We start from the raw sequence: 72089 nt of genomic DNA, 5'->3' as shown, positions 1-72089 counted from the left end.
AATGCATGCTCGTCATGAATGGGAAGGACCTGCAAAGGAGCACAAGAGAGCGCATCTGCCGCGACAAAACTCCCTTCTTGTATGTCTGTGGCCTAGTGTTAAGCCTGTAACGTCGGAACTCATTGTGCGAGACGTCTGACTGGATTCCGCAAATTATTCCGACAGGAAAACACTTGATTGGTCTGGATCTGAAAGTATGTGAAATTGAAATACATGTTAAATTTTGTTAGGGCAGAAATACTGGTGAGACACTCCTGTTCCATTGTGCTATAGTAGTGTTTGGGCGCTGTCGGCATGGGGCTGGTGAAGGCAACTGGCCGAAGAACACCGTTGTGTTTCTGAAGAAGGACTGCGCCAAGGCCAGAGTCGCTGGCAGCAGTTTGATCAACGAACGGGTTAAAAAGACCTGGAAACTAACGAAGCAAAGTCGATGATTGCCTTCGAGAGCCGAGGGAAAGCGTCCTGCTGCTTTCGTCTCCAATGCCAAGTTTCTCCTTTGCACAAAAGCAAATGCAAAGGGTTAGCTTTTCTTGGCACTGTTGGTGATAAAATTCAATCAGACTTGTACGTAATCCGTTACAAGTAACGAAATCACTTGTAATCCCTTACATTTATCAGTAATTTAGTAACGGAATAATTACATATTTTCTAGAGTAATTTTAAAGTAATTCCCTCACATTTTTTAAGTAACGGATTCCTTGTAATCCGTTACATTTCTTTTTCTCAGAACCACCCCCCCCCCCTCCTTTTTTCTAGAAATAGTTTTTTTTTTTTTTTTTTTTTTGTAAAGTCGAGCGCAGTAACACTGTCACGCGATTTGACCAGCGCAAAGGGAGTCCTGGCACTCTTCGGTTCCGCAAAGCCTTTTTTTGCAACACCAAGCCCCTGAATCTATTTTTTTTTTAGACCCCAACAACGTCAAACGATATAAATGAACATTTCTACAAAAAAAAAAAAATGGGGGGGGGGGGGCGCAAGTTATCTCCGCTTGTTTTAGTCGCTTTGTTTTTTTCTTTGCGATCGAAGACGGGGAGGGGAGGACACCAAGTGATTGAGGCGGTAAGTGCACTAAAAATAATTAACAATGTCATTCTCGGTTATAGTGACTACGACCTGTTTCATAATGTCACAACACGAGACAACGCTTCGTCTACCCTAAAATCCAGTAAGAGAGATGTGATAATATGTGAAGTTGTTATTGCCACAAGCACCCTCGTTCGTTGCTGCACAATTATCATCTCTTACAAAAGAGGATGTATTTTTTTCTGATATTTCATATTCTTTGGCCCTGTTTTAAAAGCTACTTACTTTTTTTGTAATTCAACTTCTAGGGTTGGCCCACTTTATTTGTGAACTCTAGCCAGGTTATCTGCATCTCGATCACCCTTTTTGTGAGTCAGCTTTTTGCGAGCACTTGGAAAATGGTAATAGTCTTCCTTTCTTCCTGTTTTGCCCCAGTAGGACGGAGCTTAACTCAAGCAGATATTTTTACAAATAAAACATAATGGTGGCTGACGTAGACTTGATATTCTGGGCTTGAGGAGAGAGTGAAACTCGTGAGTGGGGTCATAGCACGGCTTACTTAGTACTCTACCCTTCGCTGCCCGCGGCATCAGTGGACGTCTATCTGGAGAACACCGAAGTAAACTGCTGTCGGTGCGTTCTCCGTGCGTTTTTGAACGGCACCGATTAAGGTACACACAGCAAACGTGCGTTTACATTTCCTTGTTTTAAGCGACGTTCTAATTAATTGTTGCTATGAGTGTCCTTTTTCTTTTATTACTTGTACTTATATACTGGAAACTTTTTTTTAATTCACCAACGTCTCAACCGAGGCTCGACCTGTTCAGAACCAAAGGAAGAAGAATATCGAGCCAAACCTTATTTATTATTTCATTATCAACTTACTGTTACAATTATGTTTTGCTATTGTCTGTCAATATATGCATCGACTTAATCACTATTTTATTAATGGGCAACGCAATGATTGGCTGTATTTGAGTTCTGTGAGAGTACACGGAAGGGCCTTGTTCATAAACAGTGCGGCTACTACTCGAATAAATTCGGTATTGACCATATGCGCCACCCCCCCCCCCCCCCCCCCCCCCGTCTTAACCCCTTCGCGGCGTCCAGCCAGCCGACCAAAGCTCCGCTATCCCCCATGGACCTCCGGAAAGGGAGGCCCATACCATTTAGTTCAGCGAAGTTTCGTCAAAAACATTCATTCTTTTCAGTGTTAACCGTAAAAAAGAAATGCACCCCAAAGGAAAAATCCATCAATGTAACCCTGTTTGGCAGTCAATGTTTTCTAGTGGACCGCTGACTGTGCCTGACTGTACGTCAAGCATATCTGATTGGCCAACAAGTTACTCTGACCGACAGTCAAACTCCAGTCAGACTCTGCTTGTCGGCTTTCTGATGGTTTCCTGGTGGCAGTCGGCCGCCGCGAAATTCCATCAGGATGTCTTGGTGGCGATTCTGACTGTACATCGATTGTCTCTGACTGTACGTCAAAAAGCTTTGACGTGCAGACAGACGTACGGTCAAAGGACGTAAAGTTCGTTCGGACACCACTATTTCGTCACATCTATGAATACGAAAAGTAATCTATGCACGAGAAAACGATTTCGGGACGTGAGCCCATAAAACCGCTGACGTTAGATATTTGACACGCAACCGACCGACAACCTTGATCAGAAGCCCGCCGAAGCGCCGAAAACGACACTTCGCTTCGCCCATAGAGGCTTCGCCGCTTCGCCGAGCTTTCATGAACGATCGCTCTCGACTCGTTTTGTTTGCCCGCTTGCTCCAACCTGTCGATCCTGCCAGGGTTCTACAATATCTTATGTTTTAGTAGAATTTCTACCCGACAAGACCCAGCCTGTTGTGAGTTCCGACGATGTAAGGGACTTTAGCGGTGTAGTTGAAGACGACAAGGTGTACCAGGTCTACAGGGCCGGTGACGCGCGAACAAAAGGATCGTTCTACGACGCGAAAGTACTCTACATGGCAGGTGAGCAGAACTGAAGTACGGCGAGTGATGTACGAGTGCTTTGCATAACATGCTGACGGCTTAACTGCATTTGCAGCCGAAGCATCTCGTATAAAACGATTAGTGAAATCGAGTTTCAAAAACGGTGCCACAGCATAGCGGTTACGGTGTGCGATTTGTGCGCAAGTGTTGAAGTTCGAATCCGCGGTTTCCCGCTTTTTTTTTCTTTTTTTTTTTCTCGAACATTTTGTTTTATCGAGGCATTTGGCGATATTTATGAGTGCGTATAGCTTTACTCTTATATAAATGCTGCCCTTGTTGATGAAAATCCCTTGGCAGTGGCAGTCAGACGTCATCTGATGGACCATCAGATGACGTCTGATGGTCCATCACGTTCCACCAAGGCTGCTGACTGGCAGTCAGTGTCCCAAATTACGTACCTTGATGGAATTTTCAATAGGGACATATTGCCAAATGCCTCAGCAAAACAAAATGTTCGAGAAAAACAAAAAGGTAAACCCAAAAGGGGGTTCCGGAAGAAATGTCCCCGGAAAAAACGTCCCCGGAAAAAATGTCCCCGGAAAAAAAGTCCCCGGAAAAAATGTCCCCGGAAAAAAAGGCCCCAGGTGGAAAGTAAGAAAAAATGTCCTCAAAGGGACATTTTTTCCACTTCAAGTACAATCCGTTTTTGACTTTTGTATATGAATCAAGAGTTTGTCATTTCATTCCTGATTTTGCAACATTGCATCTCAACTGTTTGTGTTTGTTTTTCATTGTGAATAAAACATTCATAACACTTCTAGCTAAAACCAAATTATTGTGTCGGGAAATTTGAGAGGTACTTGTGTACCCTTTTCCAAATAGGTAAAAAGCGCGACACTTAACACAAACAAGCGATCGCTAGTTTTTTTTTTTTTTTTTAATGGGCGAAGCTCCTTAGGGTCTAGCCTTGTCCGTCCGGCGTCCGTGCTCACATCGATTGCCATCCCATCTGTCTTCTTAAAAAAAGAAAAAATGTTTGCGCAGCCGACAGGATTCAAACCTGTGCGGGAGACCCCAATGGATTTCTAGTCCATCGCCTTAACTGCGGGACGAGTAGGGGCTCTGAGATGTGGTAGTAACTCAAGAGCTGGGGATGTCATGGATGAAACGTTGCTTGTAGCCGCTCAACGTCTATACAACAGAGGGCGCTGCGGTCAAATGCGCATGTAATCGCGTTAAACTTTGCATGCATTGGCTCAACGTTTATAGAGGAGAGGGCGGAGGGCGCTGCGGTCAAATGCTCAAATGCGTATATAACCACGTTCTATACCACACATTCTCTTTCTGACATGGACGTGGAGATGCTTTCCCACGGCATCCAGCGGATCCAAGCTGATCCGCTAGAAGAACCACTGGCTCTGCATTTCACCGACCATAAAGCAGTAATAATGAAGTCGAAACGCAACCCGGAACTCAGCAATACCTATGAGCAATAAAAAAAAATCAGCACCATCAGCACTACTTATGAACAATAAAATCAGTATCATCAGCACCACCAGAGCTTTGCCCCAATCAACATAATTCACCACGTGGAGATGCGGTCATTTTTTTATAGAAACGAGAGGTTAATTGTCATCAAAGTTATTATAGGTATTGAAGGTGCTTATTTGGGGATATAATGCAAACGGTAAAATTTCGTTCTCACTAATCCTCTTTCGGAGCCGTTTTCCCCTACCTTCCACACGGTGCCTTTTTTCCCAGGACATATGACCGGACCGCCCGAAGCACATGAGGATCAGGGAAACCCAGAGATAGAAAATCCTTTGGGGACATTTTTTCCTACTTTCCATCTGGGGCCTTTTTATCCGGGGCCTTTTTTTCCGGGGACATTTTTTCCGGGGACATTTATTCCGGGGACATTTTTTCCTACACCCCCCAAAAGGGGGTTTGAACCCGGGTCTGCTGCGTACGAGGCAGACACGTTACCACTATGCTATGCTACAGCTTAGGAAATGTCGTTTTGACAGTTTGTTTTATACGGGAATCAAAGTGTTTCGCGTCGTGCGTATCGCTTTTTCCGGTCGAAGTGCACTACGTCGTGCGTAAAGCCTTAGTCAATTAGAATCTGCCACATCCACCATCGTCTCGCGCTCGCCGGCAAGGCAAGGGGGAAGATCCGCTTCAGCACGTAGGCATCCGAGGTGCTAGGCGTCCGAGGCGCTAGACGCCCATGCGTAGACGCCCAGCTCCGCCAAAAAGTCGGCGACGGACTTGCGGTCGTCAAGCCCCTCGGGCTCGCGCTGCCGCTGGCCGCCAGTGCCACCCGTGACGGCTGCTAAATGCTCCGTCACCAACTCGAGGGCGGTATACGGTCCATGAAGGCCAGGATCTCAACCGACGACGGACCGGAGCCCAACTCCCGACTCCGTGTCGGTGGAGGAGTCCTCATCCTCGGCTTGCAGCTTGGGAGGCATGGGCAAGGAAACGAAAACGCACGGCAAACAAGAAGAAAAAAAAAACAGACACGTGAAGCGAACATTAAAACAAGCAATTGATAGCTAAGTGATCGCTATTAAAAGCTATCGCGTGCGTACGCGCGGCAGGAAAAACGGGCGCCGATGATTAGAACGGTGTCGACGCCGATCGCAAGTTTCGCGATCGGTAAGTTGTACTCACTTGTTCCTTGTCGCCCCGCATTTTCTTCTGCCCATAGTGGCGGCTATTGTGTAAAACGAGTCGTAGCATACGCGGGCTGAGGCACAGGGAGTGGAACTCAAAGTGGCTCGTCACGCTTCTCGCCGGCCCTGCTGCTTGCGTACGGCGGCAGGGTACTCCCGGCGGCAGCCAACTTGACGACGGTCTCCATCGGCGTGCAGCAACCACATTCGCACCTTAAAACAGAAAACCGGCATCAACTGCACATGTGAGTTTTACAATAAATAGCGTATCACCTACCAGTCCGTGTAGCGGGGGCGGCTGAGAAAAGCTCACCAGAAAAAAGCTCACCGGAGAGAAGCTCACCGGGGATAAGCTCATTGGAGAAAAGCTCACCGCAAAACCGGCAGATGCGGAAAAAAGCTCACCGATTTTTTTTTTTGTCTTAGCGGATTCTGTGTTAGGAGGCAATTTAACACAATTCGCATTCGCCACTTCATTTAAAAAAAAATATGTCTTCTTTCTTGTAATATTCTTGAAGGTCATTGGGCATATTTACTAATTCCTCAGAAATTAGTAATCACCCATTCTGTATAAAAATGAAGCCGCAAAAATCTTATCAAAACATCGTACACCGGTAAAAAAGTCAACAATTTATTGACAACTGAGGGTGCGCCGTCGGTAGCTTTGTCAAATAAAGAGGTTTGTTCTTTGTCAGCTAATGTGAATAGCGGTGTGTGAACCCTATCAGCTTCAAATATTCTGTAGTGCCTAATAGTTAAGTAGGTACTTGTTGATGCAATCAGTGTCGGCTACGCTGTTTTCTTTCTGTTAATTTCAGTAAGAAAACTTTAGTTGCGAGAACAGCTTCGTCCTGTCGTGTTTGTTGTCTTCACTCCTTCGTCGTCATTTGAGCGGTTTTCATCATGAATAACGTTTACCAAATCGCCCTATTCGCTACCTTACAGAAGACTATTTCTTATATAGGTCACGAGTAACAACGGTGCCAGTGTCTAGCTGTGAAAGTCATGAGTGGCTCACCTTAGAAGGGCACTATCACACAAAGGCAACGTGCGAAACACCAGCACGAACGGCTAGAAAACGTGCATGTCCGTGGAAGAAAGAAGCCTCAATATCCTACTGACTGTTTTATCCTGTTTTCAAAGGTTAATAAAAGCTTCAAAGAGAATTTCAGGCCCCGCGTTGTTGTGCATGCACTTTCGGACTTTCGGTGTTTACAGTTTTGATTTTTAGGTTTAGGGAGACATAAGTTTTCTAACTTTTTCATGTTATTCAAGTTCATAAAATTTTCAGTTAGGCTTTAGTTGCCTAGAGAGTAAGCCGCAGGAAAAACTGGCCCGCCATTATTAATTTGGGAGCGATATACTTAATAAGCTTGGCAAATAATACAAAAAGGACATTTTCTTTTTGACAAAGCTGACGAACTTTAATGATAATAAATTGATATATGTTAGGCATGATCCAACAGCCTCTATATAACAAGAAGCAAAAAAAAATTGGTGAGCTTTTCTCCGCATCCGCAGGTTTTGCGGTGAGCTTTTCTCCGGTGAGCTTATCTCCGGTGAGCTTTTCTCCGGTGAGTTTTTCTCCGGTGAGCTTTTCTCCGGGATTCGTGTAGCGGAGCCGCTGGGTTCCGTCGCCGGGGGCGTCCTCTATTGTAGCTGGAGTACGGTCGTCCGGTGTCGATGCCGAAGACGCTTAGCTGGCTTCGCAGCGCCGTGGAATGCTGTCGTCTATGTTTGCGGTGCGTTCGAGGCGTCGGCGCCGCGCGTAGAAGCGGCATCGTACGGAATGGGCCTGATACCTGCCGTCCGCCGAAGAGCTTCCATACGACGACGCCACATTCGACGAACGTCTTAAAATGAGTCCGTCGAATAGGCACACATTCAAAAAAATCATTCTGCCGAATGCGCGCACATTTCAAAATCAGTCCGCCGGGACTCGTGATTGGTAACTGGACAAAAGCTCACCGGACAGAAGCTCACCGGACAAAAGCTCACCCGTTTTTTCACTGACCAGGACAAAAGCTCACCTCATTTTTTTTTGCTACCCCGGGTGAAACACGGGCTGGAATAAAGCACGGACGCGATGGACATTCCACCACTTTTATGAGAACTGGCATCCCATCCCATGCAAAGGTGTCGACAGATAAGCCATTACAGGCAGAGAGGCAACGATTTGGGACCAACATTTAGGTCACTGAAACTGAATGGAGCTGATAAGATCAAGCTTGCTTGACTCAAGGTATGTCGGAGCACCCGTGTGCTACGCCCAAGAAACATCGTGAACCGAAGTTTTTGAACCCGAAGAGCGACCGGAGAAACGAAGTCACCCTTTCTTGACCTCGCTTTTTCATTGCGCTTATGTCACGCTAAACGCGCACATAAAGATTAGGCACAATGCCTCTTCATTACGAATGCATAGGTTAAATTTAATTTATCATTGTATTTTAGTGTCGTACGCATGCACCTAAGTTGTCTGCACACGTGTTAAGACCAACATGAAATTTTCTCCTGGTGAGCTTTTGTCCGGGTCTGTGAAAAAATGGGTTAGCGTTTGTCCGGTGAACTTTTGTCCGGTGAGCTTCTGCCCGGTGAGCTTTTGTCCGGTGAGCTTTTGTCCGGTGAGCTTTTGTCCGGGATTCCTCGTGATTGGCTTGCTCACGCCTTTCCCCGCTCGCTGCCTTCCAGTCCGACAGCATCCCTGACGGCATGCGCCTAGGGGCAGAACACCCATCTTTGATTGGATTTTTAATAGGGAAATCGGCCGCCCTTTAATGTAATTTTAGAATTTTTAGGATGCCTTGAGCCCATAGATTGCGTTATGACAATAAATAGACGATCTCAGAATCTACTTGAGTGCCCCTTTAAGTGTTTCTGCCGAATTTTGATCCAGCCGATGTTTGTGAAGAATCGAAAAAGTCGCGCCGACGCCATCCTGATATACCATACTCGACGCCGTTTTCGGTTGAGTGTCGAGTCCTTCGTAAATTGTCTGTGCCGCCGAGGTATTTCTCTTTCTTGAGCGCTTCAATGCCGACTTCAAAATAAGAAAAAATACTAAAATAAGAGCTTTCTCGCGTTTTATCTTTGTTTTTGTTGTTGTTTTGTTTTGTTTTGGTAGTGCACGAAATGGGGGGGCTTCTTGTCCAGCAAATGGTCAAGACACGCGCGTGGGTTTCTAATGATAAAAACAACAGCCCCTCCCGTTGAATTTAACGTAGTATATCCTCGATGCCAGTCGGATATTCACCTTAAAATGAACCGAAACAAAACGCATGCATATTCGCATGCTGAGCCTACCACGTGTTGTCACTACATTTCCACAGCCACTGAGAGCTTGGGGAAGGCAGGTCATTTTTCAGTATGTCCCCCCGTCTTGAATCGTGAATTTGTCTTCCGCGTTCTTATTGTCTAATTCTGCAATCTTAATCGCAACGAAGTGATATAAGAAGATGCCCAGAACTTGCCACGCCCTGCAGAAGCTGTCAGTGACCAAAATTATGTTGGCCAATCCCCTTTTGAGGATCCACTATCCGGTTATTGCTGTCTCGAACTTTCCCAGCCAATGACACGCGTTGCCAAGGGGCAGTGTTTGTCCGGACTCGCGAATCATCTGTTGATCCGCACTACGTCATTGCAATGTCGAGCCGTCTTAACCAATCAAAATTCGAGACCGAGATACGAGATTTTGCCTTGTGGAACATACACACACACACACACGCAAACACACACACACACACACACGCGCGCACACACGCACGCACGCACGCACGCACACACGCGCGCACACACACACACGCACGCGCACACACACACACACACACAGTAGTGAGCAAAAAGAAATGATATTTCTGCTTTACCTGGGTAACTTTTCTTCAAACTGTGATACAGATATAAAAATTGTAATGGAACACTACATTAACGTATTTATAAAGTAGAAACTGATGCTTACTTGAATATGAATCAATTTTTTGTAATCGATGTTTATTGCAAACCTGGTAACAGCAGTGCAAGAGGACGTCGTCAATAATCTGGCAGTTGTGACAAAATAGGACACCCCGTAAACCCTATGTCTAGATATAATCTTCAGCTGATCAGTACTTTGTAGGGAAACCCTTTAGATCACCGCTTGGCACAGACAATGCATGGAATTCAGCAAATTGTCGATGACCATCTGGTTCATGTTCGCCCACTCCTGCTGCAGTTGGTCAAACTTCTCTTCAATGTTTCTGGCTTTCTTGACCCTCACACAACGCTCCAGCTCTTCCCAAAGATGCTCAATTGGGTTAAGGTCAGGGGCGCTCTGTCAGGCCACTCCATCAGGTGCACCTTTCTTTTCCTCATCCAATTTTTCACAAGCCTGGAGGAGTGCTTGGTGTCATTGTCCTGTTGGAACACGTAGCCACGGCAAAAATTACTCCATGCCCAGGAGAGCATGACGTCTTCAAGAATTTCCTCATGAACTTCCTTTATTATTACTTCATGAATCCGGTGAAGAGGGCCCACACCACGAGCGGAGAAACAGCCCCATACCATGACGCTCCCTCCACCATGCTTCACTGTAGGCAGCTGATACCTGGGATTGAATCTGGTGCCTGTGGGACGACGCACGTATTGAATTCCATTGCTGCCAAACAGCATAAACTTAAATTCGTCTGTCCAGACAACTTTTTTAAATTGCTCAGAAGTCCAGTTGAGGTGCTCCTTCGCCCACTTCAACCTGATTGCCCGGTTCTTTTTGTATACCATTGGCTTCTGAGCTGGTCTATGGGCATTTAGTCTAGCAGCTCGTAGACGACGTCTCACGGTCCATGAAGCGACCATGGAACCTGATCCCTGGGACAAATCCTTGGAAATGTCGACGGCCGGCAGTCGAGGGTTCGTGCGGCTCGCCCGATCAATGTTCCTATCGACCACGTGGGACGTCGACCTCGGTCGTCCCAAAGAGTGCCGAGTAAAAACACCTCATCTGAGCCTGTTTCTCTTGAGACCTTCAAAAACAGTGGATTGCGCTACTCCGAATTGCTCTGAAAGATGGCGCTGCTTCATCCCAGACTGGTGTCCACGGATAATCGCCTTCTGAACATTCTCTGCTAAACCCTTTGCACCGCGTACTCTTCCCATTCCCTGCTAAATATGCTTATATTAAAAATAACCCATTATAAAAACCATAGGAATTCAATGTTCTTTTCATACAAAAGGAAAACTTAGGTGACTATGAACGGCCACGAGGTGACGAAGAAAGAGGCGCAATTGGAAAAATAAATAAAACCTACCGGTGTCGCAACAACCGACCCCTGGTGGCTAAAAAGGCTGCATTATGGTGTACCATATCAAAACAAAATATTAGTGGCTATTTACTAGACGTCGAGCAATACTTCTGTAAAAGAAACGAAATATCATATCTTTTTGTTCATATATAGACAGGGTGGTTCAGAGAACGCAGGCCAAATTGCCCCTACGAAAACTAAGCATCGCACAGAATATGAGTTGATTTCGTGTTGGTGTCTGGCCAAGAGCCTATTTAAAAAAAAAAAAAGGTCTGAAAAAAAATATAGTATTTTTTTTTTTGTTTTCTAGAAAGTAAATTTTTATTTGTAAATTTTAAGGCTATAGTTTCAATTATAAACTTACTGGGCATCATCAATAACCCCTATTTCAACCCTTTTTAGAGAAGTAAAAAGCACGCTGGGCGTTTTACCATGTTTTGAAAAACCCTTCAATTCTGACTTCTACTCTGGTTTCGGATTCTTATCCAAACTCATTTTGGCGGAAGCTGTTCTGCCCCAAAGTTGGTAGGCTGACAACTAGGCAAAGCAACCAAGCTGCTTCATCGATATGCCGAACCTTCCAAAATCATCGCCCAAATCTCCGACTGACCTACAGAGTGGAACTCCCACAACCCCTCCGCGATCACCGTCGGACCTCAGGAGACATTGTTCACGTCAGCCGCATGAAACCGCACCATCCCCCCCCCCCCCCCCCCATTCACACCATCGCACCATTCCCCACCCCCTCAATGCCTGCACCCTTCGGTCGCAACGACCTGCGCTTCTCCCCGGGCAATTCATGCGAGAAAGAAGACGACGGGCTGTCTCGGCGCCACGGGAACGAGCCACCGGCTCGCGCCGTTGGCGGTCAGTTTCGAATAGACCTATTGCAATAATACCCACGCATCAAGGAGAATGCAGGGATTGGTGTTCCACGCGCCCCGCGTGCTGGCCTCAGCAGTAGTAACTTTTCTAAAGCAACTACCTAAAACAAATGGCATCTTGTACGCGCGTTCAGCAACGCTTTATTTTGGTTATTTACTTCGAATCCTTCATACGGGAAAAGCGTGCGCGTGTGGCGCGTGGAACACCAATCCCTACATTCTCCTTGATGCTTGGGTAATATAGCAAATGGTCTATTAAAAGCCGAACCTCGAACGGACGTCTCCTTGCTTGGTCCCAGAACAACGTAACAATATATATATATATATATATATATATATATATATATATATATATATATATATATATATATATATATATATATATATATATATATATATATGCAACGGGCATGGTGGCGGGAGGCAGAAGGCGTGGGTATATAACTGAGAAAAAAAAAACTTTAGTGGAAACTGCAACAACGGACGATTTAATCTTCGACGTTTCGGCCGGAGTCCGGCCTTCGTCAGGAAGAACCTTTACAGATGAACGCGGGTGGTATTTATACAATGCTAAGGTCGAGTCCAAATTTCGGTGGGGTGACGGTTGGAGCTTTCGTGGGAGAGAAGCGTAGGACAGTTTTTATCCGGTTGAAGAAGCTTGACGGTCGGGCCCAGTTTCAAGGACGGCGGGATGACGGTTTTAGCTTCATGAGAGGGGGCGCAGGGTGACTTTGTGTCCGGGCGGGCAGGGGTGACCTGAACGATAGCGTACAATAGACGAAAGTTAGACGCGCAAACTAAAGTGCTGTCTCCAAAAAGAAAAAAAAAAAAACGGCACGGTCACTTGTGTTGTTTTCTGATGCATGCATGGGTCAGACCTGGAAGGGAATAATGTTAAACCTAGAAATATAAAAAGAAATACAATGAATATCAAAACCTGGAAATAAAAGAGAAAAGTTGATGGTCCAGTTCCGGCTACAAACACAGTACCACTGTTAACAAAAAAGTCTAGGACCTGAAGAAAAAATAAAAAAAATAAAGAAATATGTGTCCTCTGATCACTGTTGTTATTCGTCTGTTAGCACTTTAACCGATGCCAGAGTACCTGGGCTTTCATTTATTCCTCCTTTAATAGTGTTGAATCGGTAAATTAGGTAGGATTCACGCTATTCACATTCGCGATTTGATTTAAATCCAGATTCTAGGAGCGTCACTGACAATTTATCAAACGACCTTTTTGGGGAGAGCGAGATGTTTGGATAGAGGCAGTGTCGGAAGATTCATGGCGTGAGATTTGTGATTATTAAAGCGCAGTCTAAATGCCGTTCTAGTCTGCCCTATGTATTGCATTTTGCATACCGTACATTTCAATAAGTGCTCGACATTCGACGAGGCACATGTTAAGTTACCTTTAATTTTGATCGAGAACTGCGAGTGCGTGCTACTGGCCGTGCTCGCCGGACAAAAGCTCACCGGACAGAAGCTCACCGGACAAAAGCTCACCGGACAAAAGCTCACCCATTTTTTAACAGACCCGGACAAAAGCTCACCAGGAGAAAATTTCGAGTTGGTCTTGTAGAGAAACCAAGTTTAGAGAAAAAGGCGATGAGCCTCCTTTAAGCGAATTCGGCCACCGCGAAGCGGCGTGTACGGATAAGTAAGGTGCGTTAACATTTTTGTAATGACCCGCCGCAGACTGCCGCCGGCGAAGTGGCGGGAGCGCAACGGGGGGCTTGGGTTAACACGCGCACCAGTGATACACGAAGACTAACACAATAGCGTCCCCTTTTCGATAAACGGCAAATCTTTATACTGAGGCTCTGCTTTCTCTAAACCGTTCTTCAATAAAACGTGCCCGTTTTCTAAAACATGTTTCGACGAAATGGCATTCGATCAACCGTAGTAAACCCTTGCGTAGGATGGGGTACAAGTTCACCTAAAAATGGTGCAATGTCCATCGCGTTAGCATTTTATTTCAGCCCGCGTTTCGCCCGGGTAGCGAAAAAAAAACGAGGTGAGCTTTTGTCCGGGTCTGTGAAAAAACGGGTGAGCTTTAGTCCGGTGAGCTTTTGTCCGGTGAGCTTCTGTCCGGTGAGCTTTTGTCCGGTGAGCTTTTGTCCGGTTACCCTTGTGTGCTGCATCTGTCTAGAGATCAGACATCCTTGGTGCATGCAAGGTCTACATTCGTTAGGTGGTGGCGATGAATTTATCCGAGAGTTTACTAGCGAGTCTTTGAGGTTACGCGATCGTCTGTGGACTACCCCAGGGGTGGATGGAAACGCGCGTTTAAGGCGCTCGCTTTGTTCGAGAATGTTATAATGTCGTCTTAAGATATTATTTACATTATGATGGTTCATGCTATAAGTTAGACATAGATTTGTGCGTTGTGTGTCGCTTTGGGTGGGGCGCGGGCTGATAAGGTCTGCGCGGTTCAGTTGCTTGGCTTTACTGATTGCATCGTCGATTATACGGGGTGGATACTTTTGTTTCTCTAGCACTGACTTTAAATTTTCACTGCTCGCATCAAAATCTGTCTCTTTTAAACCAATTCGTTTGAAACGATGAGCTTGGCTATAGGGAATGCTGTTCTTGCAATGGTGTGGGTGGTCGCTTTGGTAATGCAGGTATTGCTGTCGTTCTGTTGGCTTACAGTACAGGCTCGTGGCGAGTTTACCTTCGTCTATTTTAACGTTGACGTCTAGGAAGTTTATTTCGGTTTGAGAGTACGAATGTGTAAAGCGGATGCTCGGATGAGCAGCGTTGTATCGACCTATGAAGTGCACCTGCTCCTCCTCAGTGTGCGGTCAGACAATAAATATATCATCTATAAACCTTTTGTACAATAGCGGCTTTACGAGACATTCAGAAAGGAACTGAGATTCTAATTTTCCCATGAATACATTGGCATAGTTCGGGGCCATTTTGGTGCCCATCACGGTTCCGCTAACCTGCCTAAAGTATTTATTGTTAAATTCGAACGTGTTGAGTTCTAAGACAAGCCTCGCTAGAGTAGCGACGACGTGTCCATCTGGGTTATCCGGTTGCCCTTGAATCTTGGCCCCGACCGTCAAGCTTGTTCACCCGGATCAGAACTGCCCTACGCTTCTCTCTCACGAAAGCTCCAACCGTCACCCCGCCGAAATTCGGACTCGACCGTAGCATTGTATAAATACCACCCGCGTTCATCTGTAAAAGTTCTTCCTGACGAAGGCCGGACTCCGGCCGAAACGTTGAAGATTAAATCGTCCGTTGTTCCTGTTTTCCACTAAGGATTTTTTCTTCTCAGTTATATATATATATATATATACACAACACAGGTACTTGACACCATCGTACGTGGTCTCCAAGGAGGAAAAAAACGAACATATGCGGATGAATGAACCCTACTTAATCAAAGTTTAATCAAAGTTAATCAAAGAAACCGTACTTAATCAAAGAATTAAGTTTTTTCGAACCCTGGCTCCGCCGTTATTTCGGCTTTCGGCGGGTTCCTAAAAACTCTGATTCTTTGATTCATTGGATTAAGTACGGTTCATTCATCTGCATATGTTCGTTTATATATATATGTATATATATATATACAGGGTGTTTTTTTATTTTTTTAAGCTGAACAGATTTGTTTAAAAAAGCCGTGAAAGTTACACTTATGCCGCTTGGCTTCTCACGCGCAGAAAGTCTTTCTGAAAATGAGTGATTTAGAGGTTTTCGATGACGCTGAGCAAGTTTCTAATTGGAACCATATGTCGATTCTCATTAATTAAAAAAGTTAAATAACGAATTTTAATTAATTAGACGACTGATCGTTACGATTAGCCCCTATAATGTGTCCCCCTGGCCGTATAACTCACCTCCACAAGCGGCATAAGTGTAACTACCACGGCTTTTTTTTTAACAAATCTGTTAAGGTTAAAAAACCACCCTGTATGTCTATATATATATATATATATATATATATATATATATATATATATATATATATATATATATATATATATATGGGTGTTTTCATCTCAAATCGTGCAGGCAAAAAGAGTCAAATTTTTAATTTCGCTGAAAAAATATATGTTATGGCGTCGTCTCTAAAAACGCAGTAGCCACAAACCGCAATTTCGTCGGATTTTGCGTTCTCAACTTACGAATCTTAAAAGAGGCCGCGGCGGAAAGCAGTGGTCGGTTTTCACATCCGTCATGGGTCGGATGTTTCGCTCCATCTCCCTCCGTGGACTTTCAGTCCACACTATATTAACTTTTTTCAAGCACTCTGTGAGTACAGGTAAAAGGCTCTAACACCAGGAAATAATTTTACGCGGTTTGCTTTTTTCTGTAAAAATGCCAAAACCACCCCTCTCGGTTTATTGTTGAGGAACTTTGACAATTAAATACTGGCGATCTACTTGGGTTACATTAATAAGTTTTATGGCCACGGGGAGCCCAAACGCCACTTTTTGTAGATATTATAAAATGACTCTGCTGTATAAGATATCCTTTGCGGGACGTCTACGTTAATATTATGCGAAAACCAGAAAGTACCAATTTTAAAATCAATTTTCTCAAAAAACTATTTTTTTTAAATTTTTGGTTAAAATGTAGATATGATAGATATCTACTAGAAAAGAAAGTCGAGAAAGTGAGTATTTTGTTTCTATGTTCTATATTTAAGCCTCAATATCGGAAAAAGACGTCATCGTTTTGCAAGACCTAAGTCAGACATAGCGACCCGTTCGTTTCAATGATTTGTAAAAAAGTTTTTTTTTTAATTTTGGTTTGCGTTTTGTAATTCATTATAAACGTATTTTGTGGTATTGAAAAGTTATTTATGTTTTGATAAGAGAGGGAAACCACCAGAAACATATCAAATCAGCAGGCCTAATACACCTTCAAAATCGAAGAGGCACAGACGTTGTATTGCTTCGATTTATAAAACTTTCACTGTAAACTAGCTTGACTAGCTATTAGCTCTCATATTACTAAAGACATAGAAAGGCACCACATCATTGATATATTACATACAATTCTTTCCGAAACCAAACGCTTGGGTTTGTTCACCGCACATCGCACAGATCACCAAGGAATGGCCTTTCACTTCCGCAATACACAAAAGTGATGACACAGAAACGGTCCGGAACACACGGAGAGACTGTCACTGAGAGGGGCAGGGAATCAAGATAAATAAATAAGAATAAAATTACCCAACCAAGATCTTTACAAAAATTGCGTTAAAAAAATTTAAAAAAAAAAGATTTCGGTTTGAGAGGGGGCAAGGCGATAGATGCACGCCTTGTGGAGAGTCAGACAAAGGAGTCGACGACACGTAACGGTAAAACAAAAACAAAAAGCAAAAATTTAATCAAGACGGAAAAGCCGCACACGGCAAGACCAAAAACACACTCCTCCGGCCATTCCTTAAACGGGACACACCCAAATGCGGGAGAACACGCTCTCTAAAGCACCGTCAGGCCGCTACGCCATGACGAAATAAACCAAACAAGTAAACAATGCTAACAAAAAAAAAGAAAACATAACAAAAAAACGTTCAGCAGAATAGCACCCAAGAAACAAAGTTGAGCGGAGCGACGACCCACACACGAAATAAAAAAAAGTCTTAACTGACCGACGCCGAGTCGAGTCCCACGACACTGAAGCCTGGCAGGATGACGGCGTCCAGATAATGCTCGAATCTATTCTTCACTCTGTTCCGCACAGCCACAACAGCTGTGCGGAACAGTGGCTGTGCGGAAGAGAGTGACGAATTGATTCGAGCAGCGATGCGCGAGAAGGTAACTGAGACGTAACATGCCTCAAGCTTCATATCGGGAGAGGAGCTTTCGAGATAGTTACAGTAGTTACTCTAACTTTCTCTTTCCCCTTCCCTTTTTCAAAAGAACGACTCAGCTGGCGCTAACTTTTCATCTCGGGAGAAGACCACTCTTCACAAACGATTATAGTTGGCATGGAGGCTGACTTCGACCCAACTAGTCCCCGGGCTTTGCTGTTTCCAAAAGGAAAACCCCTTCGGTACTATCGGATCCCCGCGGAGAGAGATAGAGCACGGCCATTTCAAGGATAGGGCGCTCGAAGCTTGGGCAAAAACGAGGTATCGTTTCAAGCGTGCACGGATGACTGCTTTCAAAATTTTCCCACATCCCTAACGGAACCGGCCCATCTTCGTGTGTGCGTCTGCGGGATTGTTGTCCCGCGACGCCGGTTTTAGCCCTCACGTGGCGTTGTTTTGACCGGCAGAACTGCTGTTGACCGTCGATATTGTAAGGCCGTGGTGTCCTCATCCTTTCAGGCAACAGTTCCTTTCCTTTCCCTTCTGCAATACTCTGACTGACTGACTCTTCCTAGGTGATTGTCACTATGCGCCGCGTCAACGACACATTCGTGCCATTTCACTCCTCGTGACACCAGGGTGCGCTGCTCGCTTTACTGACACGGGCCGTCCTATCTAACACAACGAGCGCGAAAGGTCGTGGTCATCTGCTGGTTCCGAGAGGGCGGAACGTTCGTATAGGCCAATGGGGGCCCCAAATCAATACGACGTCTGCCGATTTCTACACATAAAAATTTTACGATGCCGGCTGGTCTGTTAAGGAGTGCTGCTTTCTCTTTTGAACTCCTCCAATGTAGCTTGCCGCCTTTAATAAAATTTAAATGATCAATAAATATAACGGGGTAGAAGTACTGTATTTCATTTTTATGTGAGGGCATTGAAAAAAGGCAAAAATATTTCCAAGTTTGTGAAGACGCGCAATTCGCAAGTCCGTTTCGAGCCGTAAAAACACGTCTTTCTACGATATATATATTGGAAAGTAAACATATTCGGCAGATATCTGCCTGGTTGGGTGAGAGTTAAAGTCTGAAAATATATCTCCAACCAAAAATGAAAAGCAACCCGACGTTTCAAAACCAACACGGTTTCTTCTTCAGGGGTGACTGAAGGCGCGCGGACACAGCAGCAGCTCCCAACCTCTTCGTCCCTACGTAAGTTTTCCCTACGTAAGCTGGTTCCCTACGTAAAGGGAACCAGCGAAGCGCTCGCACGAGTACTGGGAAAGCAAGGTATTCTGGTGGCCCACAAGCCCACGTCCACACTGGGAAGGTTTATGCCAAGACCGAAAGACCGTCTACCAAAGGAAAAAGCACAGGGCGTGGTTTACACCATTCCTTGCGCAGAGTGCCCTGCAACCTACATCGGCGAGACGAAGAACTTTCCCGAGCGTATCCGCCAACACAAGAACGACGTGCGGAAGTTTGACAGTGAGCGCAGCGCCATCGCCGAACATTGCGATACCCTAGACCATCGCATTGACTTCGCGAACGCGCACGTGGTGGACACAGAGCCCAATTTTCGAAGAAGACTTTTCTTGGAATCGTGGCACATCCAGCACACCCCAGGAAACCTAAACAGGTCGCTGGGCGCTCTGCCCTCTGTGTACGCACATGGCCTCCGTGACCTGACGGAAAAGCTGAAGAGATGACCATCTTCATAACTAACAAGTTATTTTACAATTTTTCCGATTTCCTAACTTCTCGTTTTTAATTTTTTCTTTTCTCCTTTTCTTTTCTTTCCTTTTTTGAAGACGAAGAGGTTGGGAGCTGCTGCTGTGTCCGCGCGCCTTCAGTCACCCCTGAAGAAGAAACCGTGTTGGTTTTGAAACGTCGGGTTGCTTTTCATTTTTGGTTGGAGATATATTTTCAGACTTTGATATATATATTGAATGAAATGCAAGCAAGCAAACAAGGTAGTATTATTTGATAATTATAAGAAAATGCGTATATCTGTAAAAAATGTATATGCTAAAGATATGAGTATTTGTATTATATTAATCTATGTTTTGATACGATTAAAGCGATTAAAATATACAAACTAAAACTGGGTATGAGTGGACGCTGCAAGTAAAAAAGAGCGTTACTGTGAGACCTGCTATCTTGTTGTTATCAAAGAATTAATCGGCAGCTTTCCTATTTCTCGTATACGTAGGAGGCCTTGACAGAATGTCTAAATTATTTCCGCGTCTATTTTATTTGCAGAATGGCATCTGTCGTGGATGAAATGATTTTGAAATACCTAATAAACGATTCTGACATTGAGGTAGCGTTCCTTTCTCACGGTGGACTCTGCTCAGAGCCAAAGTGAAAGCCTCAGGATGCACACACAATATATTTCTTTTCTTCTAAGCAAGTGCTGTGCCTTCGGTAAGAGAAAGTCACGACGTCAATAAATATGCACGCAACTACATGGGGACCAGTAAAACCAGAAACGCCACGTGCAAACAAACATAAGGAACTAAACAAACAAGGAATAGAAATGAACAAAAATCGCAACCTAGGCGCATGTATCATTTGCACAACTTCTTTCTCTCAGTAGAATCGACCGGTTTTTTACTCCCTCTTCCTTTCCTCGAAAGAAATCCGACTGTAAAAAGAGGCCTTGAAAAGCCAGCCAAGCGGCTAGAGTGTAGCAGTTTCGCTGGTCATTTTGTGTCATCTATTGGCTTTCCCAGCAATCGACAATCACTACAAAGCCATTTATGCATTGTACTGGGTGTTTAATTTTATTTCATACATTTCTTTTTTTTTAATACTGGAATGATACACTAGTGTGGTTTGCTTGTATGAGTCATACGGAAGGGGCGCATAATGCAGTGGTATATTTGTCAAACGAAGTCAAATAATTAACTAAAATTTGTATTTTTCTGTTCGATTTGGGAAAAACAATATACGGTTTTAATGTAAAAGGCAGATAGGATTATCGTCTGCGTTCGTTCATCAGCAGCGTTGCTTTGTTGGACGAGTGTAATCTTTAACGCAACCCCGACACTTTCCACACGCTCCGAAAGGTTCTCAAATTTACTAATCAATAACCTATGATTACACTCAACAAGTTCCCAAATCAAATCATGTTATTTTCATAAAATTAAAAGTTAAGCGAGACATTTTAGTTAATTATATTACTGATCCTGACAATTAACCCCCTATTTTATGTCCCCCTCCTCGTATAACTCACCTGCTGATATATATAGCATAGGGGTATATGTCACTTTTTTATAATCAATATGTTCGAAATAAAATCAAACGCCATTTATGTTTAGTTTGTAAACTGAATATTCTAATACCTCCTTAGAGGGTGTGGTGCTGATTTTCATAAACTTCTTTCCTTCTTTTATTATGGTCCTAATAATCAGCTCCTGCGTAATTCTGAAAGCCTGTCAAAAATGATTGAAAGGTGTTCTTCAGCAAAACTCTTTCTTGAAGCCAGGTAATTGATAAAATACCAATTTCAATGTGAACAGACGCTGTAGAACCCTATAGGGTAGGAACACAGTAAGTTACTATCCTATATTGTGAGCCATTTCCTTCGAGGGTTTCGTGCAGTTAGCGCACACTGACGGGTGCGGCTGAAAGTACGTATATTGCACACCCGTCTTCTAAACTAATGGAAAAAGTGCTGCAAAAGAACACTTCCGATCTGCGTTTGTGTACGTGTGTGAAACTAAATAATCAATTAATCAATCATTGTTTATCATAGTCTAAAGGAACAACCAATCGGTCTTAGTGCTGCCACACTTGAAAGAAAAAAACGAGCAAAAACATAGACATACATACACACATACGCACGAATGCAAAAGGGGAACGTAGTTCACCCGTCTGAGAATAAAAATATTAACAAGTGCGAAAGACACTCAAATTCACAAGGATAATCAAAAGTACGAAACAGAGATATCACCAGGTGTGAGAGCAAAAAGCAAATACTTGGATATCGTAATGACCAACATGAACCCTTCAACTGATCAGCCCTTTCCTTGCAAGAGGAAGTTTCGAACTGCGTTTTCGAACTTGCTCCGACATGAGTTAAATATCAATTGACTCAGAAAGCGGTTATAACATTCCGCCGATCTTTGGATAGGGTTCAAGGGGCTAAAATGTGGAACTATATAAAAAGATGATTGAAGCCGTGTAGGCACATGTGAAACTTTAAGGCTCACTTCGGACAGAAGGCTGGGAGAGTGAATCGAGCCCTGCAGGTTCTTAAATAATAATAATAATAATAACTTTATTCTTCACCACAGATACATGTGGTGAATGGGAGGCCAGAGAAAAAGCTGCGTGAATGCAGCTTGACGAAGCTCCGGACCCCCCATTCAGCAGCTACGACACGACACATAATGTATTTACAATGAACATTTCAATTTTAGAGCGCAGCTCTTAGGCGCCCGTTTCCGGCTTGAGCGGCGTCGCCGTCGCCGTTGGCGTCGCCGTCGCCGTCGGCGTAACCAGGGTCACCCCAAGGTCACGTGACCCCTACCAAGGTCACCCCAAGGTCACGTGACTCCAGGTCACCCAAGTTCACGTGACCTTTCCCAAGGTGACCTCAAGGTCACGTGACCCCCAAGATGACCCCCACATTGCCCCCCAGGGTCACTTGACCCCCAGGTCACGTGACCCCCCCTCCCCGAGGTCACGTGACCCCCCCCCCCCCGAAGTCACGCGACACCCCCACCCCCCACGTCACGTGACCCCCTCCCCCCGAGGTCAGGTGACCCCCGGAGCATATTAAAGGATGAGGGGAGGAGGAGGGGTCTGCCCTCCCCTCAGTACCCTTCCCTCCTCCTCCTCAAGAGCTGCGCTCCAATTCGGCGTTACAGGGAGTTGTAAACGGCTTTAACTTTTTTTTGCATTTATATATATGCATAAATAACAAAAACAAAACAAAAAAAAAAGATCTGCCTTCACCCGACGCTGCTGCAGACTAAACAAGTTGACCAGTTCCGAGTTAAACCTAACATTTAAACAAGGATCACCTTTCTCAGGCTAACTGTATTTAAAGATGGAACCTTTTTTCTTTTGTTTTTGGACTCGCTCTACAGATAAAGTGTTTGTTTTGGGAAATGCCGTTCCAAACAACCGTGGTGCACTCTAGCTGGGATCTAAGTAAGGATGAGTACAGCGCGAAAAAAAAAAAACGCACGGGCTTTTGAATTCCATCGTTATGCGAGACGCGGCACCTAACGTGAGCAAGGCCGATTGAATCACTCTGGTAACGTGAGTGTCAAACCTCAGGGTTGAATCAAAAACAACACCAAGGTTCCTCAGTTCACTTACAGGTAACAGCAGTTCGTCATGATAACTATATGGAAAAATATATCGCGGGTCTTGCGAGAATATGTCATTCCTTCAGTTTTATATGATTCAAACGGAGCTCATTGTCTAAACATCAATTACAAAAGGAAGATGCGTCATTCTAAATCGTGATGCAATCCTCTAATGTCGATATTTTTGTAAAGTTTTATAACATAATAATAATAAAAATCATAATATAATTAATAAAAAGAATAATAAACGTTCAGCTTTTCCACTCTGGGGAAGACGGAACACCAGCGAAGCTGTACTATGGCGAGAATGAAGTAATGTCCGGCCGCAAGTCAGCAAGCCAGAGAAGAAAAGCTGGAGTTGTTGCCTCCATCTATGACCGACGGCGGCACCCAGACAACTGGCAAGCCTGTTGTCTGGTTTCCGCCGTCGCTCATGGATGGCGGTAGCTGTCAGGAGTTTAGAGAGCCGTATATTGGGAGAGTCTGGCTAGTGGGCATGGCGACGAAGGCGCTGGAGAGGAGAAAAGTGAAGGAAAGGGAGGAGAGCGCCCTAAGAGCGAGAGAGAAAGAAGGGAGCAAAAAGGAGACGACCGCCATTTTGACGCAACGCTGTCGGCGCGCCGAGCGCTGCTGAGGCTACGCGTCGTCTGCCACGGGGTTCTTTCTTTTTCGCGCCTAAATAAAAGTTTGCGTTCAAACATGGAGAAACTTAATTCGTTAGCTCTTTAAGCCACGGAGGAATAACACTATATCGTTTTCTTGCCAGAGCCAGCCAAATGAAAGAGAAAACCGCAAATTCAATGTCGCTATGAATTTTGCCGGGCCAATGAACGAAAATGGCGGCCCTCCCCACTGAGCTGGGAGCAGCCGGGAGTTCACGCGCATGCGCTCACTCCTCTCGCTCTGCGCCGCGAGTTCAATGGCTCACTTGGGAGGGGAGCGTTACGGCGGCATAATCTAAGACTGACCAAACTCTCCCCATATATACGGCTCTACACTGTTAGCAAGTCCCGTGTATCTGGCGAATATTTGGGGTGAAAAACACGCTATTTACGCAAATTACCATACATTTACACGATGAGTAACGGATAATTCGTTCAGAAATCATGCGAGGTTGTAAAAAACGTGTTTTGGTTTGGTCATACACGCATAACCGTGTAGCCGACCTCGATAACACGCATCGCCCCCGGCGACGACCGCGGCATTGCCGGCTATCGAAGCACCGGAATGCTTGGGGACACACTTAGAAAGGACCGTCGAGACAAATGCCGAGGAAAGAAACATGTCTCGGAGACAGATATGCACCAAAAGCAATTGCGCCATGTCGCAGGACGTTGGCGAAACCCGCGCTTACCGTGCTCGCCGCCATCTTCTGGTCGATGGCAATGCGGCTTCCCTCATGTCGCCCATGTTTGTATTTAGTTTAGGGGTCCTGATGACAGTTTCTTAGACACCACAAATAAAGTCATGGGTCTAATTATTCGTTCCAAACAGTTAAAATGGATATAAAAAGCGTGTCCTCGATGTGAACACGCGACATTGCAGTTGGTTTCGTTTTTGCTTCAACCTTCAACTGCAAGCGATGTGGCCACGGCGCAAGCGCAACGCCGATGTACGCTGGAAGCAAGCGCCGGTTGGCTTTCGTTGTTTTTGTTTGACCGGTGAAAATCTGGCAAGTACGCATGGCGCCGCTACTGTTTTGGTTTGACGGGACGCGAGAAGCTTCGCATAGAACTTCGGAGTTTGCGAGCACATAGTGAAGACGTGACCGGAGAAGTGCCCCTGTGATGTTCCTGGAAGACGGAAAGTAGCATTCGTAATCGTCATGTGGGCTTTGAAAGCGAAGGGAGTCACAGGGTCCACGAGTTCGCAACCACAAGCCAAGGTTCACGACAGCGCGGCGTTGACTTCGGCGATCTCGTTCTGTTTGGTGCAACCCGGCGATGCGAAAAAGAGCTGAAACATTCGTCGTGTGTGGTGCGGTGCTTTGTATTCCGGGTCTGTTTGAAGCACGCTTTTAACACGGAGCACAAATTGTTTGTTGCGTGGTGGAGGTTCAACGGGTACAGTCCCGTCGTCGTCAGCTGATCCGGTCCAGCTGGTCCGGGAGGACGCAGCGAGCGTTTTTAAAAGTAAATCTTCCTTCGTTCCGTTTCAAACTGTGGAAGTATCCCGACACATACCGTGAGTAAGAAGCAGCGGGCGTTTTCAACAAAATTACGTTGTTTTAATGGAATAATGGACTCCGGATTGTTGTCTTAAATCTGTCGTTTTTTAGGCTTCGTGTTGGCCTGCGTTTGCATAGCGACGCACACCGCTCGCGTGGATGATTCGGTCCTGCAACGAGTTTGTTGCGCCAATCATGCGGCGTAAATAAATTAGGGCAAGGTTTCCTACCTGCCCACAGATGCATGTACTGAGACCATTTTTTATGTTGTGAACGTAGTGCTCTTTCTTTATTTTGGAAGACGCGTTGGTGCATTTATTATGGTACAATCACTTGAGAGTTGAGAAATTGGAGAGCGAGCAAGCTTTCCCAACTTTGTCTCTTTCTCTCTGGCACTGCCCTGCTTCAGTTTCAGTAGGCATATCTACTAGCAGGTACAAACTGCTCTAAAGCAGGTAAAAAACGGGAAGTTTAGGACGGTGCGGCCTCCGTGTTTAGCGCTTTTCGCAAGGTGACAGGGTAAATGCTTTTGTGAGATATGCGGAATATGCAAGCGATTTTGTTATGCCCGTCGTTTGCGTCTCTCCAGCGAAACGAATAAGATGATCTACTACAAAGGCGCAATCACAAGCCAAGGTTTAAGATAGCAGTCGTTTGCTTCGGTGATCCGTGTAGCTGTATATTACCCTGCTCTCTGCAACACCGTGTCATGACGAAGAGCTGGAACGGTCACGGTTTGTGCTGGCCTCCCGGTTGACAGAAACCCGCGTCGCCCGCATCGGCGCCGAGTGCGCTTGGGCTGTTGATGCTCAAGCCTTTCATCCGCGGCTTGTCGCCAGCTCATCCTGCTGCTCAACGGTGAGGAAGCGCGGGAGTAACCTCGGAAGTGAATGTAAACCCTCGTTCATTCAGTTATCCGGTGTCAAAGTGTGGAAGATGTCCAACGTGTACTGAGGGCGGGAACTACGAGCGTTTTGCCTTGCTTTTATAACCGATACCAGACCAACGAGATAACTACCTTGCGTACTCTAAAATGACGGAAGCAATAAGTTTCAACAGGTCGAGTACGTCACCGGGGATGTAGGCGAGACGGTGCACACTGTTTAAACCCTTGCAGTACCCACGAGTGGTACCAGGAAAGCGACGTCAACAGAGAAGGAGCTGGCGATTCAGCATAATGCAGTGCTACGGTCCCGTGTCTCTTCAAAGTTCGGGGTGGTGGCAGTATAAAAAAAAGACGCATTAGCGCCCCACGCCAGTCACCACGAATAACACCGGCCACGAACTCCCGAGCCCCACCGCTCCACTCAACACCGACACGACAGACGACAACAAACTGCATCAACACTACCCAAAAAGTGAAGGCGTCTGCTCCCGTACTGCAACTGCTGCAACTAGCGGAAGTGAAGTGTTGGGCGGATGTCCGGATGTCCTTCACAAAAATATATAAAAAATGCTTTGCGCAAGGATCGTTTTCATTTATTATTGTATACGTAATGACAAAATCCCAATAATTTGTTTTCCTATCTGATTCAAGCTAGTCGGACTGCTCATAACACTGGTCAAGCAAGAAAATAACAAAAATTTGAACTTTTTCATGACCGGTTTAAGATTTATTGTTAACATATCGTTATTTATTGCAACGAACTAACATTATAGATTTTGCCTCCATACTTTTTAAATGCAAACAGTTCTAACACACGGCTGTCAATTGCGCCGTGTTTTGTGTATTCTTCTATAAATCTGTAATGGTCAGCGACCAAAGAGCTCACCCGCACATGTCAAGCTTATATGCGCCGCGGGGAGAAATGGATATCGAGTAGGAAGCGTCGGGCGTAGTGTCGGTTGTTGTGTTTGTGTACATGTCGGTGCTGTGTTGCCTGCGTTGTATGTAGGGTTGCTGTGTAGTCGTGGTCGTTCGCTGTGTTAACAGACTAGTCTTTTTTTAAAAACAGGCTGCTAGAAATCTCGATAGGTAGCGCAAGTTACCGCCCGATTCTAAATGTTTGCTCAAGGTATTTAACCATGTAAGTTCGGCATTCGTTTTTTTTTTTTTTGTCTAGCGGTTTGTTGAAGCTACCGACGCCGCCGACCGCCGACAACGCACGTACGTACGTACCTTTGCAAGTAGCTACGTCCGCCGCATGGAGACTTTACTGTGTATAAAAGACACCGAACGAGAACTAACGCGCCCTGTGTGCTTTCAATTCGGCTGAAAGGCGCGCGGCTCGCTGGGCTCGTCTCTCGCCTGTTCTCGGCCGCTGGCCGCCATGTTTCATAAGGAACACGCTCGAAACGGTTTTGCGGAAGGCAGACACGGTGTAGCGTGTTAAGTTTACACAGCACCTCATGTGTAGACGAAAACCACAGATGGCCTCGTGTAAAACAAACACGTTTCGACGTGTCCGCTATGGGACAACGGTTTACACGTCTGGGCGTGTTATTCTTGCTAACAGTGTAGGAGTTTAGTGTCATCATTTGTTTGCTGACGGACACGAAAGTGGGCGATACTCCGCTGTAATAATAATAATAATAATAATAATATTAATAATAATATTGATATTTTTTAATGGTGATGAAAGCCAGTAGCTTTTTTTGTTGAAACACGAGGAAAACACTAACACAAAAAATAAACAAGAAAGGGAAATATAGGCGTAAAAGGGCATAAAAAGCGACCTCAAGACAATAACACAAGTTAAGTGAAGACAAACATGAATGCAGAAAAATACACATCCAATCAGTCCGCAAAAGTACATTCACCGATTGGCTCCAAAATCAACCGTGGCAAAAAAAAAAGAAAGTAGAAGAACAGAGCATCAACTGCTTTAGAATAGACAGAATGACGAGTAAAGAACTGAAATGTTGTCGCTGAATATATCTAGTGTTTTGGCGAAGTCATTGTATTTCAGTTGCATGTGGGTGACAGGATACCACATATTTGCCGCAAAGTGATCAAATGCGCTATTAGACTTTACTGTAGTGGGGCACACGCACCAAAATAGATGATAAAATCTCAGCAGAATCAATCTGGCAATGAAAACATTTTAAGAGAAATCAAATGTCAGCAGAGAGCCTGTGGGGATAAAAATATTTGATGTTGTAGTAGCTACAGACACTGTAATAACTCCATGGCTCGTTATGCAAGTAGCGGTTGATAAGAATAACATCAGCGACAAAGGATACACTTTCACTAGAAGCATGTCTGCAAAATGCAAGAGTAACAGGTTACAAAAGCCTAAGGATCACATGCCCTTCTACCCTTGACCAAAAAAAATACAACCAAATGTAGAGGAAAAAATACATAAGAAAAGACACGCGTTGCGGTAACTGTAGGGATACGGATGTTACAGAAAACACCAAAATTATTCCTCATCGTTGCAGGTAGCTGGTTCTAAACAAGATAACAATATATGCGCCCGGTTTAGAATAACAGGAAACAGTACAATACAAAAAGCACACTGAAATAACATCATATAATCTGTCCTGAGCAGATTGTTTTGAGAAGCCTTTTCAGCTGTCCCTTCGGATTTATATCGGTAAACGCATCAGGCACACCATTAATAATTTCAGGGACATTAAACGAGCGGAGACTTTTTCCATATTCCGTATAAACACTTGGGAAAACAAAACGCTCACTCGTACGCGAAAAGCGGGGATGAAGGCGAGTGATTTCGAAAGTGCCGAAAATGCTTACTAATGACATATCTTTAAAAAATTGCAGAAAAACGTGGAAGGCAGTAATATTTATTTATTTAAAAACCTTCAAGGCCAATCGGTATTAAAAAGGGGAGAGGGAGTAACAAAATAAAACACAAAGAGAGACAAAAGGGCAACATACAAAAGGTATCATGGCGACTTAGGACGGTAAAGAGTGTCTATAGCATTCTTAAACATTTGGGTATCAACTATATAAATTACGGGAGTCGGAAGGTGATTCGATCCCAAACAAGTTTTAGGGACGAATGACCGTAGAAATACGTTGGTATTACATTTAGAAATTCCAACTTTGAGTTGATGATCGATGTGAGGTGAAATCTAGAACGGTGGGATGAAAAGATGTTGCTCTAAGTTCCGGGTTAGCGTGATAGATCTTGTGGAAAATACATAAACGAGCAACTTGACGTCGGAGACGGAAGTTAGGCAGGAACAAGGTGATTTTCATGTAGCTTACACTGGCAGTGCGGTGGTAGTTGCCTGGAATAAAACGGGCAGAACGGTTTTGGACCGCTTCCAGAACATGAATTAGATTAGACTGACTGGGGTCTCAGATAAAAAAAAGCATGCTCTAATTTGGAGGGAACGAGAGATCTAGACACTGTTGATTTTAAGGCCGACCGTGCGAGAGCAAAGTTTCTTTTGAGGTAAAGTAGCATGTGGTTAGCCTTAATGATGACATATTCAACATGCCGTTTCCAAGAGAAGTTACACGTAATCTGAACGCCCAAATATTTGTAAGAAGAAACAGGGGCCAAGGGGACGTCGTTGAGAAGGTAGAAAGACACATGACGATTAGTACGTGGTATCCTCATAACTTTACATTTAGTAATGTTAAGTTTCATATTCCGAACTTCACACCAGTGGTAAACAGCATTGATATTGTCTGGAGCTTTAAAATTTCACAGACGTTAATACATTTAGTATATATTACACAGTCATCAGTGAAAAGATTAATTAATGATGAGACGCAACTAGGTAGGTCATTAAAGTAAATGAGAAACAGTAGAGGGCCTAATACGGATCCTTGAGGAACACCGGATGTGGCAGAAGTGAGGGGAGACGTGTTCTCATTAGCAGTAACAAATTGATACCGATTAGTTAGAAAACAGGCTATCCGGGCAACTATGTTAGGATCAATACTTAATTTGTTATATTTTAATAGACGCAACTGGGGAGGAACTGTATCAAAATCTAGAAAAACGCAGTCAAATTGGGACCCACAATCAAGGACGGAATGAAGATCGTAAGTAAATGACAGAAGCTGTGTCTCACAGGAGTGAAATTTGCGGAAACTATCCTGACACTTGTTAAAACAAAAAGAATTTGATTCTTGCAAATTAACCAGTTGGGCCTATATGATATGCTCTAGAATTTACATGGTATGCTGGTAAGCGAGATTGGACGATAGTTAAGGAGGCAATGCTTTTCAACTTTTTTTGCGCAATGGAATCACCCTGGCTACCTTCCAGTAGTCAGGTAAAATGACAAGTTTAAGTGACCGAGAAAATAGTTCAGAGAATATAATAGATGAATGCATAATTAAGTTTTTTCATGAACTTAAAGTTAATATTATCAGGACCAGCTGAAGAAGACAGTTTTAAACTGTTTATTAGTTTAGCAATATCAGTGCGGTCAATTACAATGGGTTCCATAGGTATAAAATCATATTCCTGTAGTAAGCAAGATGGCGGGTTATCAAAACTTGAAAATGAGTCAGCAATAACATTGTTCAGGATCTACACATATACGTCACTGGGGATCGCCCGACCGTCCGCACAAAGGGGAATAGACGACTTGTGTTTACTGTTAACAGTGTTACAAAATTGTTTAGGACTAGTGGCTAGTAATGTCGGTAAATTGATATTAAAGAATTAATCTTTGGCGCTTTGAATAGCAGACTTGTACTCGACAAGAGCGTCGTGATAGGCTCACCAGCGATCCGGTTTGTTAAGGCCGGTTCACACGACGGACGGATCCGCAGTCGGATTGATCACGTGACGACATACCCGCGGTTCGTTCGTCTCCCAAGCGCATCCACACGAGGGAGACGACGAGCAGACGCCAGCGAGGACGGACCGAACCTGTTCGCCACCACACAGTGCCGCGAAACTCCAATATCGCAGCATGGCACCGTTGTCCAAGAAAGAAATCGGCGTTGGCTACCGGGGTAAAGAATTGTACGCCGCTGTTCCGTACAGATCGAGAAAAAAAAAACAAAAAAAAAAAAACGTGATAGGCTTCGCGCGAAGCGCCACTAGCTTTACTAACCCAAAGCATAACAGTGGTACAGGCATGGTCCTGTTAGAAAAGGATTCGGCGTAGAAGCACCGAAGTTCTGGGCTCGACCAAGGGGCGTTTGGAGATGCCTTCACGCAATCTGCGCTCGCGCACAACACTCAAGCACACCATAGCCACTTGCTCGGTGAAACCCTGATTGGACATGCAAGAATTATCGCGGCGTGCTAGAGGAGTTTTGACGGGAGCTACTTGACACGAACCTGGAAGAGAACCAGAACCTGCGTCACGTCAGCCGGACAAAGTTTCTGTATGTTTCACGCGTAGAACCAAGAGTCGCGCGACAGAATGAACCAGCGAACGTACGAAACACAACGATGCTCCATTTTTGTTTTAATCGTCCAGAAACAAAAAAAAACAAAAAAAACAAGAAAACCATGTACCGTGGCCTGATTAAACGCTTTTCTAGTGAATCTCCCGCCAAACATCCGCGAGTGGAAAAGGCTCTCGACTTTATCAGTCCGCGCGTACGCGGACGAGGAGCGGATCGCAGGAATCGGTGACGTACCGGTCACGTGGTGCACGGTCCGAAGACGAAAGTCGCGATTCGGTTCGTCGTGTGAGTCGGCTATTAGAGGGCTTAGGGGCCCTAAACAAAAGCTTTTTTTTTTTTTCTGGAAAACCGCTTGAGCTGGACATTGAACCAATGAGAATGAGTACGGGAAGTTATCGATCGAAGCGGAATGTATGTATCCGTGAGTATTATAACAATATCTTTAAAAAGGTTTAAATTTTTTTTTAACTGATCGTTGTGAAAAAGAATCGATGTAGCCACTCATAAAAAAAACGAAGTTCATTGTTAATGGCGTAAAAATTCGCTTTCTTATTATCACGAATGAATCTGATTCTTTTCGAGGAAGTAACTACAAGTAAACTTAAGGTGATCTGTAACGTACAATGATCGCTGAGCTCAGGAAGATGACAATTTTCAGAAACAAGATCGGCTGAAGAAGATAACCTTAGGCCAAGCACACTGGCAGTTGTGGCTGTAACACGCGTTGGGTTTGTGACAAGCTGAGCTAGGTTGAAATCAACGCATACATTTAGAAAACAGAGACATCCTGAAGACTTGGGGGCAACAGAGGGACACACACCAGTCCACACAATGCTACGATAGTAAAAATTTCCAAAGAGAAAGATGGGAGAGACAAGAAACGTGGTTAAAATCAAAGTAAGAACGTTGTGTAGCTCATTGGGGAAGGTAGCAGAATAATTCTGTGGTTTATAACAAACACAAAGGAACTATACGTTTATGGTTTACACTAACGCATGCGCAAATGAATTCAATCAGATCGAAAGGTTCACACAGAAAGATGTCATATTCTCAGATACAGCAATTAACACATTTCCACCGGATCTGAATTCCCTATCATGGTGATAGACATTGAAACGCTTACCCCATGCAATACTTTCGCTGTCACGTATTTTAGCAGAAAGCCACGTTTCTGTAAGAATGACTAAATCAGCAGATGATGATTCTAAAACGTCATTAAGTGCGTGAAGGTTTTTTTTTTTTTTATGACACTCCGTATATTAATAAAACTAATCGAAGTTTGTTCAACAGCTAGGCGATGTCTGTTATTGCTGTTAATCTGACATGACGAAGATGTTTGTGCAGGGCTAGAAGAGGACGTATTAGTCGAAGCGCTCGCTACGGCTTCCTGATGACACCCAAGCTGAACGACGGTGTCAGTTTCCAAACCATAAACAAAGACATTTTTATCGACATAAAGCTTGTTATAACGCAAAGTAAAGGCAACATTGGGATACGAACCCTTCGCGAATTCGATAGCTTACGTCGTGCGTGACCGGTTGCCGGCGGAAATTCCTCGTTTACAAAAACACCGCTGTTTTAGTACTGTTGGGACCGAGCGGTGTCCGTGGTGGTGGAGGGGCGACTCCAGCCAGGCATTAGGCTAGAGCTCAGCGTGAACGACGATGAGCCGTGACCTCTCTCAAAAGTACACTGTTTATTTACATGCTGTACAGTTGAATCAAAATCTGAGAGAACTTTTTTTTGTCGAAGTTCGCTTTTATTAAACTATTCGTTCTCCTTAGGTCTTTAGGTAGGGCTAGGGACCCCACATCGGCAGATGGTCGGCCAATCACAGAAAGGTGCCCCGGTCAAACACCGCCCAGATTCCACTCCCACGCACACTCAACCGCCGTAAACACTTCACTGCCTGTCTAGATGGCACCGAGAGTCCCACCAAAACACCGGCTCGTTGGAATTATTTACATCAATGATCTGCCAGCCATCATTTCATCCTGTGTGTGTTTAATTGCAGATGATTGCGTTATTTACCGGGAAATTTCTACCGACAGTGACACAGCCTTATTGCAGTCAGATCTATCTCAATATCTAACTGGTGCCGCACGTGGCTAATGGAACTAAACATCACCAAGTGCAAGTCAATGCCTGTGTCCCGTCGTAATGCTGTTTGTCCGACTTATTACCTTAATAGCGCTCCACTGGAGCCCGTGCACTGTTATAAATACCTTGGCATCCACATAACATCTGATATTTCATGGAATATTCATATTGAACATGTTATTAACAATGCTAACCGCATGCTAGGCTTTTTAAGAAGGAATTTTAGTTCTGTGCCGTCATCTCTCAAACTTCTTTATAAATCACTTGTTAGATCGAAACTGGAGTACGCAGCCTCCGTTTGGGACCCCGGCTTGGAACACCTCGTTCAATGATTGGAGGCCGTCCAGAACAAATCCGCACGTTTCACACTTTCCAACTACCACCGTACTTCTAGAGTAAACTCCATGAAACTATCGTTATCATTACCCACTCTTGCGTTACGTAGGCAATATTCTCGTCTGTCCCTTTTTCACAAAATTTATCATAATCCGGCCATGCGCCACAATCTACTAACTCCTCCATATTATATTTCCCGTCGTTTAGATCATAAGAACAAAGTGGGCGTCATTCCATGCAACACTAATGCATTTTTATTCATTCATACCGCGCACTTCTGTGGAATGGAACCACCTTCCTCATGACATTGCCACCATTGATAACTTGTGCATTTTAGAGATGCTCTATCTAACTTTTTATTTTTTTGATATATGACTGTGCGTATTTTGCCTGTTGTTATTTCTTTGTATTTCCCACTCCCCTCTGTAATGTCTTCGGACCTTGAGGGTAAATAAATAAATAAATAAATAAATAAAAAAATCCACGCAGCGGGTCAAAACATTGTCCGGGGTCGAGACGTGACGTGCCGACATCCGACCCTCCTTGTCTACCCTTAGAATGAAGGCGTCCGGATGATCTCATCGCCCCGGATCCTGCCTTGGTGTTTCGGTCGTGGTCGTGAAACCTTAGCCGTTTTTTTCGCTGTTGGGATGCTATATCACGGCGCCCGTCTGGTGCGTTCGCTGGGCACGCGTGCTTCCGAAGCGATGATGGCGCCAGACTTGTTGAGTCAGACGACCTTAACCCGCGAGAGGCGCTCGACGAAAATAAACGGCCAGGTGCAGACATTCTGGAAAATGGGGCATTCATGACAGCGTTTAACCCCGACATGGGCCATACACAAAAGTAGCGATATAAAATTCAAGATATTATCTGGAGCCTTCAGGATTGCAAATTTGACAATTAGCGGGCGACAACGGCTAGCAGAGAAGGCACCTATTCTGTGCGCCCTTCAAGTTCATGGCTCGAGGCAACGCCACTCTTATCTTCGCCTCAGGCTGAGCCCATGTCTCACGATTGGAATCCTCAATTCCGTGAAAGATTAAGTTATCTCGCCTGTTTCTATCTTCTAATTCGTCAAAGCGCGAGCGCAGAAGAGCATTTTCTTTCCTAGCTTCTTCGGCAACGCGCTACAGGGCTTGAAGTTCGCTCTGTCATTCGTCAAATTTCAACGCTTTCGTCTCTAAATTGACGAGTCTTTTATTCACGTCAGATAGTTTATTTTCTATCGACTGCTATATTTTCCTTACTTTCTTAATAGAGCTGATTAAGCTGGCTTGACCTGCCTCAAACTTGAGAGTTCGGGCATTAACCCTTACAAAAATATGTATGGACACTTCTAGGACGCTCTATAGACCAGCGTCCATAGGGAGAACAAAAGGCATCTATAGGCAGACCACGACCTCTGTTGCCTCCGTGAAGTCGTCCTATGGCTGCCCTATAGAATATTGGCCAACGGACGTTCTATGGACGTCCTATTCTATGGATGATGTGTGGTCATCCTATACCCTCTCTATGGCAAGGCGCCATATAGAGTCCATAGGGACTCTATAGGGTGTCTACACAGGGTCTTTGCAGTGTCTATAAGGTGGCTACAGAAAACCCATACGAAGCCTACAAGGAGTTCCTAGGGAGTCCACAGGGAAGTCATACGAGGTCTACACAGGGTCCTCATGGGGTCTGCGGAAAAGCCATACAAGGTCTACAGGGAGTCCCTACAGGGTCCGCAGAGAAGCCACTCAGTCTGCAGGGGGTCTGCTACGGGGTCCGCACCGACCAACGTTTCTAGAACAAGTCAGTTGGGAAACTGCTAAAGAGCTTGCTCTGAAAAAGCGGCACCGATCTGTACTCGATCAGCATGTGACTGTTCCGCTTTGGCTTTAATCGGCCACTTTGGCGCCGAAACATATACGGTAGAAGAGGGGTTTCAGGGATGCCAACCCCCGTCTCCCAGGCGGACACGCCGCGAATTGCCACCGAAGTTAGGACGCACCTAAGTCGGGACGCGCTACCTGAAGTCGCCGGTGAGGCATGGCTGTAAAAAAAAAAATATTAATTGTGCCGCAAAACCCTGTAAGCTAAAAGTGTATGCAACCATGAGGCTCTTGTCATTTTGTACTGATCTCCAATAAAGGATTCTACAAAAAGAGCATTTCCCCATTTGTTTTTACGCAAAAACGTGCTCTGTAAAAGTCATTTTAAAAAGTGTAGGGTCCTTAGGGGTCTGCAAAGAAGCCATACAAGGCCTATAGGGAGTACGTAAGGGGTTCACAGGGAAGCCATACGGTGTCCACAGGGAAGCCATACAGGGTCTACACAGGCTCCTTATGGAGTCTGCAGAGAAGCCATTCAGGGTCTGCACGGAGTCCCTACTGGGTCCATAGAGAAGCCACTTTAAGCGATGGTGGTACCGCGGTGTGAGAATCGCACTCCCTAGTTCCTAAATGATTGGTCTCATTATAAAATGGCTTGCCTACACTTTCCTGACGTGAAAAAAAAACATAAAGTAAGTCTCTGATACTGCGCGTATATAGCTAAACAACTATTACTTACGCGTGGCGCGCAGACCGAGCCTAGTATACCGCTTTTTAACGACGATCATCCAGATGACCGCAATTTCGATAGGCACCAGTGCGTCCCCTATGGGTTGTGAAAGTTGCGAATATCTACGGGGGCCGCAGCGACCCACATATACCTACCTCCCACTGAGAAAGTAAAAACATTATTCCGGCACATACTAAACACTTCCATCTCCACAATGAGTATACCCTGAGGTTGGATATGCCTCCAGACATCAATGTAACATATTGATACCCGGAACTTAATTAACAACTCTTTAACTCGGACACCTCGCTACACCCAAAGAAAACGTCTACCCGGCATCACTTTAATAATGCACCAATATATAGCTCACACCATAGAGAGGCAATAGGATGACCATAGACTCACCGGGACCATAGAACGGAAATAGGAAGGAATGAAAAACTTTTTCTTTCGCGAAGATCTCTATAGCGTTTTTGTGTCCATTCTGTGGCAAACCAATGGTCCATAGACAGTCTAAGAACTGTCTACAGTAATCCATAGGATGGACAAAGAGGTAATAGAACGGCAAAAGTAGGGACATAGGACGTCCATACATATTTTTGTAGGAGAACATCCTGAAGTAGTTGTGGCATTTCTTCCATCTCCTTAGTCTTGGTGTCCTTACTCGGGTTGTCAGTTACGAAAGTCGTGCGAAGACCGGGACTAATCTCGACATCTCCGCTCAAAAGTAGTACCAAAGTGCACAATGCATCCAAAGCTATCCGCTATACAACAACACAGCACTTCCGGGCAGGGCAGCACTACGACGCAACGATAATCAGAAATCACTTCTGAAAAATTTTATCCGTTACCCACCTGCAGCAGAAACACCACGGGGTTAGATTGTGACCGCATTCTCTCGAAGCTGCCTCGCCAGCCGAATGCAGCTAACGGCGTCCCCGGTTGGGCCGATAGGGGCGCCGCGTTGCTGGCTTCTCTCTCGTACGTCCATCCAAAGAACAGATTCGTAGGTCTACCCAGCCGACTCTTACCAAACTGTTATGTTCATATTCGCCGCTGTGATTTTGAGCGCTGGCGACGTGTATATGATCTTCGCTACCGAAAGCGAAGCACTCTGGGCTCTTCCGACCAATCAGTAAGCGAAGGAAAACGACCGTTTTTGTCTTTTTTGTTTTGTTTTCGCTCGCTCGTCACTCCAAGCTTTCAAACCCTTCCGCTCGTGCTAAAATCGAAAGTTCGGATTTCACGGTGCAGCGCTGCTGCGCGGTTATAATAATTAGAGATGTACGCCTCTAATTTTACAGAGATTCTGCCGAGTGTGTTGCGTGCCTCATGACGGCGTATTACGGAGTCTACAGCGCGGCGAAGTGGTGTAAAAATTCTTCAAAAGAACTCGGAGTGCTCATTCTCCCGGTTTCCAACAGACGACAGGTGAAGCTCTATATCAATTTTTTTTTTTTTTCAGCGTTTGAAACTTGATTTTTCCATTAGAGCATCGAAATGGATTGCGTATGCAAATCGCCAGGACTTTAGAAGCCTGCCCGGCTTGCTGACGAGCAAGCTGCGCCAGCGTTGTTTGTGCAGCGAGCACTTCGGCTCTACCATGGTTGCAAGCGGTAGGGAGATTCGTTTGTGGAAAAACGCGTGCCCCACCCTTCTTGTTGCGAATCCGTTGCTGCAAGGACTTGCTCCTCCAGGTGAGTTGCTGTCAGAGCAATCTTCAGTTAATCTGACAGCTTCGTTTTTATATCGTAGGATAGAGCACCGATAGAGCACCTACAGTCAGAGATGTAGTCACTCCAAGACAGTAGTTGTTTTCTTTCTTTCTTAATTGCATTGCCTATTAGCGAGTTTGTTTATGGTTTATTTATCGTTTATCCTTATGCAGCTCACCTGCAAGCCTTTTCCTTTATTTCGGTGTTGATTTGTTTGTTTGGGTATTCAGAAGTTTCGTTTGCGGGAGTTATTTATAGAGCCATTTAGATAATTCGATGATAAGTGCTTTTCTCTTGGTTTGTACATTAAAGTAATTAATTTCGTTTTACATGTTTGGCAACTTTACTGCGTTTACTGCCTACTACAGTTCTCAGCTCCCCTTGGAGGGCGGTGGACTGCCAATGGAGTTTGTAGATACGTGTTTCAATAAAAAATAAATTTCAATGAACGTGCTCTTTCTGTTTGATTGCGCTGGTAATATCACGTGAAGCGCAGTTGTTGTGAAGTATGTCGCGCGCGGCTCGTCTGCTAGACCGGTGCCGTGCTGGCCGCTCAAAGCGGCCGGCGCGGCACCAATTTAGCAAAACAAACCAGAAAAAAAAAAAAAAAAAAAGCCGGGGGAGGGGGGGGGGGGGTAGTGCGGGGGGAGGAGGAGAAAGCGAGGAGGGCGCACGCCAACGACAGTGGTGGCGCCATCTATCAGTCTTTCGAGACCAATTTTCGTCTCCGACCGTACGTACGTTCGCCTTTCTGCCACTAGCGCCTCGTGGCGCTAGTTTCTCCTTACCACGGTGGAGGCTACGGCTGCACTCGGCTGGCCTCGCCCACTGGCGATTTCGGTGCGAAGGAGGGGGGCGGTCAGGAAGGTTCCGAGGATGTCGATGGCGATAAGATGACGTACCGTCCAGGAGGAATCAAAGCAGAAAGGTTTAGGTAAACTAAATGATGTTCGCTGAACGGGTCACAGATCACGAACGAAGTGGATTGCATCCTGGCAAGCTGGTCCGGCCGAAGAAGTCTACCGGCAGCAGGAAGGACGTAAAAATCTGCAGCAGAAACACCACAGGGTTAGATTATGACCGCATTTTCTCCAAGCTTAAACTTGGAGAAAATTACCACTTAAACTATTCCTCACTGTTAATTTCCGTAGATGTGTATGCTATCCCTTATAAAATACCTTTTAAGATGCCATAAATCTTACTGTGCCTAAGTGGAGAACAATTTGCATACAAAGTAATCCGATAACGTAACAAGCCGTAGGCAAGAGCACTGGCCAACTTTTTTCGAACTGTAAAAGGAAGAAACATATTTCTGGTATATAACAAACATGATACAGTTCGCAATGTTTTAGCGACATGATTAAGGTGAGAATTACAGGATAGGCCGCTATCAGAGAAAATTCCTGAATACTTTGTCCTATTAACATATCGAAGAGGACTACAGTTACAGCGTACACACCATGACGAATGTAACACTAACGGAAAATCATGGTTGTTGCGCTTCCAAGAATTGCTGAAACACATCACTTCTGTTTTATGAATATTAATTTAAATAAAAATAAAAATATTATCATATTTTGTTTCTTATTATTACATCTTGTGAATTGCTTATGCTTCCTGTCCCTGTGTTTTTCAGTGAATAAAAAATGCATATGGCTATTGTTGCACGTGCTGTTGACATTAAATACCTTTAGTATTAAGTTTCATCTCTTGGTGCTCGCGCAAATAATTTGCAGTCGGCGGCCCGATACCATATGCGAGAAGTTTGGAATAACTTTTGTGTGGCGAAAAACAAATGCTTAATGCGGAATATCGCGACGTAAATACAGTGCACTCGAGCGTTGGAGCAAGAAAATACTATAAGTGATAAATCAGGTTGTCCTAAGAGTATGGCCAACTATGCAAAGGCACTAATGAGCTGGTGAACAAGACCCCTAATTAGAAGACAACATACGTACACAGAATAGCGCGCCGGCAGGCGCAGACGCAAGCACTAAAACACACATGCATACACCCCCCCCCCCCCCCCCTAAAAAAACACGCATACACAGATGGCAGATGCATGCGCGCGGTCGCACAGCACAGGTCTTCGCTCCGTTAAAATAAACGCATTCAATCGAGCTCCCACCACAAATGAGTCGGATGGCACGGTGGCGCCATCTGATGAAGTGTAGCCAAACATTGTTGTCGTGCGATGTGCTGTCGGCAGCCGGCGCTGTCTCGAGGGAAATCGTAAATATCGTCTTTCACGCGGTCTTAAAATTATTTGAATCATCGCTCGCACTGATGTTTTCATTACCTCAGTGAAACTTACTACTCGCGAGTACTAACTTTTCACCTAAGACCTGTGCTTCTGTCACTGGACTGTTTTCTTTTTCTTTTTTTTTTAAAGCAGAACTGAATTCTTACTACAAATCTTATTTCGCACTTAAAGGGAAATTTCGTTGTAATACTACAACGAAATTTCGGCGCTCATATTTTGGTCTATATGTGTTCAAAGGAGCAGCATCACATCGAACATACCAATATCTTGTAAAAAAGTGAAAGCCGTTTACAACTCCCTGTAACACCGAATTAAAGCGCAGCTCTAATTCGGTGTTACAGGGACACTGGGCGCCATGACGAACGGTCACGTTTTGAAGTGCGTGCGCTTGTTTATGCTTTGGTTTGCGCTCTCAACGCTTACGTACTCTTCGCCTGCGGCGCTCTTTCCACGCAAACACCTCGCGACGCAACATGACCATCGTCAAGCATATTTCGATCGTCTGGAGTGGAGCACAGCGGCGGCACTCACTCGCGGATTTGCTAAGCCTACCCGCTTCGGCCCGAACCCGTCACCGGCGAAAAACCGGACGTACTGCCGCCCGACCTCCGTCCTTCAACCTCATGTGTGCTTGATTCTGCTCTGTGCTGGCGATGTACCGCTCAACCCGGGACCGTGTCCTACTTGTCCTCGCTGCTGCAAGCCGCTCTACGACAGCGTGGCGGCGTTACAATGCGACGGGTGCAACATCTGGCTCCACAGGAAATGTGAGCAGCTCTCACTGCCTACCTATCGGCGTCTGTCGAACTGCACAGAACCATGGTACTGCGGCGTGTGCCAGCTGCCATCGTTCGACGACAGCCTTTTCGAAGCGCCGAAGCAGCCTGCACTAACGACGATCGCATGACCTACCACAGCCGGGGACAGACCAACGGCTCCCGGTACCACGGAAACAAGGAAAACAACCTCCTTCTGGTTCTCCAACCTCAGGTCCGTGAAGAACAAAATGCTGGAGTTCCGGGTGCTCACTGAGTCCAGCCCCAACACCATATTCGCCTTGTGTGAGACTTGGCTGGACAACTCCATTTCCGACAGCCAGCTCGTCGACCTGACACGGTTTAAAGTCTACAGGAAAGATCGTAACAGGTCTGGTGGTGGAGTTCTCGTCGCCATACCGTCGTCAATCACATGCACTAGAAGACACGACCTAGACCGGAACGACCTCGAGGCCATTTTTGTGGACCTTCATTCAAAACAGGGCCTTCTACATCTCTGTGTTGCGTACTGTCCCCCCAGCAAGAAAACAGAAAGCCACGATTTGTTACAGTCGTCGCTGTCCTCCGTTACCCTCTCAAAGAAGAAGTACTCCAACGTGCTAGTTGTCGGAGACTTCAATGCGCACATTAATTGGTCAGACTTAAGCTCTCCCAAGCCCACAGGACCATCTGACACTGTCCTCCTCGACCACATAGAAACACTCGGACTTACCCAAGTATGCAGCGAGCCAACTTACGTCACCACCAATAACCAAGTTTCTTTCCTCGACCTCATGTTCGTCTCTAACCCCACACTCGTCTCAAATTGTTTCACAGAACCCAGCCTCACGGGCTCTGACCACAAAGCATTGACTGCGACCACATACCATCATTGGCCTAAATCCGGACCTCATGCCAGACGCCTCCATAACTCTGCAAGATTGGACACCAACCACCTGAATTCGCTTATACACCTCGCCCCTTGGGGCATGGTGTTCCAAGACAACCATGAAGACCCACATGACATATGGCTCGACTTTATGCACGCCATCGAAGCTGAATGCGTCCCCTCCAGAAAAAGCCGAAACAAACCCCGAGCGCCTTGGATAACAAAGGAGATACTGCTCCAAGCCCGACGGAAGCGTAAGCTGTTCGCACAAGCAAAGCGAAACAGCTGTCCCTTTACACTTGAGGCAGCCCGCACCCTCCAGAGAAACCTGAAAAAACAGATAAGAAAGTCTTACCAAGATTATGCTTTGGACATGGCACAACGGGCTGTAAGGGATCCAAAGATATTTTGGGCCTATGTAAGGCGTAACAAACAAAACACGTCTGCTCTAAACATATGCCAGGACGGCAAGGCTCTGAGCGACTTGGAGACTGCGGAACTTTTTAGCAAGCACTTCGCCGCATCATGGACACCACCCTGCAGCCTCTCATCACAACCAGAAACTTGCCCATCATCATCGCAGTCGGCCTCCTCGCCCCACTTAGCCAGTATCATTATCAACGAGGATGATGTCAAGGAGGCTCTCACCCGACTGAGTCCTTCACAGTCGCCCGGTCCTGACGGCATCCACCCTGCGCTCCTTAAAGCATCTGGTCAACAACTAGCCCCATTACTGGCCCGACTGTTCCAGCAGCTCTTGCACACTGGGTGCGTCCCCGCCCCATGGAAGCAGGCTTATGTCACTCCCATCTACAAAGGGAATGGATCCCCAGCAGACAAGCCAGAATCCTACAGACCAATCTCAACAACATCAGTCGTCTGCCGTACCATGGAGCGAGTGTTAAACTCTGCCCTACACAGATACTTAAACGCCCACACTCTTCTGTCTCCAGCGCAGCATGGCTTTCGCCCTGGTCGAAGCTGTGAAACTGCCCTGCTCACTGCTGTTCACCAGATCAGTGACAGCCTGGACAACTCCACGCCATGCGAACTGGTACAGCTCGACTTTACCAAAGCGTTTGATAAAGTAGACCACCAGCTCCTGATAACCAAACTGGAAAGCACCGGTATCGAGGGTCCCCTCCTTCGCTGGCTATCTAACTTCATCCTGCAGAGACAACAAAGTGTGACGTTCCACGGGTCAAGGTCCCAATCCCGAACCGTTCAATCTGGAATCCCCCAAGGCACAGTACTTGGTCCAACCCTCTTTTCAATCTTTATCAACGATATCGTCCAGGTTATAGACTCCGCCACCATCATGTATGCTGATGATCTCACCCTCCTTCAACCGATTCAATCCCAGGAAGACTATAATCAACTGCAACAAGATCTTGATCACATCCAAGCCTGGACGATCAGAAACAAATTACCCCTGAGTGCATCAAAATCTGCTACAATTCACTTCACCACAAAAAGGAAAGCACAGAATCCACCAGTAATTTTAAGTGTTAATGGAACTCCATTGGAACAAAAGGAGAACATAACCCTGCTGGGTGTCACCCTTGACAGCAAACTGAGCTTTACTGCACACGTCCACTCCGTCGCCTCACGTGCACGGCGGATGCTGGGATTCGTGCAAACTATCAGTAAGGGTCTGGGGCCTGCTGTGCTGGCGCAGCTGTACACTGCGCTGGTCCTGCCCCTATTAGAGTATTGCTCGCCTATCTGGTCGCCACAGGGAGCCTCAGCTCAGGCGACACTAGAGACCATCCAGCGGCGAGCAGCTTACGGCGTCTACTGCCGAACCTCTCCAAGTCCTCGCTTTTGCCACGGGACATCTCGACAACCCAGCTCTTGAGAGCAGCCAAGTGGAGTACTCTGTCCCGCCGGCGAGATGTAGCCACCCTACGGTTGCTGGCTCAGGTGATTGGTCCTGGGATTTCGCAGGACGACTACCTTCGCTCTGTGCCCCGTCGCAACGAACGAACCGGGCGCATAGACCCTCTCTTCGCTCGGACCCAACGGCACGACAACTCATGTCTCCTCCGGGCTGTGAGACTTTGGAGGTCCCTGCCTGACGCCATCACCAGCTTGCCCATCACAGACAGAGACGAGGTGACACAGTTCTGCAAGGCAGCAGCCAAACACCTCTAAACACCCACGAATGTCTTGCATACCTCATCATACGTCACCCACCTCACTTTTCACCCTCTTCACCATCCCATCATCATCGTCCCACACTTCTCAAGCCAAGAAGCCTCGTATCGCCATCATCGTCTAGCTGGCCACATAGGCACATATGTGTACGGGCGGAAACGCCTTCTATGCGACCTGTACTTAAATGTACAAATAAATATCTATCTATCTATCTATCTCTTGAGGAGGAGGAGGGAAGGGTACTGGGGGGGGGTGAAGTGACCTGGGGGGGTCACGTGACCTTGGGGGTTCACGTGACGATGCCGATGATGTCATCAGTGACGTCACTGATGACGTCATCAGTGACGATGACGATGCGGACTCCGATGACGTCATCACCGATGATGACGATGACGATGCGGATGTCGGTGACGTCATCAGTGACGTCACTGATGACGTCATCCGTGATGATGACGATGACTTGCGGATGCCGGTGAGGTCATCAGTGACGTCACTGATGACGTCATCAGTGACGATGTCATCGGGGAGGTCACGTGACCTCGGCGGGGGGTCACATGACCCTGGGGTGGTCACGTGACCTCGGGGGCTGTCACGTGACTCCGGGGTGGGGTCACGTGACCATCCAGGTCACGTGACCTTGGGGTGACCTTGGGTGTCACGTGACCTTGAGATGACCTTGGGGGTCGCGTGACCTTGGGGTGACCTTGGTTACGCCGACGCCGACGGCGACGCCGACGCCGCTCTAGCCGGGAACGGGCCCCTAAGAGCTGCGCTCTAAAAAGTCACGAAGAGGAATTTTAAAACAAATTAAACGATTAGCAAAGAGCACCTGGTGGATGTCGCTAACGCCTCGCTTGTAATGCCCGTCTAGGAACCTTGACAGCTAGTGACGGAGATTGTCTCGTCACGACGAGAAAAGAGGGGCAGGAGGTACTCCCCTCTTCCCGAGAATGCCTCTTGTGTGTCGCAGAAGTCGCTATTGTCCCTCTACAAGATTACAGAAGATTAACCCGTCACTCAAACGTCGTACAAAACCAGCCGCTTCGGTGGCTGGAACGACTAGGCCATCTTCTCGACGTCAGCCTCGCCGTATCTTTACTTGTCCTGAGACGACCTACGTCACAATTGCGTTGGTTGTCACGTGGTCTCCGCTGGGCCTTCTCCGAGCGCTTGCCAGAGTGGACCGTTTATAAAGAAAAATACAGCCAACAGGCTCAAAATACAAACGTGCCATTGCCGTTCACGGATATTGTGGATCATATCCAACCTATTTTTGAACACGACGAGAATATTTCAAAGTTCGTTGAAGTGTCCCTTTAATAGTCAAACGTGCCATAGCGGCAGCTAAGAACGTCGACGGCGGCGACGGTTCATCACGACACGCAGATTTTTTTCGGTTGGTCATCAGTCACCTAGCTGTGTTTGGAGATTTATATTTGTCCTTTGTCCCCCTTGTTTCCCTTCTCCAGGGGTTGTCTTTGACGGAAGTGAGTTGGACGGCTGCCGAATACCTACAAAACGGGGTCGGCCGGTCCCGCCATGCCAATGGAAAAAAAAAAAGGAAAAAATATAGAAAAAAAAAAGCATAGGACAGGCAAAAAAATAACTTCGAGACACTCCGAGAAGCCTTGCAAAACTTCAGAAATTAACCAGATAAAGGCGTACAAGGAGAACGTGACTGTCGCGTTAAAATAGAAAAAAAAGCTATTTCGTTTGATTAATGAGATATGTGGGACGGGTAATGTATTAGTAATTTTTCCAGGAAATAAAAATGTTTTAAGCTCAATATTTACGCAGTAACACGCAATTTAGATGGAGGTCACGACATGCTGTGAGCCTCACCCACAGATCAGTGGGAGAGGCCCATTACTCCTGGCTTGGCTTGGATGCTCGGGTGAACACGCCAACAGCCTAGTGTCGCCCTTTGGCAACGCCCGGTGCGTCTAGTCTGGCGTCTGTTACCGCCTGATAGTCGTGCGAGCGGACGCGCGGCAACATCTGACATCATCTGCTATTTCGCCCCCGTCTATCGTCGTCTGCAATGCCCTTGAGATGCGAAAACTGCGCGTCAGCGATAGTTTTCGCCTTCGTCCGTCTGCTATTGTATAGCTCCAGCATTCTCTGTGGAGCGCAAGATTGTCCGCTTCTTTTGCAGCGGTTCTGGCGACGTTAGAACGCTGAGCTTCGATTGGCCCTGCTTAAAGGATCGTGGGTAAACCTCAAAGCAATCTGCCTTGAGGTCTACCCACTATTCTGCAATTAGGCCCAATCAGATCTGGGCGTTTTGACGTCACCACAGCCCCTGCAAACGAAGCAGACGAACTTACGCTCCGCATAGGAGTCACCACTAACGGGAAAAAATGGCGGTTAAAAAGGAGTAGTGCCGTGCCCTATGTGCCAGATCAACGCACAAAGCTCGGGATTCGGAAGTCAAACGTTGAACTAAAATGGTTTGCCCCGAAGTTTATTCACTACGTTTTAAACCTGCGGCGATTCACTTGCGTTAGCGAGCTTCCAGAGGTTTGATCTTCTTCCGGGAAGCGATGGGAGGACTGCCTACTGCCCTTCTACGGTGCTGATGAACGTTCTTAAATGCACAACGCCTGGTTCACGTTGTTGCGTAGGTTGTGTCCAGAGCGACCTGATGAACACGTCGGTACCACAGTAAACACAATCCCCGTCCAGTTCAGTGGTTTCCCGCTAGGTGCTGTGCTCAGAAGATGCGACCATGAAGGGGACGTTCTAGCGTTCCATTATGCAAGAGCCAGGGTTCAATACAGGCGTCAGCCATCGCTTTTTGATTAACGCTAAAAAAGTGACTGAGAGAATTAAAAGCGCAGATATATATATATATATATATATATGCGGTCATTTTAGCTTTTTGTTCTTGTTATTTTTTCGCATCGTTTCCATGAGCAATTTTAGTGAGCGTCATGACGCACAATTAATACGCGACTTAACAATATTCGTTTTGGTAGGCCAGGTACACTGCAAATTCTGAGCTACTTCATATTCAAAGCAAGATGACGGGAACGTACCTGGACAAATTTGATGCGCGCCGATCGCGCGATTGCCTCCAGCCATACGGCTCGCAAGCTATTACCTTTGACGGTGTTACCTCGGTATTGAGACCATGGTTGAAGCAAGACAGTAGTACAAGTCACAGAGCAGCGGGGCCCCTTTTACGGGAACCAACAGATTTATTCGCCACCAACACGCGCAAACGAACAAATCAAACCAGATTAAGCAACATTGTTGAGGTGGGACGCTAGGCTTAGGGCAGTCACGCTACAAAAACAAATACTCGCACAGCGCTTTCGAAGGCGCATACTTGAGCAGTTGTGGCAAACCACGTCGGTTGTCTAAACACCTCAGTCAACGCAAAACGACTCGCACTCATAAAAATAGACGAGCTTGACGGGCTGCGCTCGTTGATCACTCTGCAGATACGGGCAGAGTGCTCAACCATGTTTTATGATGTTTCTTATCGTTTCGCACCAATGCGGGAAAGGTAATCTTGGGATTCTTTGGAAAACAATAATGGCTCTACCTAGATTATTTGTTCCTCAAACATAAAAATCTTGTTGATAAAAATAGTATTACGGCACGGAGAAACAATTTTACAGCTAACAATGAACACGTCAATCATCTCTCCAACCAATGAGACTTTTTTGAATGGAGTGGAGTTAGCTACGTTCCTGAACAGGGCCTAGGGTGGGCTAACCGCGTAAATACCACCTAAATTACGCCTAACCGCGTAAATATCGCGGTTTCGTTTTGTGGAATTTTTTTTTCTTTTAACAGTTTTTTTAACTTTTTAACTTTTAACCCTAAAAAAAAATTCTGAAAAATATTTTTTATTTTAGTGTTCGCTAAGGATTTAGAGTAGATTTGGCTCCCGCTTCGTGCCTCATTAGCTACGAATATAATATGACGGTTTGATTGATACATTGGGATTCAACAGGTCATTGTAGCTAGCATTTGGAGATTATCGCCTCCTCATTCTGGAGCTGAGTTTTTATGTTTGTACACTTTTTTCCCATCAATATCCACCGCGTAAGATTGAAATGCAGTCGTTGGGCCGGGTGGCTCAAGCAATGCATATTACGCTAAAGTCGAAGGCACACTGAACTTATAAATTGTGTTTAAAGAACCTTGTAAAACACGTTTGTCAAACCAAGACAGAAAGCATTTACCCTCAAACAAAAAATTAGCGCAAGGTATTTACGTTTAAGGACACAGGGGCGATCTAGAAACAAACCTTTTCTTCCCGGTTTACGTCAGGCAATACAAATTACAGGACACTTCAGGCTGCTTACGCGTAGGAATGCGAAAGCGTTATAGTCCTGCAAATGAAATGTTTCTGAATAATGTTTCTACACGTATTAAAGTTTAGACAACGTATAGGACGACGTCGAGTTCGACGTCCTAGAGATCGACGCCAAGTACAGCGTCTAGCACAACGTAGAGGACGACGCCGAGGGCAACCTCTTGGACGACCTCAGGGACGACGTCTAGGATGACTTCAAAACGTCTAGGACGACGTTGATGACGACGTCTGGGGCGATTTCTCGAACGGTCTTAAGGACGATGATCAGGACGACGTCAAGAGCGACACCTAGAGGACGCGTCCAGGACGACGTTGAAAACAACGCCTAGAGGATGACTTTTAGGACGACCTCAAGGACGACGTCTAGGACGACGTCGAGAACAACGTCTAGAACGACGTCGAGAGTGACACCTAGAGGGCGACTTCAGGACGATTTAAGGACAAGGTCTAGGACGACGTCGAGAGCAACGTCTAGTACGACGTCGAGGACAACGCCTAGACGAGGACGACCTCTAGGAAGACCTCAAGAACGACACCTAGAGGTGGACGTCTAGGACAACCTTAAAGTACCGGTTGACGACGCATACCCGCGTCCCCCCCCCCCCCCCCCCCCTCCCGCTGCGCCGCCACAAGTTCGGCTGGCTCCTTAGCAACGATGACGCCGTTGCTATATAGTCACATAACGCATCGCAGCCAGCGGGAATTTAGCTGCCATTTTCCTGCTATAGATGGGAGTTCAGCTGCCGTTTCGCTGCAATGGACGGTTACAGACAACGCCGGCTTCGCTCGATGGGAAAGTTAAAGCATTCGCATTAAAATTATTATCATGACTGCTCCTAACTTAATATGTATCTCGCGGCTCTAACATTGGGCTATCCGCCTTTTTCTTTGTTGATGAAGTTTATCTTTTTACGCGCGTGCCCTATTTAGGCACCTGAATATTGTTCTAAATACGATAAAACCGCAAGAGAGAGGCGAGGACATAAATACTGCAGGGTAAGTCATACTAACAATTGGAGTTCTAATACAAAAAGGTGTAAAGCAATTCAAGCATAAAGAGGGAAGATTTGGGAGATAACTAAAATAGTAAAAACGAAAGAAAAAAGTGTAAGGGGCAGGATAAATGAAAAAAAAATACAGTAATAAAAGTCCTTAAAATTCAATATTGAATCCAAATTAAAGGAAAAAAAAAGTTAAGTTTCAGAAATTGTTTTAACACGACTCTGAAAGAAGTTTCATAAAAACACACAAAAGGCTAAGAAAACTCCTTTTCCCATCTTGTAGGATGGTGGAGGTGCACTCTTAGAATAAAAAAAAAAAAGGTCTATATGTTCCTCCATTAGGAGAAAAACAATATTGTAACCAATGTTCATTCAGAAAGGGTGTAAATCTCGTCTCTGATATCAGGGGAGCAAGTTCTTTCTCCGTCTGCAATTCATTATAGCTCCCCGCATCGAGCGAATCGCTCGAAGTTTACCGTGGTCACTAAATATATCGTCGGTCTCTATGTATAACGCTGCCACGATTCAATCAAAAATAATCTTCAAAGTTTTGGAATAAGCAAATACCTTGGGTTTCAGGCAGCCTCCAAGTACCTGAAAGCAGCTATCGCGAGAAATCAGTTAGCTGCTTCACATCTATGTAAACAAATCACTGCTTTCGGGGCGAGAGAAGTAGCATATAGAAACATGACACGAGCTTTTCACGAACAGTATTTATTGTGGAAGCACGGATACCACGCAGGTGAATAAACTTGCGTTTTGAACGCAAGCGTTCAGTCTTTTTGTTTGCTACACTGCGATGTTAAACAGAGACAATCGAAACCGGCCTACTTTGCGCAATCCTCGTTTTAGCACCGATATTTCTTCAGCCCCAATTCCTTCTCTAGCACCGCACCAATCGCGCATCACAGACGAGTGGTAAACCATTCGCGAAACCAAAAGACGCTCTGCATAGAGCTAATTCAAAGCAACCTACTTGACCGATTGTTGCACGCCAACCAGAAATATCGCGAAGCGTGAAACGAGGTTATACAGCTCACCACCAGATGCCAGGGTGAAGCAGAGTAACTTCAAGTCACTAGGCTAGGAGGCGCTACGTACGACCCGAAAAATCTTTTAGCAAAAAGCAGCATAGTGCTAGTGTACTTCTGAAAACCCTAGTATGGATACAGCGGCTTCAAGGGGGGTAGTGTTGTTGCCACGTAGCCTCGACCATGCATCGGGAACGGCCGCTCCTTGGAAGACGGTGTAGGTAGCGCTTCGATCCGCAGCTCCGTTAGGGTGCCTCAATCGGCCGGCAGATATAAGGCACCCTAACACGCTTCATAACTAACCTAAATACCTAAAAAAACAATTTTTTGTTTCCAGTGATCCTCCAACGACATGATTTGTGTTCGTAGGTGATTAAAAATGCGAAACTAGCAGACGGCAGTGTAGTCGACAGCTGCGAATTGGTAGGATCTGGCCGGAGCCAAGCTGGTCAAGCGGCCAAGCCGGAGCCATAGCCGGACCGACGGTGCTGCAAGCACCAGCGCCACCCGCGGCCGTCTTCCAATGCTGTGCCACTTCTCCGGTTTTGTTCGTTAAAACTACCCTCTTTAAGGCACTGTAGTATGGATACATTCTTCATACTAATTTCGTGTTAAATTGGCCAATGTGGTGTATACTGGCGGTGCACTTGTGGCACGCTCCAAGTGTACTCTTAAACCATCCTTTGGCTTTTCTCCCAGTATGTTCCTAGTGATCGAGAAATTCGTGGTATGAATATATTACACATGCTTGATAAGCGTGCATAAATTTATACCATCCAAAAATGCAAACGAGCAGGTTAAGAAGCCATATATTATGTGAAACAATAGGACCAGTAAGTCCCGCATAACAAATTCACAGCGATGGGACACGTTTCTCTTCTGCTCACAATTTTGTTTACAGCAGCTTCTTATTTTAATGTTTCATTTAATACGAGTCTTGTGCCTAGTTCGGAATTGTACACTCCCGAGAACCTCACGAAAATTTGACATACTTTTACAGTCGAAATCATACGGACAAAAGTTTTCGCTCATGCAGACACGGTGGAGGGAAGAATGAAAAATAACATCAGAAAAGCTTTGTTTATAACAAGAGTTGCAGCAAGAATATCAAAAAGTTTTGATCACGCTTCGGGCAAATGATCGTGAAACACCAATAGAACTTCGCGGGTCAACTGGAAATCTAGGCGTCACACAGCAGAATCACAAGTCCAACTTTTGGAACCCCTCAACGGGACTTGACAGCTCTTGAAACAAGCAGTGGTAGGTGATACAAATGGCACTCCCGCTGATAGCGAGCCACGAACTGGACGCAGACTGAATCTGCCGCACATGAGAGGGAGGGCGCCTAGAGGTCAAGACACTCGGTGAAGTTTGCCGGCCGTGCGGGATAGTGCAGACGAGGTGACCGGTGTCGACGGAGCCCACCGTGTACAGCTCCATCGAGTCTGCTCGAGAATGAGCTGGGGCGACTCCGCTCGACGACACGCCACCGCTCGCCAGGACTGCGACGTCCCTCATAGTCGATCGTCGATTGTCATGTGTCCCTGCACACTGCAGGATCCCTGTGAACGAGGACGCAGGTCGATTGGCCAAGATTGGCGACGTGGGCACCATCCCCCACCACAGCGAAGATAGTGACAGCATGGAGGATTCACTCCTCGACAACGACTTTGACAAGCTCGCGCCGCTAGCGCTGCTCGATCGGGCTCTTCCCAGCTAGGCAAAATTAGGCCTACCTGGACGGTGAGCTCGCAGCGTGAGTCCTCCTCTTCTCGCCGAATCCACACCCGCCGATTTCCTTGGACAGAAGTGACTCCTCTCCGAACTGTCATCCTATGCATTCGATGAAAATCAGAAACATAAATTCTAACAACTACGCACCCATGCCCCCGGACGCCCGGCGTCGAAACACAAACTCGAGAAAAAATGTCGACAAACCTTTCTTGCCGAGCCGTCAATCTCGACCTGCCTGCGGGATGAGGTCAGAGTATTCATGCCCTCTGCACCACATATTGGGCATTGCCTTGTGCCAGTTGCCAGTGTACGCGTGCGGAGGTTTCATGTAAATCTTGATAGATGTCCACTCCCCAAAAAAAACAAGGTGTAAAATTTAAAAATTTTAACGTTGTTTTTCACTCGTGGTTTTCGCAGTAGCTATTCCGAATTTATACATTCTAATTAGCCTTGCCCCCCTGCTTTTTTGATCCGCTTTAAAGCGATTACAGAGCACGGATCATGCGGTGTAAAGTTTGGAGGCCTTTAAAGGGATACTTCAAAGAAATTTGAAATATATCCGCCGTGTTCAAAGATAGGTTGAATATGATCCACAATATCCGTAAATGACAATCGCACGTTTGTATTTTGAGCCTGGTGGCTGTATTTTTTGTTATAAACGGCCCTCTCTAGCAAGCGCTCGGAGAAGGCCCAGCTTAGAGCCCGTGACATCCGACGCAATCGTGACGTAGGTCGTCTCGGGACGAGCAAAGCTACGGCGAGGCTGACGTCGAGGGGATGGCCTAGTCGTTCCAGCCGCCGAAGCGGCTGCTTTTGCACAAATTTTGAGTGACGGGTTAATCTTTCATAACCTTGTAGGAGTACAATAGCTACTTCTGGATCACACAAAAGGGATTCTCGCGAAGAGGGGAGTTCCTCCTTCCCCTCTTCTCTCGTCGTGGCCAGAGGCGAGACAACCTCCGTCACTAGCTGTCAAGGTTCCTAGACGGGCATTACAAATGAGGCGTTAGCGACATCTACCAGGTGCTCTTTGCTAATCCTTTAATTCGTTTTAAAATTGCTTTTCATGACTTTTTTAACAAGATATTGGTGTGTTCGATCTGATACTGCTCCTTTGAACAGATGTAGACCATAAAATAAGCGCCGAAACATCGTTGTAGTATCCCTTTAAAAGGAAGAGCGGGAGCGAGAAAAAGGGAGAAAGTCGAGGGGGGCAAGGCGGCAGAAAAACATGGAGAGGAGGCAACATCTCGCGACTCTGCACGTGTTACTCCGCCAAATAGTTTGGGCATTTGGGCGCCAGTTCTGGTTACATTCTGCATCAACGGTGCCTTCTTCACGCAAATATAATACGTAAACTTTAGTCCGATGTCCCAGTGATTTGGAAAAAGCGCGAGGGTACATTTACTGAAGTACTTAGGATACGATAAATGGAAAACGTATTCTTTTGGACGTGACCGCGACGCCGGCCCTCTTGTGTGGCGTACATACGCTGCGCCGCTACTCCGCCGCTCCTGTTTCCTTTCTCGGGCATCGGATTGCATCCGACTACACTCTGCAGGTTGCTTAGGTCTAAAGGTGGGGCGACACGATAGGAAGCAGACACTGACGCAATACCCAACATTTTCCGTTATGTTTTAATGCACGCGATTAGAGAGGTACTGATACATATATAGCTCTCGCCACGAATGCCCCTTACCTCTTCCCATGAGCACAATATATATTTGCTTCACAATGCGTGCTACCGCGGCGTAACTTTGCATAACATCCAGCATGTGCTCCTGCCATAAAATAAACATATCATGCAAGGCCTTGGCTTTGATACGGACGCCAGTGGCTCAGTCACGCCGGTGAGCTCGCTCACCGAACGGTACACAGCGACAGTCCAGAGAACAGATTGACTGCACAGAGAGTCCACCACCTGCTTGGTCTGTTTCGACAAACAAACTTGGTGGAATTTCGCGCACATCCTCTTCCGCGAACGTAAGAGCGAACGCACAAACGCTGACGATTGAGACGACAGAGAACCACAACGACCACACAGAGAAGACGCCATCTTTTCTGCTCAAGACAGGTGTCCCCCTGGTGCGTATTTGAATAAACACTAACAACAAATTATATACATCCAGTGTAATATTATTTATTTCCTATTTATAAATGCGTAAAAATTACAAATAATAATTAATAAAGAATTGTTATTTATATTTCGTTTCGTTTTAAACTTGAACCAACAGTCACAACTCGAACTATTTGCAGGTGCGCAAACGTGTTTCGTTTCGGACATATTTCGGATCACTGATCCCTGTGTTTCGGATCCTAAGTTTGCGGCGTGCCAAGAAAAGTTGTCTTCAGAGCTCAGAGGCTCAGACTCTTCCGTGCTCTCGACGGGGCGACCGACCGAGCAACGGAAACCTAGCGGCGCTCATTCCCTCGTGTCTTCGTTTTGGAGCGTAACGAGTTATTGACGTTCAAAACAAGCTGCTCTTTCCCATCAAGGATGCCCCCGTTTGAAAGGTTTGTGCTGGTCTTCTATGGTTGTTGCACCGCGTGTTTGAACATGCCAAAGGCGAAGTCGAAGTCTTAGGCAGGTCGCGCGGGTGCTAGACTATCAAGGAGCTCGTTTCCTTTACTTCAAGGTTTCGACGAGCGTCCGATTCCGTTGACAGCGCCATTGGTTCGAGCAGTCCTTGAGAACGAGACTACGCGTGAGCACACCGGCGCCAGTTCCGAAATTATGGAGGCGGGGTCACGGACATCTTTACCATCTCAAGAAGAGAGTGAAAGGGAGTTTAGTTCATTCCCTTTGCACTCTGTCTCTTGGTTTGACTCTAAAAGGGACAGCGATGATGTTAATCTTCGGTCAGATTTGAGGCGATAGATGTCGAAGAGAAGATAACGCAAAAGGCCAGAACAAGCTACTCAAAAAGCACAAGTGCTTTACTGATTTGCCACAAGACTCTAGGAGCTTGCTCAAAACTCCAAGAGCAACTGCAGTTGAAGCTGATATTAACGGAGTCACCCCAGGAAAATACTGTCACTTTGGGTTGCTGGATGGGTTACGGCAAACACTGCAAGGCTTCGAGGAGCTTCCATCTGTAGTCAATTTTTATCTTAATATAGATGGACTTCCTGTATCAAAAAGTTCTAAGACACAGCTGTGGCCGATACAGAGCAAGTTAGCCAAGTGTGAGCTTCCACCTTTTATTGTCGGTATTTCAGAGGGAAAACCCATGTCTAAATGCTCTAATGAATTTATGAGCTGAAGACTGTTTTGGCAGACGGCGTAGAAGTAGGTGCAAAAGTTGTCAAAATTTCGGTCAAAGGCTTTGTTTGTGACTCCCCAGCGAGGGCATTTGTGTTCAAGACCAAAGGGCACAGTGGGTACAACTCTTTCCCGAAATGCACTGTGGAAGGGACTCATCTGGGGAGAGTTTGCTTCCCCGAAACAGCAGCCACGTTGCGTACTGATCAGTCTTTTTGTGGACAGGAAGATCCTGACCACCATCATTGAGTGTCAGTGTTAACCGAGCTTCCCATAGACTGCGTGCAACATGTACCGCTAGATTACATGCATTTGGTTTGCCTCGGGGTAATGAAGAAGTTACTGCAGCAGTGGGTGGGAGGTTGATCAAAAGTGGCACTGGAGCCAGTGCAGTGCTTTGTCTGAACGGAGTACAGTGCTTTGTCTGAACGGAGTGCATCTTTTGAGCATTTTATGCCACGGGAGTTTGTCAGAAAACCCAGGGGGCTTGACGAGCTTGACAGTTGGAAGGCGGTGGAATTCAAAACATTCCTGTTATACACAGGACCAGTGGCACTAAAGTCAATTGCAGCTGAAGAAGTGTACTGCCACTTTATTGCATTTCACTGTGCAATATCACTGCTTGTGCATAAAAGGCTATACTATTTGCAAAATAGATATGCTAAATCTCTTCTGGAGTATGTGGTCCAAGACTTTTCCAGGTTGTATGGTGCAGAGCAGGTATCGCACAATGTCCACTGTCTTTTGCATCTTGCTGACGATGCTCTGTGCCATGGACCGTTAGATTCGTTTAGTGCGTTCCCGTTTGAAAACAACATGAAACAAATTAAGAAAATGCTTCGCAAACATGAGGACCCCCTGCTTCAGCTGTGGAATCGGAAAGAAGAAAACAAACAACAGACAAGCAACTCTCCTGTGAGGGTGCTTCCACCATATCAATTTGGCAGGTCCCACAGCTCCGGTCCAATGTTGCAACAATGCTGCCCACCACAACATTGCATGGTAAAAATGCCCATGTTCACTTTGGCTGTCAACAAGGCCGATGGATGTTGCTTTGTAGGAGATGATGTCGTTCAGATTCTGAACACAGCATTCCTCGGGTCCGGGGAGCCCTGCGTTATTGGGCAGAAGTACAAGTTCAAGGAAAAACTTTATGAACTAACGGTTGAATCCTCGCGCTTTGGCATTTGCATTGTCTCTGACATCTCACCATTGCTGCAAGCTTGGCCCCTGAAGGATGCTAGGAAAGCTGTGAGGCTTCCCTATTGTGGAAGATTTGCAGTATTTCCAATAACTCATGCAGTCTAGCTATTGCAACCCAAATGGTCTGGAACAGTGAGAACACATACACTGATTTGTCAGCTTCCAATGGTGTTACTTGGTGAAGTCTAAAATCGTAGTCGTTGTCTATTCTAGATGGCTTTTGCAATTGTGGAATTCATCAATAAGCGGCTAGTTGAAGTCGTTCCTTCATCGTGGATCAATGGAAGCATTTGTTTCTGGCCCTCTGGAAAGCCAGAAAGAACTAACAAGTTAGTGAGAGCTTCAGCGAAAACTCAAGAAGATTGGAAGCTGCATGCTGTGGAAATTAAAGAAGTCTTCTGTAAGTTGCAAGTTCAGTTATTGCTCAGAATTAGAACGTGTCTCATTTGCATGCTACATACTCAAAAGCTGTGAATCTGGGCCATTGTGCACAATATAAAGATGGAGACACTGGTGTTGCAATCAAGATGCTATACACCGTTTTGGTTTTTGTATGATATAAAATGCCACTAAAATGAACATTGTTTTTATTTTCAGCTTCATATGAGCGAGCCAGAAAAAAACTGGACAAGTCACAGTTTACGTCTGATCTCGCCTCAACTGATGAAAAACCGCAGAGACGCCCAGTGCAAAGGCCCAGACGGTTCATATCTGATTCGGACTCCGACGGCTCACCACCTAAAAAAAAGCAAAAAAAGCAAGCAACCGTGCATTTACAGTGCACCAACTCTATCCAGCACTACCAGAGGATTTTCCCTCTTCAACTGCATCAGGTAAGTGTTAACCAACTTGATTCAAGTGTAAGGGACTGCTGAAGGGAGGTAAAATTGAAGTGTGTGAATGTGCAGGTAAAAAAAAATTATTATGCTAGCACATGTAAGACATTTTTTAATCCATATCTGCATTTCACCAAATTTCAGCCACTGCAGCTTCGGGGCATGATACCGGCCTTGGCACCTCAGCTCATAGCCCAGCTTTTTTGTTTTCTAATTAAGAAGCGTAACTGAGTTTATATACACAGTTTTGAGCCTTTTTTATTTCAGGTGGTGTTTTGACCTTAGAAGCACAAGGCCCATTCACCTCAGGTTCAACAGGTTAGTTTATAATTGGAGCATTAGCTAGAAGCTAATTGTGAGATATTAATTATAACTCATGAGCTATTGTTGCAGACATTATTGTTATATGGTTGTTGCTTCTAATTATCAATAGGACCTAAAAGTAAAACTTTTTCATTAGGAATCATGTTTTAATTTTAGGGCACATCTCTGAGGCACCCGTTTCTGGGTTGAGCGGCGTCGCCGTCGGCTTAACCGCGCATTGCATTATAGGATGTTTCCTATAGTGACGTCACACGTGATACCTCTCGAACCGGGAAAAGTTTTCCACTAACGGGGAAATTTTTCTGCTAAATTTAGCTGGTAAATTTTTTTGCTAAATTTAGCGGAGAAATTATTTTCACTAAATTTAGCGGAAAAATTTCACGCCAAATTTAGCAGGAAAATTTTACCCTCGTGACATCGCACGTGACGTCATGTCTGACATCACGTGAATGAATGTGAAGTCACTGGAAATTTAGCGGAAGATCTTTTCCGCTAAATTTAGTGGAAAAATTCCCCCGCTAAATTTCGCGAGGATATTGACGTCCCGTGACCTCGACACCAATTCAGTTTCCCGACTAAATTTAGCGAGGAAGTTTTCGCTAACTTTCCTGCTAAATTTAGGAGGAATATTTCCCCCGCTAAATGGGACGGGAGCAGGAGAGGAGGAGGGGCATACCCTCCCCTCCTCCTCCTCAGGAGCTGTGCAAATAGTACAAATGACTTCAGGTGGCTATTCTTGGGCTGCCTTTATTAACATTTCTGAATAAAGTAGTCACTTTTAAAGAGAAGCTGCTATGTAGGGATGAGATGAAGGTTTTTATAGGTGCTAATTTTATTGTCGATTTCAAGAATGTTTCTCTGCACATTGTGTCCAATGCCTGGGTGAAGAACATTCATATTGCAGTGGTGTACAGCAAAATTATGCCTGCTAGCATATTTCAGTTGTGTAGAGCAAATTAATTTCACCTTAATCCTGTAAAAACTTGAGTTTTATTTTTGTGCAGACACAAAACCTGAGAATTTTCTTGCAGCAAACATGAAGAAGTGTACAGGATCTCCACGAAAAAATGATGGCCTTTCTCAACGAGGTAGTTCTAATTCTAAACTTCAATATTCTTTTTATAACTGGCCTATACATTTAGTGACATGTCTTGATAAGCCACCACCCCCACTGTTCTTGTTTTGTTTCAATCTGCTAGTCTTTCAAAAGCAAGTTCTATGACATCTGCAAGTAATGAGGCTCATGCTGAGCAAAACAGAGAACTACTGGAAGCCCTGCAAGCTGGGAACATGCGCAGCGAAGCCATAGTCCCATCACTTCAGCCAGAGCCATTCAATGTCGTGCAAGAGTTCATATCGTTTGACGAGACAATTCAGGATGCCACAAGAGATCAGCTGGTAAGAGTCTGCTTAAAGGGGTCATGAAACGATTTTCCTACTTCTTCCTCCTTAGCTTTAATGCTCAACTGAAATGCGAATTGTGAAATCACGTGGTCGTGACATTCCTTCGGCACCGGTGCGATGACTCCTAGCTTCCACCGTGCCTTTTATGCACACCATAGTACTTGCCATTGCCAAGTGACAATAAGTTCCGCCAGGGCACTCATTAGCTACGAACGCGAATCCAAATATTCGTCGACGGATTGATTGTTGACGAGCGCATACGTCCGAGTGACGCAGTTCTCGTGTTCAATGCGTGAGCTGGGCTCTGCTGTTGTCAGTTTGGCGCCGGTGACGCGCTTTTGGAACCGCGGATGTATCATTGTGAAAAGGCGGAGAGCTTTCGAAGGCAAGAAGGTACAAAATAGTCCCCTATATTTTCAAATGTTCGTACCGAAAAGCTGGCTTTTGACTTTCTAGCCTTTTTCTTCTGGCCAACTAAACGATATGCGATTAGTAAAGTCCCAATTTAAAATCATTCATCCCAACCCAAAATTCGTTTCATGGCCCCTTTAATATGCACTGGTAATACTTACGATTATCTGTAAATGGTTCCCAGACGCTCTTGTATGAAAGTGCAAAAATATTACAATGATCATCTAAGTTCACATCCAAAAAGGAATAAAGGAGCATTATTCGTTTTTCGATAGGGGTCATGCCCGGTCTGCAAAAGCTGTGAAAGCAAGCCTTTAAAATGGGAGTCTGACTAGCGTATATGTATATACCATATCTCATTTCATAAATAAGCATAGTAATTGCATGATTAATGCAGTGACCCAAGGCACTCTGTCATTTCTGTTTGTTGATAACTTATTATTGATATATAACGGGAAAGTACAATAAATATTGGAGGAAGAGCGCATATATAGTTGGCTCAGTGGTATCGAAGTGTTCAGGGAAGGCTGGGGGGAAGGGGGGGGGTCAGGATAAGAGATGAGGATTTCCCTTTCCTTCCCACTAAGTGCTCGATATAAATGTCAGGGACAATCACCCCTCTGTTGCAACACCAAACACTGGTGGGCAGCAAATTTGTTAACTGGATTAGTTGATTCATAGTTTCAAAGGTAACAAGCACTGAAATAACAAGGACCAAGAACTGTTATTTATTCAGAAAGAAAATGTATTATACAGGCCCCATCAGCCAGTCTATGGCTACGTTTCCATGGATGCGACCATGGCGCATCGAATCGAGATGTGACCAGTCACGCGCCCGCGATCCTCCTTTCCCTTCCTCGTCTACCCAATCATAGGCGGTTAATCTCGATTCGATTCGCTACGATCGCATCCATGTAAACTCAGCCTATGCTCCGTCTCGGCTTAAAGGCCGACAAAGAAGCAGAAAGGAGGAACCCCTCCAGCCTCTTTTACCCTCTCCACTTGATACCTTCCTCAACGTGGCTCCCTTCACTGTTCTGGGAGAAAAGGGTGATTCTGCCTGTGCAGAACTCAAGGTTGTATGTCAGGCTTTAAGATTGAAAAAACGGTTGGTTGGGGCAAACCAAATGCCTGCCATTCAAATCAAGTGCAGCCTATGGCTGCATTTCGAGCCGGCGTTTGATTGGCCTCGGTCACTTGTAGCATTGGTTACGCCCGGACTTTAGTCAAAGTGAAGTATATAGTTGCAACACATCAATGCAAGGCATTTCATAGAAATTAAAACTTTTTGTTTGATAGTATGGTGTTTCACAATGTTAAAGTTCTTGCTAGATACAGTGACAAGCAGGAAACTGCATTAGACAATGGAAATCTGGGTCAAATACAAAGATTGTGTGAGCAAGCGATCGATTACATCATTAAAAAAAGAGTTTGAATTCCTAACATATTATTTCCACCGACGTGATGATGACTAGACTAAAATGGGTCGTATATAATGTGTTCCTTCTGATTGAACAACAGTTGCGAGTGTGCCTTGATTAATCTGATTCTTCTTTGTGCTTGTTACTGCGGCATTTGTTACCTTTTTAAACTGGTGAGCATGCGATTACAGTTGCATAAAATGGTAAAATTTTGCGGGTGTTATATCATTCTGCTTAGAAGAAATATTAGCTTAAATTTATAAACAGCATCTCATGATACACATTTATGCAAACTTTATAACAGTAGTCTTATAAGGCTTATTCAAGGAGTAAAAATACAGAACTCTGCCCAACTGAACACTATAAAATGTGTAAAAATGCTTATGATTGTAAATGCCTATTGTTTTCCTCAGATCGCCAACTTGAAATCTTTCGGTGGGGATAATGTATCTTGTAACGCAAGAAGAGTCTTGGAGTATCTTATGACGGAGAACGTGGCCCAAAACTACAGCTGGATTGGAAATAGAGGAAAGAAAAAATTCTGTGAGCTCGAAGTGAAGCAGATCATAACTGGTAAGCAATTCTGCGATTTGTGAAAGATATGTTATAATTTGCTAATTGTCCAGTTAACGCAATAAACATACATAGCAAGTTTCCTCATTTGATCATAGCTCTTGCTATGACTCTAATTCATAATGCCTGGACAATTCATGTAGTGGGTTTAACAAATTACAATTAAAATAATTACAGTTGCAGGCACATTAATAATATTTATTTTAAAACTCAAACTTCTTAGAGCAGACATTTTGAGGTATTGTCGTAACACAGAGCCTACGCTATGTCGTGTGTGTCACAATCTGAAAAAAACTAAAAAAAGAAAATCTTGGAGCTGTAAATGAATATGAGAAGCCTAGGCTTTACGGAAACAAATCTTTCAGCAGTGCTTTCTTATGTTGCCCTGGAAGCAGCCGTCACTCTTTCTACAAGACTGCTTTTTACCATACCGTAACCCTTACCTCATTTTTTTCTTATTGGTAGCAGGACCGCTTTCAAGTATTTAGGTCACGTTCTTATTTTCTTTTTTTTTGAAGTCCTGGTACATGCAACTTTTTGGTCATCACCAAAGTTGTGATAAAAAAAGCCTAAAATGCATATTTCGTTTTAGAAAATTAAACCAGAAATCCGGAATATTCATTATAAATTAGTGACTGAGTTGGTACTTATGTTTGTTGCCGTGTTAAATCGTTTTCAGCCCTCTCATTTGGCATTAAAACTGCATTTTTTTATATTACTCTAATTTCCAGATGCTGTAAGATCAAACCCAAAGTTTACAGCAACAGTCGACGGCGTGGAAAGGGAGATTAAAAAGTGGCTACAGCATGGTTCCTGCCGAATCAAGCTCCGACAAAAGAAGGTTCAGGTACCATTTTTTATCCATTATGCTTATTTTTTTATTTCCGTAAATTATTTTCAACGCATTGTAATACTTCAACAAATCCATATTTTACCATTTTTACTATTGCAATGTAAGAAAAGGAGCAAGAGGAGTGGGTACCTCTGTATGATAGTATTCCGTTCTGAAATATCTGCACAAACAAGTTCTCTTTTAGTACAGAAATTAGAGCATGGGCTAGGCAGTAAGTGAAGATAATCTAAGATTTTGTTTGTGCATGGAAAATGTCTAAGTCAGCTTCTGTAAAGCTTTCTCATACCAAATCATAACCCCTTACCACATAAATTGTACTGGTGCCAAAAACTTACACTGCCTTCTCTTTGATACAAAAGTACCCAAACCAGGCTTGTTTTTTCTAAAAAGAAATCGCTCAGTTGTGACTTCATTACAACTGTAGTGTCAGTCCTTTCTATTTTCAGCAAGAAAAGCCTATTTTGATTAGAACAAACAAAAAAAAGAAAACAGAAGTATCATATCAGATATCATAAGGAAACATTTTTTGTAATGAGAAGTATTTCTGTCCAATAGTTTGTCAGGCTGGTGTACAAAAAATATGACACCACTTGTGCCTCTGTAGTGCTGGAAGTTGCATTATTGCACTCCCAGCGAAACGCCTTGAAGCAGTTGTGCTTCCTGTTGAAAAGGAGATGTCTGTCAGGCGAATACAGGGGGGCAGTTAAGAGTGCAGTCACTTCTCTCGCCAAATGGGGAAGTGGTCCATCTCGTCTAGGTGCACATCAGTAGGTTGCAGTGGCGCCACTAGGATTCTCCTTTTGCTTGCATAGATGTGCGCATCCATTCAATAGTTTGGCCTCCCTGGAGGCTTCCCGTCATGCAGTTTCCCTGCTTTGCATAATCCCTCTGCGACATATGATTTGAACTCGAGCAGCAATGTCTTGCAGTACCCTTGTCTTCATTACAGGAGCCACGCATTTAGTGCAGTCAGGTCCATCATGTGGAAACATATGCGGTGGTACCGCTTCTTTGCTCTAGTTTTGATGCGACGGACCCCAGCATTGAGTCTAGGAGTTCCAGTCCACCTATGTGCGTGTTTAATATGAGCATTGCGTGCGATGAATGCATGATTATGTGTGGTTTGTCATTCGTAAAGTAATCTATGACTTCTTTCATAGCTGTATATAAAAAGGAACCTAAAAAAAAGACCGATAACAAAAATTGTTACATCGACAAGCTAATCTTTTGTCTCCGAAGCAGGGCAATATGCCTGCCTAAAAACGCGTTTCCAAGTATTGTTGTGCTGAAAACTTCGCAATAAAGAACTACTCTGTGCCAAATTAATTTTTTTGAAAGTGTGAAGAATTATGAAAAACGTTTGTTTACTTAACTACTCCAACGGTACACACCATGCTGCCTCTACGATAAAATTTCTTCTGAAGATGGAGCCACTGAACGTGTGGTTCCTAGGCGTTACAAAAATTTACTCTAAATATGAAAGGTATTTTTGAAAATATGGGTACGCATTGCTAAAAAAGAAGCATGCGTATCATATACGATATACCATTTAGTAAGGGGCTAACCTTTTTTTAACCACTACGAACCCATAAGGCTTTTCATATGAACCTTTACGTGCCTTATTATTGATTTGAAAAGACTTTTATTCGTGCAGGGTGCACAGAACTGAGGTCATCTCAAATTGCCAAGCCCAAGTTGTCAAGCCCAAGTTGCCAAGCCCAAGTCGCCAAGACTAAGTTGCCAAGCCCGTTGCCAAGAAGGCAGCAAGTTTTTTTCATCTTTTATATTTTAAACTTGATATAAGCGATAATAAAGAATTTAACGCCTGTAACGCCAGACTGTGGTAGCTTTTTGCGTTAATAAAATGAATTTAAATTAAGACAATATTTGTGTATTTTGCAAATTGTGTCATGGGAAAGCAGTCAACAGGTAAAGTTGTTTACATACATCACCCAACCATTTTATACTCATTGCTCACTCTGGAAAAAGTGAGCAGGAAGTATGAGATTGTCCAAAAAGCCGACTATGTTACTGGCTTACAGGTTCTTTATATTGGGTGCAAATTCATAATAGTAGACAGTGTTCTTAAAAAAAACCCTTACATATACCTAGCACAAAAAAAAAAATTCAAACACCAGCTGCTAAGTGCTTTTTTATTGTCACCTGGCATCTCATCAAACAAGTCATTTTTTTTGCCTTTAAGTAGTGAAAATAAGTAAGAATATGTGTGTTCTTAAGCTCTATTCAGTCATAAAAAAGTGATATAAATAAGCCAATGAAAGCAGTGTAGTAAAACTTGATGAGGGTGTCTTTAGGTGGTGCACTTACCATACTCAAATTTCCTGTAGGTTTTAAAAAAACTCAAATTATTTTATAAGCATCACGAGAAAAGAGGAAAGAAATTACCTGGTTGACGTTGCTACTCACAGATAATACCACACATGCTTAAACCTGTTTTTGGCTGTTCTTGTAAAAACAAATCGTTCACGTTTTTGTTTTATGTGGTACCATTTGTAAGTGTAACATCAGCCTAGTGATCTGTTTTTCTTGAAGTTGTGCATAAGGAATTAGGTTTTTCATCTTGACAATCTCTAAATCTACATTTAAAACAAAAATAGCATGATAAATGCACTGCCTAAAGCACCTTTGTAAAAAGTTTAATCTCGCTGCGTTCACTGGCCTATTTATACAGCTTTCTGTAAGCCTGGATATTGCTCGAGTACACCCTGTAGTATATACGATATATCACACACATCCTGTGGACACTGTGTATTCATCGCCTAAACATTTTGTGGACATCCACACTGATGCTTATAACATGTCTCTGCGATGTCCTTTGAATATTGCGGAAACATCCTGTGGACGTAATGAGACCGTCTTGAGGACCTTATGTGGACGTACAGCTCGACGCAAAAACACATCCTAAGGATATCTTATAGACATAAATTGAATGCTTTTTAACATCCCCTGGGCATTTAATATCTTGCAGGGGATATTGTCTGGATGTCCATTCGACGTAACATGGTTGTCTGGGTTTTGTCCAATATAATGCTTCCCAAAGTTTTGCTTCAACGTACAGCCCACTGATGTAGAACAAAAGGCCCCATCATTTAAGAGGGGACTTGATAACCGGTGAGATATACCTCACTAAACAACTAATGTACGTATCAAAAGCTTTCGAAGGAATAAGCAGGTTTTGTAGTAGGCCGAGAAAGCTCCGATTACTTTTTAGAGCGCAGCTCTTAGGCGCCCGTTTCCGGCTTGAGCGGCGTCGCCGTCGCCGTCGCCGTCGGCGTAACCAAGGTCCCCCAAGGTCACGTGACCCCCCAAGGTCACCCCAAGGTCACGTGACCCCCGAGGTCACGTGACCCTCCTAAGGTCACGTGGCTCCCAGGTCACCCCAAGGTCACGGGACCCCCGAGGTCACGTGACCCCTCCTAAGGTAACGTGACCCCCGAAGTCACGTGGCCCCTTCTAAGGTCACCCCAAGGTCACGTGACCCCCAAGGTGACTCCCACGTGACCCCCAAGGCCACGTGACTCCCAAGGTCACGTGACCCCCCCCCCCGAGGTCACGTGACCCCCTCCCCCCGAGGTCACGTGACCCCCCGGAGCATATTAAACAATGAGCGGAGGAGGAGCAGAAGGAGGAGGTGGGGTCTACCCTCCCCTCAGTACCCTTCCCTCCTCCTCAAGAGCTGCGCTCCAATTCGGCGTTACAGGGAGTTGTAAACGGCTTTCACTTTTTGAGTATTCAGTAACACGTGCATTGGCTATTTTAATCTGCTCTACCACTCGCCTATCAAGCTGCTCGTGAAAGTTTGTACCGTCGGCTCGACGTCAGTTCGCTGTAAGTCGAACTGCAGTTTTGGGGTGTCGTATACGGGACAAGGGGTGTAAGAAGACATCCTTTTTTCCCTGAGAGTGCATAATCCAACTCGTGCAGTATCAAGCAACACAAACACAAAGTCGAGAAAAAAGGTCACCCACATTTAACGGAAGTGTCACTATCACCGATGAGCAGTTCTTTGTCGAAGCGCGTTCAACACAGCACAACAATTTTATGCATTCCGACGAAAAAAACTTACATTACCTAAAAATCGGCATGAACGTATTCGGGAAATTCAAGACAAAAAACTGCTGCCGCGACTGCAACGAACGAAAGCGGAACACTGAAAAGCGCATTTCGGAAACCGTCCACTGTGGCCTACCACCCATAACCAGAATTTGGCAAACGCCGAAAAGTACGGCCCTTGTGAGCCCATCAGCGCGTTAGAGCGACTCACGTGACAAATATTCGTCCAACCGTGTTCGTCCTACGGAGAGCACTCTGGTCTTTTGTTCCACGCCTCTGATTTACTTGAACCGGCCGTCGCGCTCACTCACAGCAAACACGATGACCCAAAACGATGTGGGGAGGCTGAACAAAAGACGACGTCAAAGGGAGATGGACAATGCAGCTACTCTACCCTGCTTCTTTTGCTGCCTTTAGGCCTGTCCAAACAGGACACTTCAGAAATCGTGAGGCAACACAGCTTCGACATTAGTCCTGCGGCAGTCCGCTTCCGTCCGGTTTCTTTTGCCGGGTGGAATGGTTCCGTCCGGCAAAGTTTGCGCTCATCCTTACCGGGGTTCTTGAGCGTGTTCATCACGTGGGGCCACAAAGCCATTCTCAGGCGCTGTTGGTTGTCACTCAAACGCTCAAGGCCTCGGCTGCTTTTCTGGTCCAAAAAACGGGAAAGAAAAGGGCTGTGTTCCAAATATTATCCAAATAAATCTGAGGCACCCTGGAGGGCCGTGTCACGTGACAAAAAAGTGGAAGCCGTTTACAACTTCCTGTAACGCCGAATTGGAGCGCAGCTCTTGAGGAGAAGGAGTGGAGGGTATATTCCTCCTCCTCCCTCGTGATCATGCCTGCTGCAGGGTTTTCAACCGTGCAGCAGGAAAGCCGAAGCCGGCCGAGGGATAAGAGATAAGAGTCTTTTAAAATTATTTTTCGGAGAAATGAAAATTCGGATTCGTCCGCCCTGCTGATCCTCCCCGCTCCCCCGCGTTCTCCTCTTCCCCTCGCGGGGGCCACGTGATCTCGGGGGGGGGGGGGGAGGGGAGGGGGTAGTCACGTGACCCTCCCGAGGCCACGTGACCCCCCGCTGAAGTCATGTGACCCCCTCCCCCCGAGGTCACTTGACCCTCCCGGACCATACTAGACAATGAGGGGAGGAGGAGGAGGGGGAGGAGGAGGAGGGCAGAGGTCCGAGGGGTCACGTGACCTTGAGGGGACGGGATCACATGACCTTGGGCGGGCCGTCACGTGACTTCGGCGGGGGGAGGGGAGTCACCCCCCGGGGTCACGTGACCTTGGCGGGGGAGGAGGGGGGAGGAGGAGGAGCGGAGGGGGAGAAGGAGGAGGGGGAGGGGCGACGCCGACGCCGCACAGGCTCGAAACGGGTCATGTGACCCCCTCCCCCCGAGGTCACGTGACCCGCCCGGACCATACTACACAATGGGAGGAGGAGGAGAAGAAGGGGGAGGAGGAGGAGGGGGAGAAGGGGAGGAGGAGGGGGAGGAGGAGGAGAGGGAGGGGCGCGGTTACGCCGATGTCGACGCCGACGGCGACGCCAACGGCGACGCCGACGCCGCTCAGGCTGGAAACGGGCCCCTAAGAGCTGCGCTCTAAAAGATAGAGCTACTCTGGACGCGGGTAGATTTCGAACGCAAGAGTACAAAATCGTTACCTTGTGAATCGCGCTCAATGACGATGGTGATAGCTGCCGTGTTCTTATCTGCGCATGCCGCTTTCGGTGTGACGCGGTCTGTGCGTCCGCTGTGCTTGGCTATATATTCTGATTGAACTAAACCCTTCGCAGTTTTGTTCGTGGAGCCGACAGCGTCAGTCTGACTAGCTTATCTGCCGTACTCCGACGATTACATGCTGTCAGAAGTCGGCGCAAATTAATGGACTTCTTCCAAAGCTCGAAGCTCCCCATCGCGGCGAATTGCCACACAGTGCACTCTGGAAAATAGTTGGCCACTCAGTTTTGGTTTGGATTGAGGAGCTTGAATTCATGCTATTATGCCGTGACCGAATGCGCTGCTTGCGTTTTCGATTGTCCGATTTCCCACGAATCCCTTTAAAATGGTCGCAACAGGCAACTATGAACGGTCGAGAGTTCTAGTGTTTCATTATCACCACTCCCAACGCGCTCCTTAAGAAGCAGTGCAACCGTATGTAATCATCTGTGTGCGTGCGCTAACAGCAGCCGAAACAGCTACAAAAAGTAAGCAATTAAATAAATGCCAAATAATTTCAATTTTATGTGTGTGTGTTGCCTTTGCAGGCAAGGTGGGTGAACGTCAAAACATGCAATTAAAACGCGATCAAAAATATTCCCCCTGGAAGGCCAGGTGCGCTGCAAAACTTGAGAGCTAGAAGCCTTCCGAAGCGAAATGACCGGAAAATGCCTGAGCAAACCTGTTGTGAGGCGAACGCCCAATTTCCTCCAGCCAAATGTCTCGCAACTTCTTATCTGTGTAGGTATCCTCTCGGTACTGAAACCAAGGTCACAGTCACGATGGTTCCCCGATTCACAGAGCTGCAGGACCGCTTTTGCGGGAACCGACATCGTCATTCAGCATCAACACTCGCAAACAAACAAATCGAGTCAGATCAAGCGAAAGAGTTTACGCGGGAGCTAGGTTTACGCCAGCCCACTACGAAAACGAGTACCCGCACAGCTCTTCTGAAGGAGTGTACTTGCGACAGCGTTTAGCCGCAAAGAGAAAAAAACATCCCCGTGAGAGTTTTATCAAAACAACTCGGTGAACACCAATCGATTGGCACTCATAAATTTAGACGAACTTAACGAGCTACGTGGTGAATAGAATTACTTACCGGAAACTCCGGAAGCCATGTTTGATATCGTTTGAAACAAATGCAGAAAAGGCTATCTAGGGATATTTTCGAAAACAATTATGACCCTTTAGAGACCATTTGTATTTCAAACAATAAATAAGTCGAACAAAGGACTACCACGGCGCGGAGAAACAATGGTACTACCATCATCTCAAACGAAAATCATCTCTCCAGTCAATGAGAGGCGTTTACGAGGTGTAAACACCGCGCGAAACTAAGCAGGATCTAGCCTTCTCTAACTAAATTACGTCTAGCAGCTTAAATGTTGTGCAAAATGTTTTTCCTTGAAATTTTTCATACATCTTTCAAGGCTTTTTACTTATTGTTTGTATTTCAGTGTCGCTTTAAGCCGTGCGTGTCTTTAGCAACCGAGTCGGTTTTCACTTAATTCATCTTCTACGTCAATCGCTTTTACGGGAGCGGGTTCGTCTAATCTAATAGCGTGGAGTTGCCAGTTTTTTTCTCTATATAAAGGAGTCATCAGCATGAACCAGAGGCAAAGTGGAGCGTTTTATCTTATTTCTTCCGAGTCGCTCACTGAGGGTAGTTCTGCCTTATTTTCTGCCAATTTGTATTCAAATGGCAGAAACATGAGTCATCTTGCCGGCCTGGAGAACAACACCTACACCATTTATTTGTTCAGGTAGTCAAGGACTGCTTAATAACCGAAGATGTGGCTTATTATGTGCACGCTTTTTTCTACGGTAACATGTTATGTTACCGTTTTTTTTTAGACTTTCGTTTATAGAGTGTCGAACACACTCTATAAACGAAAGTCTAAAAAAAACGGTAACATAACATGTTCAACCCCGTGTTAAATCACCTTCGCGTGAGAATATATCCTCATTTAGCTCGACCATCGTTTACGAGAAGGACGTTGAGTGCCTAAGCGACGGGAAAGCCCAGAACCTTTCTTGGACCAAGAACAAGAACACGGTAGAAAAAAAAAATGAATCGGCAAAGGTCAACGAGCCCCGAAAATAACATGTTGGCCCCTCTGACGCAAAAGAACCAGTTCTTGTGACGCAAGAAATGGGCGACATGGACTGCATTATAATTCGGAGCTACAATGACGGAGCACTTGAGACAGTCGCAAGCAAACCAAAACAACGTAATTATATTAATAGAGGTAGGATGCGTCCGAAATAGCGTGTTACATGCATGACTGCGGGAGATGCAGCCAGGGGGAAAGGTATTGCGATAAACAGAAATAACTGCAAGTGGGTGCTTAGGCATCTACATTTGTGTTCTTTTATTCATTTTTTACTGCCGATAAGAAACATTTGTTGCAGATGCTAAAATTGGTCTTCATGACATTAATTTTATCCGTATAGTTCAGGAAACATTTCTTCAGTAATACTAAAATATGAAAGTCTGAGAAAATACTTTGCCAGCATAATAAGTGAGTTCATTTTGCTTCCCATTTCTTCAGATATTTACGAAATAGAAATAAGCGAGGCAGTTAACCAACGCATGAACTACGATAACAACACTAAAATATTATATTTATATTGTACATATGTACGCTAAGAATCCCTCCTTTATGTAAATTATTCTATTCTTAGCCAAAAAGCTAGCCGATTCCTCACACGGTTTCTCTCTAATTACAAGATATTAGATCTGTTGTAAACGGCATTAAGGCAAAACCTAACCTTTGCTTATTGTGATTGCCATAGTAAGTGACAGATTAAGAGGCGCCTCAAGTGGCGATTACAAACTATATTATGATTTGAGCACAGCCAATACGATTGCAGCATTTGTCGATAATAGCGTCGAAGAAAGAACCGCGTAGAAAAAAGCGTGTACATAATAAGCCACATCTTCGGTTACTAAGCAGTCTTTGACTACCTGAACAAATAAGTGGTGTAGGTGTTGTTCTCCAGGCCGGCAAGATGACTCATAAAACTGTGTTTGGTGGCACTTTGATTTACTTTGTATATGTCCTTCCACCCTGTTTGTTTTTGCGCGACAGATTGTTTTTCTTTTTTAAGGCATTTTAGTTTATATTTTCTTGTGTAGCAGTACCTGTTTGCGATATGAGCTCGAGAGTGCAATCGTTCTTTCTCGTCCGCTATAGAGATTGAATATCAACAACACCAACGACATTACGAATTCGTCATGAAGAGATGCAAAGAATCCCATTATTAGGTCTTTTGTGGTGCAACGGAAAACACGTTTCATTAACATCTTTTTATTGAAGCCATAACCTCCGGATTCTAATAAGGACACGATGATGTGATGGATACTTTTTACATTATTCCCAGCATGTCCAAATATGTCAACGTTAAGAGTAAACCAAAACGCTATTATATTTTTGTCAAATGTCGACTTTGATATCTAATATCAAGATTTGTGAAAACTATAAGACGTTCGCAACGCTAACTGCCATTGATGTTCTTAATTATAAGAGTTTTGTAACCACAAACTCTACTTTGGTAGGCAGCACACGTCTCTGAGCATAATAATAGTGACCTTCCTTGAAACATAAACGACGTCTTTGGTTTTCAGCTCTCCAAGTACGTAATTCTTTGTTAAGTGAAGAAAAGATATATCGATACTGATTTTGACATTCAAAACGAAGGACGACACAAAACAAAAAATCGGACATAGATAGAGAGCAGGGCGTCTAAAGCACGACTATGGTACCTGGAGCGCGTCTTTGACTGGTGTGTTTAGCGTC

The 72089-nt window shown here is 45.3% G+C and overlaps 1 pseudogene; it reads right to left on the bottom strand.

Moving 5' to 3' along the window:
- Positions 1-27894: 27894 nt before the first annotated feature.
- LOC115330781 lies at positions 27895-41363 on the bottom strand (annotated as a pseudogene).
- Between the last annotated feature and the right edge of the window lie 30726 nt (positions 41364-72089).

Source organism: Ixodes scapularis, unplaced genomic scaffold (genome assembly GCF_016920785.2).
Source record: "Ixodes scapularis isolate PalLabHiFi unplaced genomic scaffold, ASM1692078v2 PGA_scaffold3__209_contigs__length_174095766, whole genome shotgun sequence".
Classification (NCBI taxonomy): Eukaryota; Metazoa; Arthropoda; class Arachnida; order Ixodida; family Ixodidae; genus Ixodes; species Ixodes scapularis.
Note: the sequence above shows the minus strand (reverse complement) of the source record. Positions and strands in the feature narration are given on the sequence as shown.